Raw genomic sequence first — 53,102 nt, 5'->3', positions numbered from 1 at the left:
CTGTCCCTCCCCTATTTCCCCCCAACAGACCACAGTGTGTAGTGCTCTCCTCCCTGTGTCCATGTGTTCTCATTGTTCAACACCCGCCTATGAGTGAGAACATGCGGTGTTTGATCTTCTGCTCTTCTGTCAGTTTGCTGAGAATGATGGTTTCCAGGTTCATCCATGTCCCAAAACAACTTCTAACCTCAGGAAGCCTATACTCCAATGGAGTTCAGAAAATGTGAGCAGCCTGACGTCAAAAGGGAAATGTCATGATCCATGCCAGGAGGAGGATCCATGCTGCAGGGAAGAAGTCTGTGTGAGTGGAGGAGAGCAGGATCTCTGAAGCTGGTAAGAAAGATCCGTGTTTGTGTCCCGGTTTCTCCGTTTGCTACCCATGTGACCTCTGACCAATTTATGCGACTGCCCTATTTCCTTATCCACAAAATGAGGATAATGACAATGCCCACCCCATAAAGCTATTGGGAGCTTTTAACAACATAATACCTATGGAGCATGATGGCTGGACTAGAGAGAGTATTGAATAACTGCTTGTTTTCCTTCTTATTATTATGATTGGAGAGATTCCTCAGAGGTGGTGTCTGGGAGTTGGCCACATCTCCCCCAGAGGGGATTTCCAGGTTACACAGGTTTCTCTCCCTCCTTGAGCAATGGCAGGTGAGTCAGGGTTGCATGTGCTCCCCTCCGGCTCCGAGATGTACGCTGTCCAGCTGGTTACCAGCCTCCACTGCATCCAAGGAAAGGTGGAACTGGCTGAGGGTAGGTGGAAAAGAAGGGCAACAAATTCCAGTTTCTTGTGAAACTTTGTTAATATGAGGCTCTTATCTCAGTCTGCAGAGAAGTAACAGGGTGGGGCCCATGTATCTGAATGTCTCCACTTGTACGTAAAATATGATTAGCGCTGAAGACCTAGATGTCTTCAGTTCTGGTGCTTTTCCCCAGGCAGGAGATGAACTCTCCTGTTCCTAGAACCAATTTTGGAGGTGACAAGTTGGCTTGAACCCAGAGATTCAGTGAGGACAGAACAGAGGGCAGGGTGTTCTTGCCCTGAGTTCTCTGCTAATGAGCTAATTCTGGCTCTTCACCTTTGTTTGGCATGAAGTTTACCAGAAAAGGGCATCCTACCTTTATCCTTGGTTTTCTATACCCTTGCTACCTTTCCTGTGTTTTGTAAACACGGGATGGTGTATTTAGCTTTCTTTTGCTGGAATTATTTTCACCCCATGTTCTGTGTCTGCCTTGTCCAGAGGAAATTATCTTCTAGCCTAAGGAGCTCCAGAGAGGATGTGCAGGGGAGGGCCATGTTCTGATGCATGCATTTAGCTGTGTCGAGCAGTCCTCCTGTTTCGCTATCGTCTGAGAAAATTCTCTTCATTCTGTGGGCTCCTGGGCCTGGGCTTTCCTTGGCTTGTCTCATGAACCTGCCTCTTGGTCCCTTTCATGTGGGACCTTCTGTGTTTAGGGTTTGTAGGGGAAGGCCACTGGAAGGTGGGTGGGAGAAGAGGCACCTCCCAGGAGAGGCTGAGGCTCACAGAGGCTCTTGTCCACACAGGTACATATTGATTTATCTTCTAATATACTTTGTTTGTTTGTTTTGAGGGTCTCCTTCTGTCACCCAGCCTAGAGTGCAGAGGTGCCATCATGGCTCACTGCAACCTCCACCTCCTGGGCTCAACTGATATGCCTGCCTCAGCCTCCTGAGTAGTCAGACTACAGGTGCATATCACCATGCCTGGCTAATTTTTTTTTTTTTTTTTTTTTTTTGTAGAGACAGGGTTTTGTCATATTGCCCAAGTTGGTCTCAAACTCCTAGTCTCCAGTGTTCTGCCTGCCTCAGCCTCCCAAAATGCTAGGATCACAGGTGTGAACCACCATACCCGGCCTTCTAATATAATTTGGATATTTCATGGATATTCCCTGTCTTGATCTACCTTAGGAACTTCCTGGAGGCTTGTGCTCAGCAAACAGAGGCTGAGTAAGTGCAGGACTTTGAATATGGTTGTGCAGAAGAGTTGTGGCTATTTGTGGTGACATTGGCCTCAGGCCCAGCATTTAGATTTAGCTAGCAGACATGCCTGGCAGCTAAACTGCCAATGTCAGACCAAACTGCCTGGCCTGACATTGCCAGGCAGTTTAGCATATCAGGGCTCTGCTTAGAGGCTGCGGTGTCAAGGCCTCACGACCATACCCTTCCACCCTCCAGTATATTGTCCACCTCATATTCCTCCATTCCTCAAGCATCATTTCATTTTTAACGTCTGCCTTGTAGCCCCATTGTGAAAATTAATCAATATTTATTTTGAGGGCCCAATATGTGCCAGGCGCTGTGCCAAGCTTTAGGGCAGGGACATAAAGACCAGTTATGATTTCTCATTTTAAAAATTTTAATTTTTTTGTAGAGATGGAGTCTTGCTATGTTGCCCAGGCTGATCTTGGACTCTTGGCCTCAAGTAATCCTCCTATCTGGGCCTTTCAAAAGAATTACAGAATGAGCCACCATGCCTGGCTGATCTCTCCTTTTGAATGGCTTTTGGTTAGTGTTGAGAGGCAGGTTCATAAACAGGTTATTTTAAAATAATGGGTAAATGCTAAGATAGAAGTAAGCCTTAGGAGTACAAAGGAAGGGAAAGAATGCTTTTTGGAGTAAATGATAGATGAGCTGTTCTTTTTTATCTTTCTTTTTTTTGAGACAGAGTCTTGCTCTGTTACTCAGGCTGGAGTGCAGTGGCGTGATCATAACTCACTGCTTAACTTATCTTAGACTTCTGGCCTCTAGCAATCCTCCTGCCTCAGCCTCCCAAAGCACGGAGATTACAGGTGTGAGTCACTGCAACCATCCTGGATGAGCTGTTTTGAAGGATAGGGGTAGGTTGGGGTGGGTGTTCCTGGGAGAAAGAAATGTGGGGTTACAAAATAGTGTGATGTGAGCAGGGAGCAATTAAAAGATAATATTCAAGAAAAAGAGTGACAGATGCTGTTGCTGGCTAGTGAATAGGGGCCAAATCATGCTGCATCTTATAGGTCATGCCAAGCATTTTGAATTCTATCTGTAGGCAACAGAGTTTTATTTTTATTTTTATTTTTCACCAGGAGGTGAAAAAATTTTATTTCACAGTTGCCTTTGAAAGCACAAAGATACTATTTTCCTCATATAAAAATATTAGTACTTGGGGAGGGGCCAAAATGGCCAACTAGAAACATCTGTGGTCAGAGGCTCCCACTGGGAAGAACGAAAATGGCAAGTGAACCCTGCACCAGCAACCGAAGTATCCGGTTCTCTCACTGGGACTGACTCAGCAGTTGGTGTGACCCACGAAGAGTGAAGAAAAGCAGGGTGCGACACACTACCTGGGAGCCACGCAGGGAAAGGGGAGCTCCCACCCCTTTACGTAAGCAGTGGATAGTGATCATGCTACCCTGCTGGGAAAATGCACTTTTCCCACAGATGTGCAAAGCCTACAGATTAGGAGATCCCACTTGTGAGCCACGCCACCAAGGCCTTGGGTCCCAAGCACAGAGCTGTGCAGATTCTCAGCGGCCACTTGGCTGGAGACTACCTAAGACTACTGAGTTTCCAGGGGAGTGGGGGCAGCCATTATCACTGCAGCTGGCTGCTGCCTAAGGTGTCTGAGCTCCCCAGAGGAGGGACAGTGGCCATCACTGCAGCTCAAGTCTCCCATTTTTTCCCTGCTGGTGCCGGGGAAACTAGGTGGTTTTTTTTTTTTTTTGAGACAGAGTCTTTCTCTGTTGCCAGGCGCCAGGCTGGAGTGCAGTGGCGCGACCTCGGCTCACTGCAACCTCCGCCTCCCGGGTTCAAGCAATTCTCCTGCCTCAGCCTCCTGAGTAGCTGGCACTACAGGCGCGCGCCACCATGCCCAGCCAATTTTTGTATTTTTTTGGTGGAGACCGGGTTTCACCATATTGGCTAGGATGGTCTCGAGCTCTTGACCTCGTGATCTACCCGCCTCGGCCTCCCAAAGTGCTGGGATTACAGGCGTGAGCCACCGCGCCCGGCCAACTAGATGGTTTTGACCCAGGAGAATTCCTCACAGCACAGACACAGGTTGTGGCAGTCGTGGCCAGACTGCCTCTTTAGGCTGGACGCTGATCTGCCAGCAGGGGTCGCCAGACACCTTATAAAGGAGCGTTCCCACCAGCATCAGGCAGGTGCCCCTCAGGGACTGAGATCCCAGAGAAAGGAGCAGGCAGCCATCTATGCCGTTTTGCAGCCTCCGTAGGTGACACTGGGAGGGACCCAGGTGAATAGTGTCCAGAGTGGACCCCCAGCAAACCATAGCAGCCCTACAGAAGAGGGGCATGACTGTTAAAGGAAAACAAACAGAAAGCAACAACACCAGCATCGACCAAAAAATCCCCACAAAAAATCCATTCGAAGATCAGCAGCTTCAAAGATCTAAGTTAGACAAACTCATGAAGATGAGAAATAATCAGTGAAAAAATGCTGGAAACTCAAAAAGCCAGAGTGCCTTTTCTCCTCCAAATGATCACAACACCTCTCCAGCAACGGCACAGAACTGGGCAGAGGCTGAGAAGAATGAATTGACAGAAGTCGGCTTCAGAAGGTGGGTTTTAATGAACTTTGCTGAGCTAAAGGAGCATGTTCTAACCCAATGCAAAGAAGCTAAGGACCATGATAAAACATTACAAGAGCTCATAACCAGAATAACCAGTTTAGAGGGGAACATAAATGACCTGATGGAGCTGGAAAACACAACATGAGAACTTCACAATGCAACCACAAGTATCAATAACTGAATAGACCAAGCAGAGGAAAGAATTTCAGAGCTTTGAAGATGATCTTGCTGAAATAAGACAGGCAAAAAAAGAATGAAAAGGAATGAACAAAACCTCTCAGAACGATGGGATTATATAAAAAGACTGAACCTATGACTGACTGGAGTACCTGAAAGAGATGAGGAGAATGGAACCAAGTTGGAGAATGGAACACTCTGTGAGAAGATCAAGCCAAAGATGCAAAATCATCAGATTCTCCAAGGTCAAAATGAAGGAAAAAATGTTAAGGGCTGCCAGAGGGAAAGGGCAGCTCACCTACAAAGGGAAACCCATCAGACTAACAGCGGGCCTCTCAGTGGAAACCCTACAAGCCAGAAGAGACTGAAGGCCAATATTCATCATTCTTTTCTTTTCTTTTCCAGCAATGGCTATAAGCAAATTAATTATCCATCATTCTTAAAGAAAATAATTTCCAACCCAGAATTTCATATCTAGCCAAATTAAGCTTCATAAGTGAAGAAGAAAAAAATTCTTTTCAGACAAGCAAATACTGAGGGAATTTGTCACCACCAGGCCTACTTTGCAACAGCTCCTGAAGGAAGCACTAAATATGGAAAGGAAACACTGTTAACAGCTTCTGCAAAAACACACCAAAGTACAAAGACCAATGACACTATGAAGCAACTACATCAACAAGTCTACAAAATAACCAGCCAGCATCACAATGACGGCATCAGATTTGCACAGAACAATATTAACCTTAAATGTGTATGGGCTAAATGCCCCAATTAAAAGACACAGAATGGCAAACTGGATAACAAGTCAAGGCCCGTGGGTGTGCTGTATTCAAGAGACACATCTCTTGAATACACACATAGGCTTAAAGACACACATAGGCTCAAAATAAAGGGATGGAGGAAAATTTACTAAGCAAATGGAAAGCAGAAAAAAAGGCAGGTGTTGCAATTCTAGTTTCTGGCAAAACAGTCTTTAAACCAACAAAGATGGAAAAAGACAGAGAAGGGCATTACATAATGGCAAAGGGACTAATTCAACAAGGAGAGCTAACTATTCTAAATATATATGCACTCAATATAGGAGTAACTAGATTCATAAAACAAGTTTTTAGAGACCTACAAAGAGCCTTAGACTCCCACACAATAATAGGAAGGCTAACTGGTTATTTTGAAACTTGTTGATGTAGTTGCTTCATAGTAGAGGATTTTAACACCTTACTGTCAATATTAGACAGATCATTTAGAGAAAAAATTAACAGAAAATATTCATTCAGGATTTGAACTTAGCTCTAAATCAAGTGGACTGATAAATATCTACAGAACTTTCCACCCAAAGCAACAGAATATACGTTCATCTCAGTGCCACATGGCACTTTAAAATGGATCACATACATTTTAAAGTAAAACAATCCTCAGCAAATGCAAAAGAACTGAAATCATAACAAACAATCTCTCAGACCACAGCACAAATTGGAATTCAAGATTAAGAAACTCATTCAAAACCACACAACTACATGGAAATTGAACAATCTGCTCTTGAATAATTCCTGGGTTATAACTCCCATGTGATCCAGGAAGAGAGGTTATGTGAACAAGCAGCAATGGCTTGAGGTTGACCAAGCAAGCCATAAAAGGAGGTGGAAGGACCATTCCATGAAAGAACAAATAAAGAGGAATTAAGCTCAAAACACCTTCTCATGTTGGTTTTTCCCTTCCCCAGCTAGATTTTAGGTTCTTGGAGGATAAATGTACCTTCTTTTGTCTCTCCTACGACATTTAACGTGTCTGGTTTCTGAGAGCATACAGCAGGTGCTCAATAGTTGCTTGCACTTACCCATTTGAATGCCTGCAGAGCCTGTAACATGCTCTGCAGATGTTATGTATTTGGTTTTTGTTAAATGAATGAAACTGATATTCTCTCTTTTTGATCCCATTTCTTCATCTTCCTCCTGTCTTCCAAGGATTTATATAGGTGCTTTTTAAAATGAATAATGAAGTGGTTGATGACTTTAGAACAAAGTTTAACTTCATTAACAATCAAGAAATTTCACCTATAACATCAGCTAAGATTAATAAAAATGAGATCATTTCCAACATTAATGAGGTTGCAGGAAAATGGAACTTCCATAAATTGTTAAAGGGAGAATAATTACGTGAGTTTTTGGAGGGCAATTTGACACTATTTGCCAATAGCCTTAAGCAAGTGCATACTCTTTGATCACGAAGTTCAATATTTTTATCTTAAGGATGATTACTGCTGAGTGGAAAGAATTATATGGAAGGAAGATAATCACAGCATTGTCTATGTTAGCGAGAATTGAAAACATCTTTAATGCTAACCAGCAAGGGATTATGTGATTAATACCTGGAACCATAATATATTAGATATTATATTATTTCTAACATAATAATCTCTTAGAAAACTAACTGAAAAACGGGAACATGTTAAAAATAAGTAAAAAAGAAAGTCATAAGACAAGGTAGACAGTTCAGGAAGCTGGTACAGTAGGAATTCTAGTCTGTTCCTCGCAGGCTACGGGGTTTCAGGCAGGTTGCTTGACTTTTTGTTGCGCAGAAGTTTTCTTTTCAGTAAATTGGAGACATTGGTGTCTCCCCTGCAGATTGCTATAAAGATTGGTGAGATATTTGTGTAGCACTTGGTCCTGTGTCTGACAGGTAGCAGATGTTCAGTTAGCAGTGAATATTATTATCCACTTTCTGTAAAAAACCCTCATATTTATATTAGCACAGGAAAAGAAAGACCACTGGAAATTACAGCAAAGGTTAGCAATGTTGTCTCTAACTGGTGAAATTACAGTCATTTTTATTTCCTTCTTTAAGTTTTTCCCTTTTACCAATGAACATAGATTAATATTACAACCAGAAATTAAATACTGTACTTAGAAAAGAAATGGTGTTAGGCTTGTATTAAAAATGAAAGAATTAAAGAAGTGAATTACTGCTTCATTTCTTCTAGAATAATAACCTTATCTGGGTTTTCAAAGATAACCTTATCTTAGGGATGATCTGTTTGACATCATTTTTCTGTTGGGGAAAGGGAGTGACTTGAGAAGGAAAGTGACTTGTCTAAAGTAAGAAATCAGTTAATAGCAGGTTTCACATTTCTTGAACCAGTACTTTTTCAATCTACTAGTTTCTCTTTGAGGACACAAGGCTCAAGAGAGGGGCTGCTTTGGTCTCGGATAGATCCCAAACCACTGGCGTCACCAGTAGAATGTCCGTTCCTGACTCCCAGGAAGCAACTTTTGCTTCTTTTCCCCCTCCCAGGCAGTACAGTGGTAACCTAGGAGAAAAGGGTCATGGGGACCTGCACACGTGTTTCTGGTCCTCTCTGTGAGTGGCCCCCAATGGGTGCTCTCCAGTAGGCCAGCAGCATGTGCTGTTTGGACATTCGCCCTGTGTCCATGACGGACATTATGGTTCATCCTCAGTGTACGCAGCATGTATGTCATGCTGCTTCCTAAAACTAATTTTGTCTGGATTGATTCACGTTCACAGTGTTGGTGTGGCTGGCTACTGGGCTTAGCATTAGGTTCTTCCCATGTTTTATAATTTTGGATTTGCAGGTCATGTGGAATGGGAGACTTTGGGATTTTTTCCTCTTTCTCTTCTGATTGTTCAACTGTACTTGTCTAGAGGTTCTGCAGTTGCTTCCTCCTGTCCCCCTGAACCCCAGGTCTGGAGACAGGCCTCATGAAGGTGGCTCGTGACAGGAGATACTGAAGACAGTGCAGTGGATGGCTTGGCTCAGTTCCTGGAAGGGAGGCTTTGTCCTTCCCCTCCCTGGGCCCATGGCTGCCCAGGAATTTATAACCCCAGGTAGCAATGGGCTGCTGTCCTGGAGCTTCAGCCCAGCCCACTGTTTTGGATTTATCTTCCTTTTCTGATTCAAGGAGATATTTATACAGATTTTTTTTCAGCTCAACTATATATATAAATATAAATAAATCTAAAATATATTTATATTTTAGAGACAAGTTCTCAGTCTGTCCCAAGGCTGGAGTGCATTGACATAATCATAGCTTACTGTAACCTTGAGCTCTTGGGCTCAAGTGATCCTCCCTCCTCAGTCTCCCAAATAGCTAGCACTACACCTTGCCACCACACCTGGCTTATTTTTTTTTAGACAGGGTTTTGCTATGTTGCCCAGGCTGATCTCAAACTCCTGGCCCCAAGCAATTCTCCCATCTTGGCTTCCCAAAGCACTGGGATTACAGGTGTGAGCCACGGCACTGGGCAGGAACTGTGTATCTTTATGTACCATTGCAATGTGTTTGGAATGGCGGGGCGCAATCACGCCAGATTCATTGTGCTATCCCGCCCTAACAGGTGGTCTTTTGGTTGAAGGTGGGCCCTTGGCTCTCAGGGATTGGTTCTGAAGCTTAGTGGTAAGGCGTCTTCCAAAGCAGCGGCGCCCCCTGGTGGCACATGTTAGGATGGCTGGCACACGGCGTGGTGGTGGGTGGGTGGGGGTCTCAAGGCAACCTCTCTCCTTCCTGCAGGTTCTCAGAGATGGAAGGGGTCTTAAAGGCCGTGAGACCAACCGCCCACACAGTGTGCGCGCCCATCTATGCCACCCCCAAACATGGTCAGTGTCAGCTAGATCCACTCCACAATTGGTCAGCTGTGTTTCCAAGGAGCCCTTCTTGTGCTGAGTGGTTTCTCCTTGCAGCTCTCAGCCATGCGCCCTAGTTCCGCCTTTTGAAGCCGCGGTTAGCAAATGTGGCCCTTCCCCGTATCCTCTCAGCTGTTTGAGGGCAGCTTTAGACATTTCTTCTTCCGGTTCCCTGTTTTTTTTTTTTTTTTTTTTTTTTTTTTTTTTTGAGACGGAGTCTCACTCTGTCACCCAGGCTGCTGGAGTGCAATGGCGCGATCTCGGCTCACTGCAACCTCCGCCTCCCGGGTTCAAGCGATTCTTCTGCCTCAGCCTCCCGAGTAGCTGGGATTACAGGCGCGTGCCACTGCGCCCAGCTAAGTTTTGTATTTTTAGTAGAGACGGGGTTTCAACATCTTGGCTAGGCTGGTCTCGAACTCCTGACCTTGTGATCCACCTGCCTCGGCCTCCCAAAGTGCTGGGATTACACTCATGAGCCACCGCGCCCGGCCCCGGCTCCCTCTTTCAGCCGGTCGCTCCAGGCGATGGCCATTCCTGTTGCCTTCGTCCGCAGGAACGCTGGGTTATGCATGAACTTTGTAGAACACAGCCTCGTCTTCACCAAGGCAGAGGAGGGCTCATTCGGTTCCAGAGGATGCTGCCTCATCTCGTCTCTAAAAGAGAAGGAAGGGGAGCAGGTCCCTTCACCTTCTCCGGCCTCAGCTGAGAACCCTCCCTGGTAGTAGCGGGCGGTGAAATGTTTCTCGAGGAAGCATCTCCCTCTAGTGGCCACCATGGTCTATTTCAAGATGCTTTCCTCCCCCTAGCCCGGCTTCTCAAGTTTTTTTTTTTTTTTTTTTTTAATCTCAAGCAGATCCACTGAGATGTGACAGAGTGAGCTGTAGATTGCAAAGTCCCCCATCTGGCCTTCTGCTAAAATGAACTGATTCTGCAATGGTGACTGGTGAGACAGAACTCAGATCAATTTTTATGTTTCTCATGATTATCCTAAGCCAACATTTGCAAATGGTTATACACATGTTAATTAGTATTATTCCTGGAAACTCTAGAATAATTGGTCTTCTTTTAGGTGGTTTCCTTATTGATTGATTTTTTTTTGTGTGTGTGATTTTTTTCTGTCCATCTCTACTTGCTAATGGTTGAATTGGGGCTTTTTTTGAGACAGGATCTCACTTTGCCACCCAGGCTGGAGTGCAGTGGCATGATCTGGGGTCATTGCAGCCTTGACCTCCTGGGCTTCAGTGATTCTCTCTACCTCAGCCTCCCAAATAGCTGGGACTACAGGCATGTACCACCACACCCGGCTAATTGTTTTGTATTTTTTTTTGTAGAGATGGGGTTTTGCCATGTTGCCCAGGCTTGTCTCGAGCTCCTGAACTCAAGTGATCTGCCCACCTCAGCCTCCCAAAGTGCTGGGATTACGGGTGTGATCCACCGTGCCCAGCCGGGCTCTTTAAGTTGCAATAAGCAGATTCCTTCACAGCCAGTTCAAGGGAAGCTGGGGAGGTGGCTGGAAGAAGGAGCAAAAAGGGGGCAGGAATATCCACAGAGCCTGCGTTTGGATCTGAGGTTACATTCCAGCAGGAGTCTTGGATCTTTGCTCTGGCTCTCCCCCAGTAAGGCAACCTAGCCTTACTAAAATATAGTTAGCTGGGTGTGCTCGTAGTCCCAGCTACTTGGGAGGCTGAGGCAGGAGAATCACTTAAACCCAGGAGGTGGAGTTTTCGGTAAGCTGAGATCACGCCGCTGCACTCCAGCCTGCCAATAGAGCGAGACTCCATCTCCCCTCCGCCGCCCCCCCCCGCCAAAAAAAAAAACCAAAAAACAAAAAACAAGAAAGAAAGAAAATGAACTGCTGTAGTAACCAGAAAAACCTATGGTGACATGGAAAGGAGCCCTACAGACTTGTGCAATGCCAAACTTGCACAGCTTTTAGTAGCTGCCTTATCAGGATGAAGCTGCACACCATGTCCCTCTCAGCCTGCCTTGCAGTTCCAGGTGTCCCGCAGAGATCTTGCCTGGCTACTCCATAGGAGTCCCTCACATGCCTCCCATTCAGAGGACACAGATGCATAGGTTTGGGGATACAAAACACTTTAGGGGTAAAAGTGGGAAAAAATTAACATTTGTTGAGCATTTTGTATATGCTAGGGGCTATGCTATTTTACATACATTGTTCATATTTTTGCAAGAAAGCTGTGTTGTAACTATTATTACTTTCATTTTACAGCTAAGAAAACTGGGCTCAGAGGTTTAGCCACAGCTGCTGCTTTGGGCTGCACAAATGGCAAATTTGCAATTTTTCAGGAAATGCTATTCACCTGTAACTCCAGTGACCGCGTTGGTTACAGAGGGAGTCAGTATATCACTTGTCCAAGACACATGGTGAAGGAGGAGCAGAGCTGGAATTCAAACCTAGTCTCAGTGACTCGAAAGTCACATCTCCCTCAGATTCAGGCTCCAGAGCGTGAAAGTGCCAGCTATTTGTATGGTGGGAGATGACTGACCCCTGGCCCTGTGAGGCCAGTGGGCATGAGGTGCAAGGCAGGTGGGTCAGGGGCTTTAGGCTACTCTGGGCCCCACGCAGGTTTCTGTGCCACACGAGTCTTTTGAAGACCCCATGGGAGTAAAAAGCAACAGAGCTTAGTTTTCTATTTTCTTCCTTAGAGAAAAGTTCCATTCACATATTCTGAAATCAAATGCAGGAAACATGGAAATTTGTCCACAATGACAGCAACCTCTTAGAAGGAAAAGTGGGCATCTACTATATGTGACACCTGCGACTGTCCTAGGTGTTGGGCTATAAATAAGACAAAGTCCAGCAAAAGCTACATGGGCTGGATTACGACCAGAACAGCACCATTTGACAAAATTAATCTGGGAACTGAATTTAGTTTCCAAGTTAAAAGTTCTCTACCCCACAGAAATTTGGTTTTGGTTGGTCTGACGAGGGACTCAGCAACTCAATATTTAAAAGGTCCCTTGGTGATTCTAACGCACAGCTGAGATTGAGAGCCATGGATCCAGCCCAGCCCTTGATTGAGAAGGCAGGTGTCAAGGTCACTCAACTGGTTAGTGTAGCTGTTGAGTGTGGGCTGGTCCCTCAATGGGTTTTGAAGGGCAGGGGACGGGGATGCAAAAAGTGGGAAGAAAGAAGTGACTGAGCTGCGGGAACAAAGAGAAAGGCCCCATTTGTCTCTACTGGGTGATGTGGGGAGAGGCCCTGAGGACTTTTTTGTTTTTGTTTTTTTGAGACAAAGGCTTACTCTGTCTCCCAGGCTGGAGTGCAATGGCATGATCTTGGCCTACAGCAACCTCCGCCCCCAGGTTCAAGCGATTCTCCTGCCTCAGCCTCCCAAGTAGCTGGGATTACAGGTGACTGCCACCGTGCCCAGCTAATTTTTGTATTTTTAGTAGAGACAGGGTTTCACCATATTGGCCAGGCTGGTCTTGAGCTCCTGACTGACCTCGTGATATACCCACCTCGGCCTCCCAAAGTGCTGGGATTACAGGTGTGAGCCACCACACCTGGGGGACACTTTATTATTCACAGGGAGTGCTCAGTACTTGCTCGGAACCACCACCTCATATTCAGTTGATTCTTAGAGGGTGTTATCATCATTGTCATCCCTCAGTGTCCACAGGGGATTGATTCCAGGACTTACTCCCTGCCTGTAGATACCAAAATCCACAGCTGCTCGAGTCGCTGATATGAAAAGGTGTGGTATTTGCATATAACTGACAATTCTCTCATATATTTTCAGTCATCTCCAGACCACTTATAATGCCTGATGCAGTGTAAATGCTATGTAAATATCTGCTCTATTGGGTTTTGAATTTGTATTTTCTTATTGTTATATATATTTTTGTGTTTTTTTGGGAGGCATATTTTCTATCTGCAGTTGGCTAAATCTTCATGGAAGATTTATGGAATCTGAGGATTGGAGGGCTGGCTGTCTTGTTTGCTGAAACCAGATGTGACTCCTGCCAGGAAATTGCCTGCTCTTGTTATTTGTTAGGGTGCAAGGCAAAGCTGTTGTCAGAAACGCATCCAAGAATACAGTGGCTTAAAAAATGTTCTGGATTATTTCTTTCCCTCATTTAGTAGCCACTGGGGAGTAGGTGAGCTCATTGATTCCACAGGATCACTCAGGAACCCAGTATCATCCCCCAACTGTAGGCTAGGGTGAAGCCACTTCTCCCTCAGATTCAGGCTCCAGAGTGCACAGGTGCCAGCTGTTTCTATGGTGGGAGATGACTGACCCCTGGGCCTGTGAAGCTGGTGGGCAGGAGGTAGGAGGCAGGTGAATCAGGGGCTTTAGGCTGCTCTGGGCTCCACACAGGTTCCTTCTGCCACCTCCAATCATCTAGGAAACTCATGGGAAAAGTGTGGCACTGGAGAAGGATGGATCCCATAGTAAGGACTGAGGCTGATGGCTCCAGCCCAATCCCCAGGTCTCCCGGAACTGGCTTCCAGGACAGGCAATCACAGACTTTGCGGGGAGGAGCCATCTCCTTTGTTCTTATGTGTTGCTTCTTTCTTGTTACCCAGGCTCTTGTTACCCAGGGCAGGTCTCCCTTAGGCGCCGGAGCAGCAGTGGTGGTAAAAGCCCCTGGTGGAAGGTGACTGTGCCTTGCAGGTGGTGAGCTCATGGGTGTCATGGTGGCAGCCCGAGGTGGGGGACACAGCAGAGGGACTTCCTCTTCGGGGCCGGCTCCTGAGTCCCTGAGGCCAGGCTGCCTCTCAGAGAAGGCTGTGGGACCTGCTGTCACAGGTTGGTGAGACCTTAGATGATCACAGTTTGGGAACTGAATGTAAATGTGGTCTGACTTTGTGGTCTCCAGGGGTGAGATCTAGAACATTCTGGTAATGCTTTCATAATCCCCCCACCCCCAGGGAAGCCCCTCATACTTTCACTGATGGTGACACTCATTCTGTTTAAAAATTCTTTTTAAAGTTGTCAACTTCCGCCTCTCCTTTTGTATTCGTGTCTCTTTGTCTCTCCCTCCCTCCTTGTTCCCGGTCTCTTGTATCTCCCCAGGACCTTCAGGGTTCAGACACTTGGTTATCTTGCATTTCCTAAATGTCTGTTCTCTTTCTCACCTCTCCAAGTTCAGCTGCAGAGCAGCTGCGTTTCTCCACAGGCAGTGAGGAGACTCTGACTTTCTCCTGAGCTGCAGCCTCTCTCATCACTGGCTTCAGGTGGTCCCTTTGGGCTCCCACAGCAGTCAAGCTTCCTGCTCATGATTAAAGGGATGCTCGTGCTTCTGAAAGAAAGCACCAGGGGCAGAGGCTGATGGCTCCAGCCCAATCCCCAGGTCTCCCGGAGCTGGCTTCCAGGACAGGCAATCACAGACTTTGCGGGGAGGAGCCATCTCCTTTGTTCTTATGTGTTGCTTCTTTCTTGTTACCCAGGCTCATGTTGATTGCTTTTCTGACATTTTTTCTGGCAAGTGATTTTGTTGCTGCTTGTGGAGGTGACATGGCAAGCCCACGAGGGAGTGATAACAATGACCTGATGGCGAGCCGAGGATGCTGGGGCCCCTATTCAGGGTAGAAGATAATGAAGTTGAGTCATGAACAGTTTGTTCTAAATGGTCAGTGACACAGGCTCAGAACCTTCAGAAATGAGGGTAGCCTGTGGCCAAGGCTTTCCTAGAAAGTCGTTCCCTTGGCCTTTGTGGTTCTCGCATACCACCTTCCTGGTGCAGGGACCTCAGGATGCAGGAACCTGTGCATGGGGCTGGATGACTTCTGAGGTCTTCCAGGAGCTTATGAATGTCGGCAGCACAGAGACTAGAACTATGATGATCCTATCTTCCCAACTGCCTGTCAGAACATGTGGGCTGTTAGCCCAGAGATTTATTCCACTTACTCTGTGCTAAGCTGGAGACATGACAGTGAATAGGTCACAGTTCCCGCCTCAGGCCAGCTCACAGCCTGGCTGGGAGACAGACCCACACTTAGATAATTATCATGCAGCAGGGTGAGTACCAGGATCCAGTGATGCATGGGGGTTATTCTGAGCACAGAGGCGAGGTCTCAGGGGCCAGGGCAGGCTTCCTGGAGGCGGCACCAACACTATTGAGTCTTGAATAGGCGACAGTTAGCTGGGCCAGGCCAAGGTGAGTATAGGGGTGAGGAAGGAAGAGCTGAATTCTTTTCCTGCCTGAACCACCCTGTTTAAGAGCAACATGGGGAAACCAAGCCATATGAAGAGGGGACATTGACAAGCACAAGTCTCTTGACTTTACAAAACAAATTCTAAACTCCCTTTTCTTTGTACGAGGGTCTCAAACTCAGTGTCCAGCCACCCAAGCTCTGGCCTGTGTGGCCCCTTCATAGTTCCTCCTGACATTTCCTGGGAACTGCAGTTGCATGTGGCCCGATAATCCTGTTTCCCTCAGCGATTGTCTAAAATGTGGGTTCCCTTAGTACCCAGTGCCACGCGGAGCACGGGGTGGGTGCTCTTCATGTCTTTGATTGCAGCTGCGTGTGTGTTCATCTCTTACCTGTCAGGATGATCAACAGGAATTCGGCAGTTGTAATCAGCATGAGAGTTACACGTGTCATTAGATTTATAGGGTAACATGGGCCAGGCCAGAAGATATGTCTGCAAGAGGTCTCCCTGGTAACAGCTATGGCCAGAGGAATAAGGAGAGCAAGGACTTCCCAGATAGACACCTCTTCTATTTTCTTTCTTTTTTTTTTTTTTTGAGACAGAGTTTCACTCTTGTTGTCCAGACTGGAGTACAGTGGTAAGATCTTGGCTCACTGCAACCTCTGCCTCCTGGGTTCAAGTGATTTTCCTCCCTCAGTCTCCTGAGTAGCTGGGATTACAGGCATGCGCCACCATGCCGGGCTGATTTTGTATTTTTAGTAGAGATGGGGTTTCTCCATGTTGGTCAGGCTGGTTTTGAATTCCTGACCTCAGGTGATCTGCCCGCCTTGGCTTCCCAAAGTGCTGGGATTACAGGTATGAGCCACTGCGCCTGGCCCCTCTGCTATTTTCTACTGGAGGCAGGGGCTGAGACCTTGAGTGGGGAAAGCCAACGTGGGCCAGCTTCTCTGGGGACTCTTTGGCACCATTTGTCCCTAGCCGGCATTTCTTGACTTCGCCATTGTTATTAGCTTTTCTAGGGATAGTGGGATAATGGGAGGCAATGTGGTTAACGTTGAAAAAAAAATGTTGCCCGGATTTGGTGTCTCATGCCTATAATCCCAGCACTTTGGGAGGCTGAGGCAGGGGATCACCTGAGGTCAGGAGTTCAAGACCAGCCTGGCTAACATGGTGAAACCCCATCTCTACTAAAAATGCAAAAATTAGCCAGGCGTAGTGGTGCATGCCTGTAGTCCCAGCTACTTGGGAGGCTGAGGCAGGAGAATCACTTGAATCCAGGAAGTGGAGGTTGCAGTGAGTTGAGATTGTACCACTACACTCCAGCCTGGGTGACAGAGCGAGACTCCATCTTGAGAAAAAAAAGTTACTGTGTGTATTGAAGGTATCCAACATGATGTTAATGTGATTTTACGAAAAGCAGCCTTTGCAGTCAAGTAAACCTGAACTTGAATCTTAGCTCTGCCACTTCGGCTGTGCAGTTTTGAACACTTCACTTCTTTAAATATGATTTGTTCATTTTTTTTTGAGACGGAGTTTCACTCTTGTTACCCAGGCTGAAGTGCAATGGCGCGATCTCGGCTCACCGCAACCTCTGCCTCCTGGGTTCAGGCAATTCTCCTGCCTCAGCCTCCTGAGTAGCTGGGACTACAGGCACGCGCCACCATGCCCAGCTGATATTTTGTATTTTTAGTAGAGACGGGGTTTCACCCTGTTGACCAGGATGGTCTCGATCTCTTGACATCGTGATCCACCCGCCTCGGCCTCCCAAAGTGCTGGGATTACAGGCGTGAGCCACCGCGCCCGGCCCCATGTCTGTTTTTTATCTGTTTCCAGAGGGTGTTGTGAAGATCCAAGGGCATAGCGCATGTAAAGCACATTCTTGAGCTGACTGTAGTGACTGTAGTCATTCATTGAACAATTATTTATTGTCCACTTATTGCTAGGCATTGTTCTGGGTTCTGGGGAAACAGTAACGAACAAAAGCTTCTGTTCTCATCCCGTTCACATTCTGGTGGGGAAGCTTGAATATAAGTAAACGGAACAGGATAACTTCAGATAGCGATGAAAGCTACAAAGAAAAGGAAACAGGCCCATAGAGTGGAAGTGATTTGGTGGGAGGCCCGAGGAGGCTTTAGGGAGCACAGTGGTCTTTGAACCAAGACCTGGAGGCCAAGAAGGGGCTGGACCTGCGGAGACCTGAGGAAGAGCAGTCCAGGCAGAGAGAAGAGCAAGGACACAATGTGCTGAGGTGGGAAAGTGTTTGCCAAGAAAGAAGATGGTTGCAGGAGGAGCCCTGTGAACCCTGGGGAGTGTGGGATGAGGAGAGCAGCAGGAGTGAGGGCCATGCATGGTCCCAAACTCTGTGCTGAGGTGTTCTTGGTGCTGTTGTGACTTCAGAGGGGCTCTGTGGGATATTTTAAAGGTAAAAGGCGACACTCAACTTCTCTTGGGCTCCATGCAAACTACTAACTAGTGGAGGATAGCTCGAAGATTCAGCATTAGATGCTCTATTTTTTTTTTTTTTTCTTGAGTTGGTGTCTCACTGTCTCACCCAGGCTGGAGTGCAGTGGGGTGATCTCGCTCACTGCAACCTCTGCCTCCCAGGTTCAAGGGATTCTCCTGCCTCAGCCTCCCGAGTAGCTGGGATTACAGGCAACTGCCACCAATCCCAGGTAATTTTTGTATTTTTAGTAGAGATGGGGTTTCACCATGCTGGCTAGGCTGGTCTTGAATTCCTGACTCCAGGTGTTCTACCTGCCTTGGCCTCTCAAAGTGCTGGGATTACAGGTATGAGCCACCACGCCTGGCCTGCCCTACATGTTTTTTGATAAAACCATATTTTTATGAAGCTGCATTTTCAGTTTTTGTCACTTGCTATGACATAAAACAAGTACCATGGGAAAATCAGTATAGAATAGGAAATGAGGACGGCTGTGACTAGTCTCATTCCAAGGTTTGAGAAGTTGCGCAGTGCCCAACAAGCACACACATCCCATTAGTGAGAAGCTGTGGCTAAGAATAAGGTAATTTTTTTTCTAGTTTGTATGTATTATTTTTTCTAGTAGCTACAAAGTTGTTTAGGACAGAAATACTTCCTACTTTGGGTCTAGCTACTTAATACAAGGAACAGTTAGGTATTTCTTTATGCCTAGGGTTACTGTGAAATAAATTATTGAGACATCAAGGGCGTGATAAACAGACAAGGTTGGAAACTCCGGGGCTAGGTCATGAGCTGTCATGAAGTCTTTCTCATTTCAAGCTCGCAAGCTTATATTGTTGCCTTTTCATAGACCCAGGGGTGTGTGTTTCTGTGCATGTATGGGTAACCTAAAAAGGTCATCTAGATTTTGTAACTGGGAGGGTCCCCAACCTGCCTGACCATTAGGATCACCTGGGGGAACTTTGCAGAAATAGTTTCCTGTGTCTCTGCCCTGGGGATTCGAATTCAGTGGGTCTGACATTTGAATCTGAGTTCAAAGATTTCTGCTGTAACGCGCATTCTTTCAGGCAGCCAGGAGGGCGCAGGTGGAACCGGCCTGCCTAGATTTGGGGGTTCTGGTTGTTATAAGTTGTGCCTGGGGCCGGGCTGTGTGGCTTTTTCGGATCCCCGGGGGGGAAGGGGCGTGGAGCACGTGTCTGTTGGAACCTTGGGGGAGGTCGGTGCTGGGCGCGCTCATCTCCAACTCCAATCTGGGTGCGCTGCGTGAGCGACCCGAAGGGAAGACGATTCCCCGTGGGAAGACCCTGCCGGGAGAGCCACCACCTCCCAGACCCAGTGGACTTGGTCCCGACCGTCCTCCAGTCGGGTTCCTGGGGCGTGGCGGCTGAGCGCGGCTCGGGGAGACGCGGCCGGGAGGTGGCAGCAGCGGCCCTCTGGCAGCAGCGGTGCGTCCCGAGGGGCGGGGACGCGGGCGGCTCCGGGAGGGCGTGGTCCCTCCTGCCGGCTCCTGGGCTGGCCGGGCGGACCCCGGAAAGGGGGAGCCGCGGGGACGCAGCGACAGACTCGGGGTACTGGCAGTGGCAGCCCACGCCTCCCAGGGGTTGCAGGCCTGAGCGCCGGTGTTGGGCCAGTCTCCTGGGCCTGGCACGCCCTGGTTTGCTCTGTACCCATGGTTTGTGGCGGGGCAAGACGTTAAGTTGAGTAACACCGAGGTGAGCCACGGTCCTCGGCACCAGATGAAGAACCACTGTCTCAGTAAGGTGTGATGTGGAAAATTTGTGTGTCTACATGTGACTTAAAAATATCTCCTTTGCTGACGTCTAAAATTTCACTATTAGAGATGCATTCTTTTGTCCTATCTATTCAAGGCCCTGGGAGGGAGGCTTGCGTTAGAACTTGAACTCTTTAGAGCGAGTGAATGATTTAATCTCCTCTTTGTCGGGAAGGGAAGGGTTAGCCCTTAGTACTCAAGACAAAAAGAGGACTGAAGGCGCCTTAATTGGTACTTGCTAATCAAGCCCCGGAGACCAGAGCACTCCCTGGGAATTTTACTTTAGAGAGAAAGCTCATTGCCCCTGGAGCAGCCCTGTATCCACTTCGTGAATGTTTTAGAGAGGGTTAATGGGGCCCTAGCACAGTATGATTAGTTCGGTTCATTGGATTATTATTTTGTAAAAGAGGCAGCATCTGTACTAGTACTGTAATAAATCGTAAAATTACTCTCTCCATTTCCGTTCCTCGTACCTTCTTTCTTTGAATTAAGAAAATACTGTGGTAGGGTACACTGAACTTTTGAGCCATAAATTCCTGGCTGGGAGAGCCCTCTCTGCTTTCTGTTACTGGATCTGTGATTCTGGAAAACAGCCTTTCGAACCTCAGTTTTCTCTTCTGTAAAATGGGAAAAATGCCGCCTACTTGGATGGTGATGGTGAGCATTAAATTAAATACCGGAAGGAAAGTATCTGGTATTTGTGTACTGATTTCAGGTCTCAATGCTGTGTGTGTAACGATGGTGGCCCTGAGAGCTTCCCTGCAATTCCAATTTGTGTGTCTCGTTCTCAGTGACACCAGTGATGCTGTTAAGGGCAGTCAGTTTGTGGATTGTCACAATGCGCACTGATGTCAAGGGGATGCTGCCACCAGGTACAGAGGGCACCAAGTGACCAGGAACTGCTGTCCTTGCAGGCCAGGTTTTAGGAGGCTTTACCAGAAGGAATGGAAAAGTCTAGCGGGCACTAACGTTGAAACAGCATTTGAGGACTGATTCTCCACCAAACTTTAAATTCTTCAAGGCATTTGACATTTGCCTATTCTTGTAACAAATTAAAACGTATCCTGTATGTGGGTTAGAGATCTTCAAACTGTAAATATCTTGAGGCAGGAGTGAGGTTTTATCTTTTAAAGGACAGGCCCCTACTCTCCTACGTAATAAGTTTCTAAAAATGAATGTGAGCACCAATCAATATTTCTCTGGTTGTTAAAGTCAAGAATAAAATGATATTTTTAAGCTCACAACTGTGTAGGATGAATTCTGTACACTTTTATTTCCCTCTGTTCTCCTTTCCTATTTGAAAATTTATTAGTTTAGGGACTTGGGATCTGGATTATTCATACGTTATTTTTTGATGTTGTATGTCTCTTGGTTCTAGGGTATTTTTGACACATATTCTGTCTTGTAACCATAGTTAAACAATTATTTTAGACCAACTCTCTGGGTGTAATGGCTTCAACATTCACTGCTAGTCCTCTGACACTCAGTTTTTCCCATTCTTGAGTAATTTTAAGTCATCACTTGGGCAGTGGAAATATATTTTAAAGTGAATTTAAAGAATATGTGAGTGGCAGACACTCTGGGCTCTTTTGGTTGTCTGTCCTCAAAAACTAAAACTTATTTGTGAGTAAATTTTCATCTAAACGTTTTCCTATCAAAACTATGTAAGCTACTGTTCCATTGTAACAGAGACAAAGGTCAGCACAATTTTTACCCTCCCTCTCTCCCTCCCTCTCTTCTTCACTCCCTTGCCTCCTTCCCTTCTTCCTCCCTCCCTCCCTCCCTCCCTTCCTTGCTTCCTTCCTCCCACCCTCTCTTCCCCTTTCCTTCCCTCCCTCCCTCCCTCCCTCCCTCCCTCCTTCCTTTCTTCCTTCCTTTGTCTCAATATACATAGAAAACACTTAAAAATTGCTTATCATTTAAACACTTGTTAGAATATTTCTGGATTTGAGTGTCTCTTGGTTACTTTTACCTGGAACCTGGTGAATCCAGTCCATTCCTCTCAGTTTCTCATCTTCCTGTCCCTTTTTGGGAAGTTTTCTTTAATTATATCTTCAATTATTGTTTCTCTTTTGATTGTTCTAGATTCTTCTTCAGAAACATAACTCTTAGGCTCAATCTCTATTCTTGGTCTTCCACAGCTATCGTCTTCTTTTTAAATTACTGTATTTTATTGAATCTAAGCTAGTATTGGTTTTAAGAAGCACTGTTATTATATGTTCAACTAAGGAAGAAAAAATGCTGCCAATTAAACTGTGACATAATGCCATGATTACAGTCCTGTGAAATTGGTAAGTTGCTCACACCATTCTCTCTCTTATTTTGATAGACTTCATCTATTTTGAGGGACTTGGCAGTTGCTCCTGCCTTCAGTTGCATTGTTTGGCATGTGACAGGCAATTCTTTTTGCATGCGTCTCAGTTACAAAACATAACACAACTTCTACTTAAGGATACCTTCCTTTCTTGGGTCCTGTCAAGCACTTAGTTTTTCTAAAAAAATAAAAAGAATTGCAGTGGTTGGTCCAATAATAGACATTTACTTCAGTAATATCAAATTACATCCTGCTGCTTGAATTCCACGCCTTTCTGCATACATAATAACTTCTTGTTTCAATGCCAAACCATGGTGTAATCTTTTAAAAGACATTTTAAATGGCAATTAAACCCACATGTAATAGCAACAATGTATACAACTCAATTAAAGTGCTAACAACATGAACAGCTGAGACCAAGTTCACCCATGCCCAGGCCCTGATGGCCTCACCATGGCAGCTCCCTGGCTCAGGGTGATTATGAGATGCCAGTGATTGCAAGACTTGGCCCGATTTCAAAAGTGATGATGTGGCAACACAGACATCTTAGAATTAAGGAAATAAATAAGATAGTTTTAATTCTTGGTGCTCTTTCTCTGCATTCTGAAAGTGTTCTTCCAGTTTGCAATCTATAACACTTAATTTTCTGTCATGTCCATTCCACTCATTTACTGCTTCCTATATATGGCTTTTAATTATTGTTTAATAATTTATTTTCTTGGGAATATCTTTTTCTTATTACAACCAGCTTCCTTTATATTTTTTCTTGGAGACCATTGGCCAAATTCTTTTTCATAAGCCTGAAGACCCTAATAGTTACCCTGAGACTGTATTCTAGTTAATAGAATGTGGATGGAGGTGATATGTGTGACATATAGGACTTACTCATAAGAGCCTTTAATGAGTTATCCTCTGTTCTCTTTCCCCCCATTCCAGCTGAGTGCCATGAGAGGACAGTGGCAACCTTGGAGGCCTCACGGTGAAGGTGGCAGAGCCTTTGTTAGCCTGGGTGCTCAGGACGAAGAGCTGCTCTTGCCAACTGGGAACATTTGCCTTGAGCTCTTTTGTGACAGATAAGGTTTTACTATACTTCAGCCAAGATGCAAATGTTGGATATATTTGTATAGCAGCTAAAAGTACTCTAATAATACATATTATGAAATCACCACGTACCCAAAATATTAACAAAATTCTTGCAATATTTGTATGAGAACTGCTGGACTTTGCTTTCTTAACTCATTTACTGTTGCTATGGAAAAAAGAGAATAACTTGGACAATGAAATAATCTCAAATGAGGTAATAAAATCATTACTGAATTCTAACAGTCCCTTCATTGCTGCAAAAAAAAAAAAAAAAAAAAAAAGAAGAAGCTTTAGAATACTATTCTTCCCCAGTGGATGTGTGCTAGTCTGATTTGCTCAGACATTTGCAGAGGGAAGAACACTTACAAGTAGTAAGGGGCTGAAGTCTGAGTGGATAATATCTGAATTTTGTTTAATATTGTTTTGGATGACATATTTTTTAAAACTCCACTCTTTTGGCTAACTGCTTTCTCTTGATATCTTAAAAGTCTTGCTTCACTGTTTATTTGATTTAAAAAAATATTTCACTGTTTATTTTAAAAGAATCACAATTAGGTCTAACATGAACAAGGGAGCCGGCCCCCATCACATTTTTGTAAGAACCTAAAATGTCATCTCACATGCCAGTCTTTGAAGCTTATCCTGTTATCAGTTTAACTCAGCTTGTTTTCTAGATCTATATGTATTTGTGTGTGTGTGTGTGTGTGTGTGTGTGTGTATGGTTTTCAGTTTCAATTTCATAGGGCCATATTATGTTTTTATATTATAAATGTCAATTTTAAAACATTTTCTTCTGGTTTCTATAGTAAGTTATCTTCAGAGGTGTGCTGTTTTTCTTAGTCTTCTGGGTGATGCTCTGTTTGCCCTATTCTCTTAAGGTAAGTGTGCTGTTGTTTTTCCGTAGGCCTCATAAAGGTTTCCTCCCCTATATCCCCACTTCCCGCCTGGCATGTTATTTACCTTTAAGCAAGTAGAGTTCCATGGAGCCTTAGTGCTTGCTTGCTAAAAGAGGAAGTGTAGATTGTGCGGGTTGTCCTTGGCTTTGCTCACTCCCCTATTCCTAGGTTGTAGTTGAAGGGCAGTTGTGGTGCACACCTCCTAATAGTCCCCAGAATTGAAAGACATTCATCTTGTGCAGCCCTGCTGAACTGTCATGGGATCTTTCCCTACTTCTTCTGCTTATTCTCTAACATCCAGAACTGATGGGGGATGTGAAAATTCCTTATAGGAAGCACAAACTACCTTTGTGCTTCCTATAAGGCATGTTGTGTGGAAAATATGCCTTCCAAAACATGATGTTCCATTGCTAGTCCTCTTCCCCTTCCTGCTCTGTGGTTTCCTAGTAATTGCATTCTATGAATGGACGTAGATAGATCAATGGAGAGGGAATAGTTTTCTGGCTCCTCCAAAGAGTAGCAGCCATAGTAGAGAGCCAGGTTTTCATTTGGCTTGGTCCTGGGTCTCTGAATGGGGTGTAGAAAGCAGGAGAGAAAGAAAATGTTTATCATCTTTCAGGATGATGGGGCCGTTCTGTTTTATAAGGCAAAGTGTGGACTGTTTGTCTCAATGCAGCTCAGCTTTAGCAGCTTTATTTGGTTAGCAGGAATTCCTTTTAGATTCTGGTAACAGGTTGTTAGTCCTCATTTTCATTATTGTTGTGAGTTTTTGTCATTTTTCTGTATAATAAGTAATTTAGAGAGAAGTTTGGTGATACTTTGTCAGGAACTTCTAGCCAAATGCCATTTTAAGCTCTAAGTGGACATGATTTTATTTTACTTAAAAATATTAGGTCTGGGAATGAGTTTAGTTTACTTATTCGTCATGTTCTGTTTGCCTTAAACCACTTCATGAAGTGTCCATGGGCTCCAAGCGTGCCTTCCAATGCTTTTCTAAATCTCATTGCTGTCTGCTCCTTTGGAGGAGGCAGGGTGAGTGAGGCCTTTTCTGGTAGCATGTAGCCATGCCAAGCAGTCTTCAGATGGTGGGTAATTTCTTTTTCCTAGTGTCTCATTCAAGGTCCTTTGGGTGGTTAATAATAGACACCAACTACAGCCAGTTGGGGGGATGGGAAAGAGTACATTGTGATGCTGGGATATCTTACAGTATCCCAGGACAGCTGGGCCTCTTAAGAGGTGGGAACAGGAGTTCTTAAGCTTTTAGGAGCCCATAGTCCTTGTTCATTCTCTTCCTCTGCTTCCCTGTAAAAGAAACATTAATTGTAAATGAAGTCCTGTTCAAGGTGCACATATGACTTTGCTCCTCACATGCAGGGTATAAAATGGATGCCTTGTAGCTTCTGAGTTTTCCTCTTGTTTATCCAAGTACCCATTTCAGATGGACTGGATGCCTCTAAGTCTTAATTTCAGACTCCCAGGGAGAGAGAGAATTGGATGGGTTTGGGTCACGTGACCACCCTAGTCCAGTCAATATGGTTGTGTGTCAGAGTGTATGAGAAGGTACAAGCATGACTACTGGCAGTTGTCAAAGAAAGGGGCTTATTGTGAGCTTGGCAAGTCCCTGCCACTCATGGCTTTTGAAATCAAACCTCCTAGATCCAATTTTAAGGGGAGCAGGACTTCCTGGCTGTGTGTTCCTTGGGTGGAGTGGAGCACCCGTCTTCTCGTTGTGCTGTGGGGTCTTTGGGGGGCTCTTGTGAAGAATTGTTGAGTAATTTGTAAGACTGCATACCTGCATCTCCAGCTGACTCCCATTACATTTTCCTTGGCCTTGTTCCCACTCCCCTCTAATCAGAAAGACTCCTTAGTAAGATATCCACATTAAACTTTCTTTCTAGCAGTGACATTATTTGGAAACCAAAGTTGTCCTTCAGTTCTAAAGCAGGACCAATCAAAGTGGACATGGCCCTTCTGCCACCATTACTTTTTTCTATGCAGGTGGAAATGGAAATAGGTTTTTCATAGATGCATGCAATGGCATTCTGCTGAAGTTAGCAATGTAGGGAGGGCACTGGCATAGGGGGCAGAGGTCGGATTTGTTTTTGACACTGCCTTTCATGTAAAATGTCAAGACTTTGGGTAATTTTACAAATCAACCCAAATCTCAGTTTTTAAATTAATAAAATGGGGACAATATTTTCTTTGTTTATCATCTTATCAAGTGCTTTAAATATGATCAAATATCTATAAATAGAAGACATTCTTTATTACATGCCTTTGGATGGACGATTCATCACTTTCTAACAAAGTTCCAATGGTTAATAGAGATTTGAGGTTTGACAGCAGGAGGAGAGGTGGGAACGCAGACAGAGTGATTAAATAATTCATCTACTCATATAAAGTAAGTTAGAGGCAGAACTGGGATTAAGGCTTAAACATAGGTCTTCTCCAGGTCTCTGTTTTTTCCAGCAGACCCTCCTGTCTCAGTTTGCAGTTGGCCCATTCTGATCTGACATGAAGGAAGAGACTCCACGTTGAGATCCAACCACAGCGCTAGGCTCTGCCCACATGATAAATGTCTGTGTGTATTCTGGACGAGACTCTTAGTTAAAAGTGCTGACTGCTTTGTAAATGTGTACGCCTGGGAGATCAGACCTGTTGGTGTTTTCTCCTCTTCCTGCAGTATGTCACGTACCACGGGGTGTGGAGGGGGGATGAGAAAAACTGCAGCAGGCAGGGACTCAGCAGAAGCGAGGCAGACCCAGGGGGTGATTTTCTCCTCTGTGCCTTCTGGGAACTTTTTGGGGTGAAATAGGGTTAAACTAAATGAGAAAACCTGAAGAAATGAGGCTTCACTTCCTTTGATTTTGAAGCAGCAGAGGAAATGTGACGTGAAAAGCAATGAGTAGGTACCACTATTAGAGCATGTTATAGTTTACAAGGGCATTCATGGGTGCTGGACTGCCGATCTTCACAAGCAACCCTGGGGGCCGGATTTTGTAATTGTCACTGTAATCTGGACAAGGATCTGGATAACAAGTCCAGCCAAGGTTAAGAACCACTGTTCTATGCTTTCCCTGAATTTATGGCTGCGGACCAGCTACCTTCTGACCCATTGCTTCTTAATCTTTAATGTGCATAAGAAACACACGTGGCTGTTGTTAACTGTCAGATTCTGAATCAGGAGGACTGGGAGGGCCTGAGATGCTGCATTTCTAATCAGCTCCCAGGTGATGCTGCTGGTCCTGGAACCACCTTTGAATAGCAAGATAATCTGACCAATATACCTCCCTGATAGTGACCACCTGCAGCGCTGAGTGTCTTCTGACCCAGGGTCCCCAGCTGTGGTCAGATGGACTCTCCCCTTTCTACATGGCCCCCTGTCTTCCTCCCTACCCTCTTTGTATTAGGATTCTCCAAGGGACAGAACCAGCAGGAGACATATATATCTATATAGGAATTTATTATTTGTTAGGGAGAATTGGTTCACACAGTTGCAAAGGCAAAGTTGCATGACAAACCTTCTGCAAGATAGGGAATGAGAAAAGCTGGTAACTTGACTCAGTCCAAATCTGAAATCTCGAAACCAGGAAGGAGCCAGCAGGTGAACCCACAGGGCAGCCCTGAATCTGAGGCTGAAGGCCTGAGAGCCCCCAGCAGGCTGATGTTGCAAGTCCCAGAGTCAAAAGGCCAAAGGACTGGCATCTGATATCCAAGAGCAGGAGGAGAGAAAGCAAAGCATCCCGCGTGGGAAAGGAGAGAGAGATGGGATGGGGTGGGGGAGAGGAATCTCAGTAAGCTGAATATACCCCTCCTCTGCCTGCTTTCCTCTGGCCATCCTGGCAGCTGACTGGAAGACCCCCATTGAGGGTGGGTCTTCTTCTTCCCGTCCACTGACTCCCAAGTTCACACCCTCTGAAAATACCCCCAGAGACACACCCGGAAACAATGCTTCGCCAGCCACCTTGGCCTCCCTCAGTCCAGTGAAGTGGACAGCTGACATTCACCCTCGCACTTTCCAGCCACGTGGGTATGAGACTCCGCCCGTTTGTGTGGTTGCACCCTGAGCCGTGGCGCTCCTTCCCTTCCACGACTGGCTTTGCTCCTGTGGCTCCCAGACTGGGCTTCCTTCCAGCACTGCTTCTGTTCCAGGGCTGGTGCCTTCCAGTGGCCCCATTTGTCGATGTCAGCCCAGTTCTAAGGTCTGCCAAGGCAGGAGGGAGGAAGGTTGTGCTGTGAAGACCAGAGAGCCTACTGTCTGGGATCAGATGATTTGAGTCCTGCTCTGCTACTTCCTGGCTGTACGACCTTGAGCAAAAGTTACCCGGCCTCCCTGAGCCTTAGTCTCCTCACATGTAAGGGGATGAAGATTGATGCCTTATAGGTTTACTGTGAGATTAAATTAGATGATGTGGGTAAGGTGCCCACATCAGAGACTGGTATGCTCAATAAGCAATCATCCTATTATTAAGGAGGTTGGAACTAAGCATTTATTGAATATCCAGCATGTTCTGTACTTGGCACTAAGTGATTTATAGACAGCATTTCATTGGAGCCACAGAACAACCCTGCATGGTGCATGTGCTTTTCTCTATGGTACTGGTGAGGTAATTGAAATCAGGAAGGGTAATGACTCACCCGGGGATGCACAGCGAGCAGGCTCTAGGGCCAGAACTTGCATTCCTATTTGTTGGACTTTGAAGCCTTTTTCTTTCTTTTTTTTTTTTTTTTGTTGAAATGGAGTCTCACTCTGATGACTGGAGTACAGTGGCGTGATCTTGGCTCACTGCAACCTCTGCCTCCCAGGTTCAAGGGATTCTCCTGCCTCAGCCTCCTGAGTAGTTGGGATAATTTTTGTATTTTTTGTAGAGATGGGGTTTTACTATTTTGGCCAGGCTGGTCTTGAACTCCTGACTTCAAGTGATCTGCCTGCCTTGGCCTCACAAAGTGCTGGAATTACAGGTGTGTGGCACCACACCTGGTCCCTTTTGCAGGTTTCTTTGACAGAGTTATTGCTGGTTTGACAGAGAAGACGGGCTCAATAAACATATGTCTTCTTAGATGTTTAGGGGAGGGAGAGCAGCACCTAGAGGACTGAAAGGCAGACTTGCTGCTCTCCATTTGCCCTTGGAGGACAGACTGGCAGACAGGAGCAGGCAGGTAAGAGATGAACAGCCCTGTCAGAAAGTGACTTTGATGGGCAGATAATAACAAATGCTGTCTGTCCAGCCCCTGCCTTGTGAGCTAGGGAATGTAGGGCCTGCAGGAACTATAGGCTTTTGTGTCCCCCTCAAAAGCAAAAAGCAATCGTTGTGTGTGCGCCCGAGTAGGTTGAGAAGGAGGAGCTAGTGGCAGCAGGGTGAGTAGAGTGGATGGGGAATGAATGAGATTTCCCTATGGCTGAGGCGTGGGATGGAACAGGGGCACACCAGCAGTCTCCCACCCAGTCTCCATGCAAAGGAGTCCTGTGGGGCCCAAGCTCACCCATGTCAACTTCTGCCAGACCCAAGCACTGCCCACTGTGAGTCTCTGCCTTTGCCACCTGTGGCACTAGGTTGTTGATGTGAAATGTAAATCGTGCCTCTGATAGAGCAGCCTGACAGCAGGGAGCATGGTAATGAGAACGTGGAAACATACTGGGGAGGCTGCAGGGAGCCAGCAGCTCTGACTCCCAAATAACGGGCTATGGGGCTTGTCTGGTCCCTTGCAGAGCACTCTTGCCCATCCCAGGCCTTATAGGTGGAATGAGGAAATCACAGAGTGAGGGAGGGGGACTGAGGCTAAAGACCTTAGATATGGCTGTCCCAGAGACTGGTAACTTAGCCCACTGTCACCTCCAACCGGGCAAGCTGTGGCAGAGTGCCCGCCATGCTCCTCAGAACGGTGGTAGCATTGCCATGCTGTGCAGTAGGAGGACAGTGTTGCTGTTTGCACTGCCCTTTCACACCTCTTAGCGCAGACACTAAGATGAACCCATTTCGTGGAGGAAGAGATGGAGCTAAGAAGAATTCAGCCAAAGTCTCCTGGCTTCCTGGTGTTGGTGTTGGCTCTATTTTACCGGGTGGGAAACAGCGCTCCACCTTACTTCATACCAGCTCTTGTAGCTCTAAAGCTTGTAGTTGTCTGTCTTGAAAAATTTGCAGATTTTACACAATTACAGGGGAAAAAAAGGACTGTGATGTATGCTTCTTTATTTATAAAGCTGGATTCATACATTTCTGATAGTTCTATTATGTCTCACAGTTACCAAAATTCTTTTTCTCCAAGACTGGGGAGTAAGGGCTTTGCAGAAGAGTCCTCTCTCCCCATCCTTATAACTGCTAAATTGAGATTCTCTAATTCACTTAAAGCTTTATTTATTTTTAACTTTTCATTTTGAATTAATTTCAGTTTTAAGAAAAAAGTAGCAAAAATAGTACAAAGAATTTTCATACACTCTTTACCCAGATTCCCCCAAATGTTGCCATCTTATATAACTTAGAGTATAATGATCAAAATCAGGAAATTAACATAGATAAGATACTCTTACATAATCTGTAGCCCTCATTCGAATTTTGCCAGTTTTCCCAATACTGCCCTTTTCTTAGTCTAGGACCCAGCCCAGGGCCAGACATTGCCTTGGCTGTCACATCCCCGTAGGCTTCTGTAATCTGGGATAGTTCTTTAGTTGTTCTTTGTCTCGCATTACCTTGACATTTTTGAAAAATACTGCCTAGTTATCATCTAGATCATCCTTAATTTGGAGTTCTGTGATGTTTCTTTGAGATTTAAATCCAGGTTATACATTTTTGGCAAGAATGCCGCAGAAGTGATGTTGTGTCCTTCCCAGATCATATCAGGAAGCATGTAATCAATTTGTTTTATTATTGGTGATAACTTTGACCTCTTATTTAAGGTGAGACTGCCAGATTTCTCTACCGTTAAGTTCCTAAAAAAGTATTTTGTGGAGAGATACTTTCTAGATATCCTGTTTCTTATCATATTCTGCCCACTGATTTTAGGATTCATTAATGATTTAGCCTGAAATAATTATTTATTTCCATTTTTTATTTTTTTTGAGACAGGGTCTTGCTTTGTCATCCAGGTTGGAGTGCAGTGGTGCAATCTCGGCTCCCTGCAGCCTTGACCTCCTGTGCTCCAGCGATCCTCCCACCTCAGTCCCTGAAGTAGCTGGGACAGCCAGGACCACACACCCGGCTTTTTTTTTTTTTTTTTTTTTTTTTGGTATTTTTTGTAGAGGTAAGATTTCATCATGTTGCCCAGGCTGGTTGCGAACCCCTGAGCTCAAGCGATCTACCCACCTTGGCCTCCTAAAGTGCTAGGATTATGGGCATGAGCCACCCCACCCAGCCTGACATAATTATTACTGTGGAGTTTAATTCATATATAAATATAAAGACAAATATAGTCATAAAGCAAAACGAACAGAACTTTGTAGGCATATTGGCAGGATTGTATCACTTACATCTGGAACACTATTTGCTTGGTTCTCTTCATATTTTGATCTCATTTAGTACAGTTTAGTCAGTTGTTAATACACAAAATGTTGAACGTCACATCTTCGCCACTGTGTTTACTTTCAGGAGTGACAATGTTTCAGCTGCTGCCTGATTGTGCCATCTGATTCATCCTTGTCTTTCAGAGCAAACAGCCTCACTGGAGCTCAGCACTGCCTTCTAAATTTGATCTGAACCTAAGCTCTGTCTCTTCTATTTAGGCTGAAGATATGTGGTATTGCTCTGTGTGCCCCAGCAATTCTAATTTCCACTCAGTACCAGCCTTTGCTTGGTGAATGACTCAGCATTTTACAATCTGACATTTTAACAGAAGCACTTTGCTATTAAACTGAAGCCATATATTAAAGTTAAACCCCGAAGCCAGCATGGGTCCAACAAAGGTTAGACAAAGATAAGACTATTTGTCACACCTACCAGCCTGCAGTGCATACCAGTAATGAAATGAGATTCCTAAACCAGAGCAGGCTGGGGCCTTTGACTTCTACTTCTAATGTGAAGAAACTCTCCTTTGAGGCAGCTGTCACTCTGGAATCGACAGACCCTCTCTTGGCTGTGTTGATAGGCTAGTACTAGAGGGGTTCTGTGCTCTAGATCTGAGTCCCCGGTTAGGACAGAGTATTTTAAGTGGGCTTAAAAGTTGAGCCAGGTGTGGTGGCTCACGCCTGTAATCCAGCACTTTGGGAGGCCAAGGTGGGTGAATTACCAGAGGTCAGGAGTTTGAGACCACCCTGGCCAACATGGCGAAACTGCATCTCTACTAAAAATACAAAAAGGCATGGTGCTGCATGCCCAGAATCCCAGCTACTCAGGAGGCTGAGGCAGGAGAATTGCTTGAACCTGGGGCGCGGGGGTGCAGTGAGTTGAGATCACGCCACTGCACTCTAGGCTGGGCAACAGAGTAAGACTTTCGAAAAAAAAAAGTGGAACTTTCAAATTGGGAAAATTATAAACTACAAGTGAGTTGTTAATGATTTCTGTTTTGTACCAAAGAAGAATTGATGGAATAGAAAAGAAAGTCTATAGAAAGCCTTCCTATATGAGCATCGAGAGGGCAGGTTGTCCATTGAGTGATGGTTCTTCCCGCATCGTGTATTTCAGGTGTACAGAATTGTTGATGTCTTCCCTGCTCACAGAAGTCCTGGCCAGGAGGGATGGCTATTGGAGTATATCCCCCTTTTGTCTGTGTTCTACCTATACAATAATAGTGATCCAGGGCACTTTTCTTTGTTAGCCTTGCTATGTCTTGCTCTTCCTGAGTATGAGAGGAGAGCAAGAGGTAACTAGAAGGGGAAAAGGAGAGGACAAGGCCATGAATGTTGAACAGGGGGAGAAAGTCAGGGAAATGCAGCTATTTCTGTCTCTGTCCCTTTCCAATATCCTACCATCTAAATCTTGATACTTTAGGTCCTCTAAATCCTCCAGTGAGGCCCTAGCACACCTGGAGATTCAGCCCCACCTCTCCTAGCCCACTGCAAACTTGTTTGTCCCTTAACAAGCAGTCTTAAAGCCACCCCGTAGCCCTCAGGCTTGCCAGAGCTCTCTGCTCTTACCTAGAATCTGCATCATTTATTCATTCATCCATCAATCTTTTATTGATGCCTGTTCTAAGCCAGTCTAGGGGTTGTGCTAAGTATTGGATATATTAAAAAAAAACCCAGACATGATTCTTACCCTCAGGGAACTCCTGGTTTAGTGGGGGAACAAGTTTTTAAGTAGATAATCATAATGCAGTAATAAGGTAGTATTCACTAAGCACCATGTATCCCTTCAAAATCGCTTTACTCATTTAATGCCCATGATCACCCTAGGAAGTAGGTGCTGCTATTTTATATAGTTTACTACAGATGAGCCACAGTAAATAAAATTATTTATTTATTGTATAAATAATTTACCTAAGGTCATACAGCTAATAAGTGGCAGGGCAGAAATTTGAACCCAGACGAGCTGGCTCCAGAGGTCAGGCTAATGACTGGTGTGCTTTACTGCCTTGAAGTGGGTCAAGTATGGTAGTGGGTACCCTAAGTGTTATAGGCACATGGGGCAGGGCCTGGTGGAGGTGATGGGGTGGTTGAGGGTGGTCTAGGTCTGGTGAGGTGTAGGAGGTAACTCGGTGGGGGTCTGGGCAGCTGAAGGTTCCTTCCTTCCCTCCTTTGTTTTTCCTGCCTTCAATATTTCCTGAACATGCGTTATGTGCTGGGCAGGCTACTTACTAGGTACTGGGGACCAAGGATGGGCTTAATGTAGCCTGAGACCCTTGTACACACCCTACTTGAGAGAGCCATGTGGTTAGTGTTCTACTAGCAGCATGGACGTGAGTGGCTGCAGGAGCAGTGTGGAGGACTTCCTGGAGGAGATGAGAAGTCCATCCTGTGGGAAGAAGGGGAAAGTTGTACTTGGTTTGGCTGCTCCAAAACGCTTAAGAAAAGATTTTTTTTTTTTTTTTTTTTTTGATGGAGTCTCGCTCTTTCACCCAGGCTAGAGTGCAGTGGTGCGATCTTGGCTCACTGCAAGCAGACCAAGCAGCTGGTCAGTAGGGTAGTGACCCAGAACATCTGCCAGTACCTGAGCCTTCAGTACAGCCGCCAAGAGAGCCTGGACAGTGGCCTTCCGGAGGAGGTGCTCTTCGGAAGCCTGGATCTGCTCACTTTACCTCCAGGGTTAAGCAATTCTCCCTGCCTCAGCCTTCCAAGTACCTGGGATTAGAGGCACCTGCCACCACACCCAGCTATTTTTTTGTATTTTTAGTAGAGACAGCGTTTTGCCATGTTGGCCAGGCTGGTCTTGAACTCCTGACCTCAGGTGATCCGCCCACCTCGGCTTCCCAAAGTGCTGGGATTACAGGCATGAGCCACCGCGCCTGGCCAAGTATAGATATTTAATCAAGTCAATTGAGCTCTGAGTTCCTGTTAGCCAAGGTTGGTGGGAAGTCTAAAAACCAGTCATTACTCGGGGCTGCCCCCTGACAATGTTTTCCAGGAACCCCACAACGGATGTGGGTTTCAGTCTGTGGTTTCCACTCTGCAGGTACCTGAGACTGCTCTTCCACCATCTGTATAGCACTGTGGTGCCTCCTGAACCTGTCTTGCCTCCCAGCTTCCTGTCCAGACCAGCCTGGTCTCTTGGACAGCTTTGGGGGTGACACCAGTCTCACCATGACTCTCTGTGATTTCCAAGGCCCAGGGCTTGGTGCCTGCATTTCACCTGGCCCTATGCAGCCAGCAGCCTTCACAATCTCAGCCCTCACCAACAGGCTGTCCTGGAGCCCACCCTCCTTTCTCCTCATTTCAAATGAAATATGGAACCATGTTGACCGCCCCCTGGTGGCTGGGGAGCCTTGGCCTTGGGAACAGTGCTTAATTCTTTTTTTTAAATGGTATTTGGCTCTGGGGTACATGTGCACATCCTGTACCCTGCAGGATTGTTGCATAGGTACATACATGCCATGATGGTTTGCTGTCTCCATCGCTGTCCCCCACCATTGCCTATGTCAGGCATTTCTCCTGGTGTTATCCCTCTCCATCTTCCCTGCACCCCCTGATGTCCCTCCCCTCCCCTCCACTCCCCCACTTAGCCCTGTGAGTGTTGTTCCCTTCCCCGTGCCCAAGTGTTCTCATTGTTTTTCACCCGCCTATGAGTGAACACATGTGGTGTTTGGTTTTCTGCTCTTGTGTCAGTTTGCTGAGAATGATGGTTTCTAGATTCATCCTTGTCTCTACAAAGGACACAAACTTGTCATTTTTTTTATGGCTGCATAGTATTCCATGGTGTATATGTGCCACATTTTCCTTGTCCAGTCCATCATCGATGGGCATTTGGGTTGATTCCAGGTCTTTGCTATCATAAACAGCACCACAATGAACATACATGTGCATGTGTCTTTATAATAGAATGATTTATAATCCTTTGGGTATATACCCAGTAATGGGATTGCTAGGTCAAATGGAATTTCTATTTCTAGGACCTTGAGGAATCGCCACACTGTCTTCCATAATGGTTGAACTAATTTATACTCACACCAACAGTGTAGAAGTGTTCCCACTTCTCCACATCCTCTCCAGCATCTGTTGTCTTCAGATTTTTAAATGATCACCATTCTAACTGGTGTGAGATGGTATCTTAATGTGGTTTTGATTTGCGTTTCTCTAATGACCAATGATGATGAGCATTTTTTCATGTTTTTGGCCACATGTTTGTCTTCTTTTGAAAAAATGTCTGTTCACATCTTTTGCCCACTTTTGAATGGGTTTGTTTGTTTTTTTCTTGTAAATCTGCTTTAGTTCTTTGTAGATTCTGGATATTAGACCTTTGTCTGATGAGTAGATTGCAAAAATTTTTTCCCATTCTGTTGGTTGCTGGTTTATTCTAATGATTGTTTCTTTTGCTTTGTAGAAGCTCTGAAGTTTAATTAGGTCCCATTTGGCTATTTTGGCTTTTGTTGCCATTGCTTTTGGTGTTTTAGTCATAAAGTTCTTGCCTGTGCCTATGTCCTGAATGGTGTTGCCTAGGTTTTCTTCTAGGGTTTTTATGGTGTTAGTTGTTATGTTTAAATCTTAAATCCATCTGGAGTTAATTTTTGTGTAAGGTGTAAGGAAGGGGTCCAGTTTCAGCTTCCTGCCTATGGCTAGCCAGTTTTCCCAACATCATTTATTAAACAGGGAATCCTTTCCCCATTGCTTGTTTTGGTGAGGTTTGTCAAAGATCAGATGGTTGTAGATGTGTGGCATTGCTTCCGAGGCCTCTGTTCTGTTCCATTGGTCTATATTTCTGTTTTGGTACCAGTACATGATGTTTTGATTACTGTAGCCTTGTAGTATAGTTTGAAGTCAGGCAGCGTGATGCCTCCAGCTTTGTTCTTTTTGCTTAGGATTTTCTTGGCTATGCGGGCTCTCTTTTGGTTCCATATGAAGTTTAATGTGTTTTTTTTCCAATTCTGTGAAGAATGTCAATGGTAACTTGATGGGGATAGCATTGAATATATAAATTAATTGGGGCAGTATGGCCATTTTCACAATACTGATTCTTCCTAACCATGAGCGTGGAATGTTTTCCCATCTGTTTGTGTCCTCTCTTATTTCCTTGATCAGTGGTTTGTAGTTTTCCTTGAAGAAATCTTTTACATCCTTTGTAAGTTGTATTCCTAGGTATTTTATTCTCTTTGTAGCAATTGTAAATGGGAGTTCACTCATGATTTGGCTCTCTGTCTGTTTTTGGTGTATAGGAATGCTTGTGATTTCTGCACATTGATTTTGTATCTTGAGACTTTGCTGAAGTTGCTTATCAGCTTAAGGAGGTTTTGGGCTGAGATGATGGAGTCTTCTAAATATATGATCATGTTGTCTGCAAATAGGGACAATTTGACTTCCTCTTTTCCTAATTGAATGTCCTCTTGCCTAATCGCTCTGGCTAGAACTTCCTATACTATATTGAATAGGAGTGGTGAGAGAGGGCATCCTTGTCTAGTGCCAGTTTTTAAAGGGAATGCTTCTAGTTTTTGCACATTCAGTATGATATTGGCTGAGGGTTTGTCGTAAATAGCTTTTATTGTTTTGAGATATGTTCCATCGATACCTAGTTTATTGATAGTTTTTAGCATAAAGGGCTGTTGAATTTTGTTGAAGGCCTTCTCTGCATCTATTGAGAAAATCATGTGTTTTTTGTCTTTGGTTCTGTTTATGTGGTGAATTATGTTTATAGATTTGTGTATGTTGAACCAGCCTTGCATCCCTGGGATGAAGCCTACTTGATCTCACATGCAAGAATCACATAGACTCAAAATAAAGTGATGGGAGAAGATTTACCAAGCAAACGGAGAGCAAAAAAAAGCAGGGGTAGCAATCCTAGTCTCTGATAAAATGGACTTTAAACCAACAAAGATCAAAAGAGACAAAGAAGGGCATTACATATTGGTGAAAGGATCAATGCAACAAGAAGAGCTAATGATCCTAAATATATACGCACCCAATACAGGAGCACCCAGATGCATAAAGCAAGTTCTTAATGACCTACAAAGGGACTTAGACTCCTTCACAATATAGTGGGAGAGTTTAACACTCCACTGACAATATTGGACAGATCAATGAGACAGAAGGTCAAGAAGGATATCTAGGACTTGAACGCAGATTTGGACCAAGCAAACCTAATAGACATTTACAGGACACTCCACCCCAAATCCACAGAATACATATTCTTCTCAGCACCACATTGCACTTACTCCAAAATTGACCACATAATTGGAAGTAAATCACTCCTCAGTAAATGCAAAATAACGGAAATCATAACAAACACTCTCTCAGACCACAGTGCAATCAAGTTAGAACTCAGGATTAAGAAAAGCACACAAAACCCCACCATCACAGGGCAACTGAACAACTTGCTCATCAATGAAAAATGGATAAACAATGAAATAAAGGCAGAAATAAAAATGTTCTTCGAAACCAACGAGAATGAAGACACAACATATTAGATCCTATGGGACACATTTAAAGCAGTGTCTAGAGGGAAATTTACAGCAATATAAATGTCCACATAAGAAACAAGGAAAGATCTAAAATTGACACCCTATCGTCAAAATTGAAAGAGCTAGAGGAACAAGATAAAAAAAACTCAGAAGCAAGCAGAAGACAAGAAATAACTAAGATCAGAGCAGAACTGGAGATAGAGACACAAAAAAAGCCTTCAAAAAAATCAATAAATCCAGGAGCTGATTTTTTGAAAAGATCAACAAAGTAGACAGACTGCTAGTTAGGCTAATAAGAAAGAAAATGGAGAAGACTTGAATAGATGCAGTGAAAGTGCTTAATTCCTACCAGCAGGAAACATTCCTTTCCAGGGACTATGGAGAAACAAGAGGAGAAGTAACTGTAACAGGAGCATTCTAGGCAGAGCAGGAAGCATGTGCGTCCCTGTGCTGGGTCTGTTGGGTCTTTGAGCAGGGCTGTAGGATGTCACTGGGGGATCAGAGGAAGAGGGAGGTTGGAGCGGCTCGTGGAGGCCTTAAAGGGCCAGCTGTCAGGAAAAACCCTGGCATTTACCTGAAGCAGGGCACTGATGTGGCCAGATCTGGAGCTTAGGAAGAGTGTGGTAACTGTGAATGCGTGTGCGTGTGTGTGTGAACGCCCGCAGGCATGTGCACATGCTCAGTGTGTGTATGTGTGTGTGCGTGCATGCTCATGCGTGTGCACAGCCATGTAACAAAACTCAACTAAGAACCACCTAACCTACTGTGTGATTTCCTCCAGGGTGGGTCCTGGTATTGGTAGTGTCCTAATTCCTTCTGAAATGATGTGCCATGTGGGACTATACAGCCCGTGGACCTGCAGCAAGGTGCTTGTCCCGCTTCACCTGGGCTCTTATTCCAGGTAAAGCCAAGAGCAGAGTGGGGAGATAATAGCCCATGTCCCACGGGATAGGTGAGCAGTGAAGACCAGTCAGAGCAGTGACAACATTAATTTTATATTTTCATCCTTGGGAAACCAAAAAGGATGGACCTTAGAAGACTCATCTGCTCTGGCTCCTTAGCAGAAGTGAGGGAGAGATGAGACCAGAGGTTTTTCATTTCCCCACGATCTCAGCCAGATCCAGTTTCAAGGACTGGGAGCTTCCTCTCTGTGCCAAGAAGATGCCCAACTCCCGCTAGTCCTCGAATGACTGCAAAGGCAGGGGGACTGCAAGCGATTCCAGAGCTGGGTAATGAGATGAAAGGAAAAAGTGCCCAGCTGTGACATTAAGTGGGATTTATTTTCATCATCTCAGGTTCCCTATTGTATGGCATACTCCTTCACCACCTGCACGTACAGCCATATTTTAGGATACAACTGCGAGGGTTTCAGGGCTCTCTGAGAAATAATGGCTCTGTGCTGTCACTGCATAGATGTGCCCTTTCCAAATATACAAAACAGGAAGGTGACCTGCTGATTCAGTGGAAGGCAATAAACCACGCATTCAATTAGAATGACATACATTTAATCACAATTGTCTAATGGTATTTGAGATTTCTTATTTAATCAGTAATGAGGCTACCCAGCAATTAATGTTCCCGGAATTGTGGCTGCCCTTACCAGTGCAGTGTTGATTTTAAACAAATCTTTCATTTTATATCCTCTTTCTATTTCTGGAGTTAATAAAGGTGCTCTAATGAGTTGTATTAAAACATCAATTTCTTCTTTTGTTGCACTTACAAGTTTATCATGGGTTTTAATCAAAATACTGAGGTACTCTGTAGGAAAGGGTTTTCCACATCAGATTTTGCCTGGCTGGAGAAGCCAAGGTGGGAGATGGTGCGTCTCATTTGTTTCTGACTCTCCCAGCTGTTCGGGCCCCGTGGGAGAGGTTTGAGGGCAGGGACAGCTTCATAGGTGACCTGTGAGGCTGACCAAGGCCCTGTGCTTAGAAGGGCCCTAAGCTTGGTTTGATGCTCTGCTGTTGCTGTCTTGGAAGTCTTTTGAACAAGGGGCCCCTACGTTTTCATTTTGCACTGGGCCTTGCAAATTATGTGGCTGATCCTGTTTAAGGATTTGTGAGAATAGGCGTGGGTTGATGGTCAGAGGGCAGTGCACAGGAGGCTGCCTCCATGCCTCACCTCAAGTTGGTGCTATGGGATCCCCATAGCTGCACAGGGCAATGTGCAGTGGGCAGAAGAAGCTGGTAGGGACAGGGGAGATAAGATCTGTCTCTGGCTTCCCCACGTGGCCTTTTCTGTCCCCAAAACATCCTTCTTCTTGCAGTCCTAAAGCTTAGGGTGTAGAAATATAAAACAAAAGTAGATGTGAATGAAAGGGGGCATTTATAAAAATTCTTTTTGGGAGGGGAATGTTTTTCTCTCGAATTTGTCTTTGAATAGTTACAACAATGGGTGACATTTGTGGAGTACCTACCATGGCCCATGGCCTAAGCACTTTACATAATTTATCTTACTTAATACAACAATCCCATGAGATGGGTACAATGATTAATCTTAACTAAATTAAGGAAACTGAGTCAAGAGAGGTTAAGTATGTTGCCCAAGGCCATGCAGCCAATAAATGACAGAACCAGGCTTACATCCAAATGTAGGTTCTGGCATGGTAGAGACGGGCTTTGGAGAGAGGCAGATCTGAGTTTGTGGCTGCTTCCGCCATGGGTTAGCTGTGTGACCCAGGGCAAGTCACTTAACCTCTCTGTGTTCCAGTTTCCATATTTGTAAAGTAGAGGGGATAGGGCCTATCACATACGGCTAATTTGAAAATTAAGCAAAATAATACATGGATCGCATTTAGTCTGGTGCCTGACATGGTGACCAGCTAAATGCATGGTTGTTTCTCTGCCTCCATATAAATGCATACCCCAGCTCTCTTCCTGCAGAAAACCTTTCTCATCTGCCCTCATCTCACACTCCTCACTCATTTGCTGTACTATTTCCTTGAGAATTGTATTCACACCAGTACATTGATATATGCTTATTTATATTAATTTGTTTAACAATAATTTGTTGAGCACACAGAATAATATGAATTTAGCAGTAATTGTGCTCCGGCCATGAGCAAGGCACTGCAGTAGGTACGGTATGATGTTTAAGGCACTGCCATGATTGTGAAGTGTCCGGGCAATTGAAGAATGCAACTTATGCCTCGAGGGACTCAGAATTTACTTGGGAGGTGCAAGCCATAACAAACATGTGAGATACGAAAATAACCAAGAAAATATTCTATAATTGTGTCAAAATGAGTGTACAAAGGAGAATAAGATTGTGTGAATTCATTCATTCATTCATTCATTCATTATTTAGGTGTTTGTATTAGGTACTGTGGCAGATGCTGGGAATATAATGATGAGTAAAACCCATAGGATCCCTGTCCTCTTGGAGTTTATATTCGAATAGAGGTGACAGACACTGAATAAATGGAATGGATGCACATGTAATTAGTTACAGTTGTAATAAGTGATAGGAAAGAAAAAGTGGGATGGGTGGTTAGTACTCAGAGGATGGGGCAGACTGCTACAGAGCAGGGTAATTAGAGAGTTGTTTGTGGGAGAGGTCCAATTGAAGAATGGTTGATGTGAATAGCCAGAGAGACAAAATGAGGTCCAAAGGTCCGGACATAGGAACAGTGTTCAATGTTAATAGTAATAGTCTATACTTGGATTATACTTTCATATTTCACAGTGATTTCCCATAAATGCTGCTTTAGTCAGAATAGATGAAGTCATGCTGCAGTAACAAACAACCCTAATAGACACAGGGTTATGTCTTGTTCATCTACTTGTGTGGGGGTCTGCTCTGCTCATCATAGTCACTCAGGGACGAGGTCCATCTCAACCTGTGCTTTAAGATCACGATGGCAAGGAAAAGGGAATGGTGCAATGGCTCTATCTTAGTTGTCTACCACTGCATAACACAGTACTATAAAACTTGGTGGCTTAAAACAATGTGCCCTTATAATGTCACCATTTCTGTGGGTTAGGAATCCAGATGTGCTTTAGCTGAGTGGTCTGGCTCAGGGTCTTTCATTAGACAGCAATCAAAGTGCTGAGGCACAGTCATCTCGACTTAATAAGATCAGGTCAACTTCCAAGTTCATTCACATGGTTGTTGGCAGGTGACCTTCTCCATTAGGGCAAGCATGTGAAAAGAGCGAGAGAGCGAGAGAGAGAGAGAGAGAGAGAGAATGCCAGCAAGATGGAAGCCACGTTTTTTTATTACCTAATCTTGGAGGCAACATTCCATTTGCCATATTCTATTCACCAGAAGCGATTGGCTGGGCCTTGCTCACTCTCCAGGGGAAGAGACCACACAAATTGAAACATGGTGGGAAGCGAGTGTCACTGGGAGCTGTTTTGGAAAGTGCCTAGTAGAGGATGCTTCAACGTCCATCCAGTCCATGAAGATGTGATACATGGCCGCCCTTAACTTCAGGGGGGCAAGGAAATACTATAACCCTACCATGTGCATGGAGGTAGAACCGGTGTATTTGTGCAGCTTTGATACAACATAAATGATCCCACAACACAGAGACTTGTTTACTACTGAGAGGGTCTGTGCAAGGTATTATCAGGGAAAAGTCAGAAAGTCAAATTAGGGTTTACGAGATTAATTGGCTTGAAGGAAATAGGCAGTCGATGAATATTTTTGAACATGAGAGTAATTTTAACCATAATTTAAAAAATAATTATTAATTGGCATTTTAAATGGAAGGAGAAATATATGTGCAAGGTAAAAATTCAGAGGGATATGTATTAAAAAGCAATGTTCTTTTCCATCCCCAGCGCCTAGCTCTCCTTTCCCAGAATAGAACATTTTTTTCTTTTTCTTGTATATCTTGGAAACATTTAGGGATAGCTAAACTACATATGTACATATTCCTCCTCTCCTTTAAAATCAATTAGACATGTCTATTGTTTTGTATCTCACTTTTACACCTCACTGTATATCTTGGATGTGATTTCACAGCACCTATAGGTTTATCTCAGTGAAGCTTTTAGACAGATTTAAACCGGTGGCCATGTGGAAGAGAGCAAAGAGAATGGAGGAAGCTAGACCAATTGAGAGGCTCTTTCAACAATTCTGATTATTTTCATTCATTCATTCATCAAACATTCATTTAGGTCCCTGCTGGGCGCTATGATATCAAGTCACATAAGAAATGATCCTTGTTTTCAAAGAGCTCAAGGGAGCTCAGACAAGTAAACAAATAAATCATCATATAGTGTGCTCAAGTATTGTAACTGGAGTGAAGTGACAGTTGTCTAGACTGGGATGTCTCCATGAGATAAAAAACATGAGTGTCTGAAATACCCTTTCTTTGAAAAAAATGGCAGTGAGTATGGTTTGATAAAGGGTTGCTCTGGGCCCTCCTGAGGGGGGAATTGACATATCTTTCATTTGTTTTATACTCTGCATCCTCTTTCCTCTTTCACTTGCACACAGTGACACAATGTCTGATGCAGGCCAGTGTGGCTGAGAAAAAGACTAGGAGAGCCTCACGATGGACCTCATGGTTTCTCTGTCGTTTCTCACCTTTGTGGATAGAATCTCCGCCTCCTGCCTGGCTGTAGTACAAACAGTGAGCAAATTCTTGATTATGCAGGAAGATGAGCCTCTGATTCATTTTTGATGTTCAGTGTTATGAGGCAAGCTTCCCGGCCATCTGTTCAAAGGAGGAACGTGGTACATATTTTGATTATTTTATTTTTATCTTAATCAAGTGGCAACTTTCCATCTTGATGCATCTTAACCTGAGCAGTTGTGGCTGGGAGGCAATGGGCTTGAACAGACTGAGGAGGGAGGGGGAAAGCTATGCCACCTGGCGTAACACTGGTGTTAGATGCAGGAGCAAAGGCCCCTTGGCACAGCCCTTTCACCTGCCTAATTAGTGAAGAAATTTCAAGCCCTCCAGTGGGCACTGAAATGCTCAGAGTGCCAGCCTCCTGGGGCTCATTACACAAATGAGGGCAGAAGACAGAAATGGTCAGGATCTGCTGGTTACAGCCTGGGGGCCGAGGGGAGCCTGGGCTGGGGACAAGAGGCATCTGGAGCTGTAAAGGGGCAGCTTCCTGAAATGGTATAGGGAGGTAGCTGCAAAGCTTCCTCGTTAGACTCAGCCCATGTCTCAGTCCTTTACTGACTTTAAGGAATTGAAGTTTTTCAGCCAATGGCGTTTGATGGAAATGTGCAATTATGTTCCAGGAGCTGGCTCTAGGACCTCATGGAAGGAGTGAGATGGAGTAGATAGCCATAATCTAGCCATTTGTCTTAGTTTGAGTTTCCCTGAAAACTGAGCCTGAAACAAGGATTCAGGAGCAGTGAGTTTATTTGGGGGTGATCCAAGGCCAGGGAGTGAGGGAGCAGAATGAGCCAGGCAGGGAAGGAGGGAAAGTCAGTCTTGAGCTGGCTGCCATGGCGGGCAACTGTGCCCAGTTCTGGTGAGGATCTGTCAGGAGTGTCCCCTTGGACACTTCGCTTTGGAGGAGAAGCGGGTACATTTATTCACTGATTTCAGAACCCGCTGGTTGAGGTTGCCTTCAGACTGCCCTGCATTCTAAGACCCTGGAACTCTGGATAAAAATCTCTGTGGGAAAGAAATAGAAAGGCGGTCCCCTGCACCATTCATGGAGACTGGCTCTCACAGCTGTAGCTGAAATCCTAGTGGGCTGAGGGGGAAGTGGCGTGGGGGCACAGAACACATCCCAGTCACCCCTGGAGCCAGGAAGTTGGGGAGGAGAGGGGTACTGCATGGCTATCAAGAGTTACCGTGCATGAATTTGGTTGGGATGGGGGCACCAATTCCAGTCCCCAAATTCAGATGGGTAAGAAATCTCCAATTATGTCCTTGCCCATAAGTAAAGCTAATTTTGGCTCCGTGTTCCCATTGTACTGTGCTCGTGGGAAATTTCATCTCATTTGAGACTCTCCTCCCTGTGCGCCAACTTTCTTACCAGCTCCATAGTTGGTTCTGATTTCTGTGAGCCACTGGAAGACTCGGAGAAGATATTATAGAGAACAGACTGTTATACTTACATTGTACATGATTTTTCTTTTTGTGTGTGTGGTGGTAATTCTTCTGGTTAACTAGTCAGGTCGAACAAACAGTATATTCTTTTTTCTCTTTCGCAGGTGGCTTTATTTTTGCAGATGTTGGAGGTCTTCTGTGAATCATTGTGTGCAGAGAATATTTCTTTGTAAGAAGATGGAATAGTTTTTGTGACTGGTTACTGTCCCACTGTCCTTCCACCAGGGGCTTGGTCCCCTGTGATCTGGGAGCTCACCCTTGCAGGCAGCTCCAAGTGACAGAGTGGCCTCAGTGTATGACAACTGATATCTAGATGCTGGCAGTGCTTGGAAGAAGTTGCTGTACATTTCTTATTACTTTAATCATAAATAAGCCTGTGGGTCTGTTTATTTTTTGACTGCTCAGAAAGACCTTTTAAAATTTAATAAAAATTGTTCTGTAAACTTGAATTTGTTTTGATATCTAGTTCTATAAGTTTTAACACATCTATACCTTTGTGGAACCACAGAAACATAATCAGGATTCAGAGCTATTTCATGATGCTCAGAAAAACTCCCTTATGCTCCCACCCCACGTACACAGACCCTGGAAACCACTATTCTGTTCTCCATCACCATAATTTTGCCTTTTCAAGAATAAAATCTAAATCTTTGTGTTTCAAATGTTGGCATAAAATCCAATACTTAAAGTAGTTCTAGACTTCTATTCACACACACACACACACACACACCCACCCACACACACTCACACGCGTTCTTATCTTCTGGTTTGTTGCAGCACGGATTAGACAGCACTTGCACAGATACATGGGTTAAGGTGGCCCATGAAGACACCATTAGAAGGACACTCTTGGAAAAGGCGACCCATTTTGCCAATCTTCATCAACCTTATTGTATTTCAGAGCAAATAGCCTCACCTTCTTTCTCTTACACTTATCCTTCTTGGGAATGTTACAAGGTGAAGTCTTAGCATCATGATGTCTCAACAGCAGAAGGTGTCTTTTTTTTAATGTTGTAATCAGACATTGGTGCATCCATCTTCCAGTTGCTTGACAGCAAAATCAATCCCTGTTGATTGGAAGGAATCCTGGCTTTCACTTTTTTTTATTGTATCCATGGGTTCAACCTTGAGCATAATAGTCTTTCTTGTTAGGGCTTTCATGAAAATGTACATCTTGGCAGTGGGTCTACTGGAGATAGTGGATCTGCAAGGAAGATCCAGTTCTGATGAAACTTACTCAAATTTATCTGAAGCTGAATTGAAGGTGGGTTATTGCAGGAAAAAGAAATAAGAGGTCTAGAATCACAACTGGGGTTCTTAACTAAAGACTCAGAGGGAACAGTCGTCACTGTAATTAGACCACCCAGACTTAGTCACCTGGATTGTTAGAGGAATCAGTTGAAGTTGTTCGGAACGAAACAAGAGACTCTAAGAGAGAAATGGAACAGAGGACACCTCCCCAAAATGAGGCTTTTCTACAGAAAGTGGAGGAGGTACATGACCCCTCTCTGAAGTGCTCCCTGGTAACCTTATTCCCCGACACACACACATGCACACACACACACACACCCCTGATAAAGCCCTTTGATTCTTTAAGGCAAAAGACCTCAGAAAATTTTCTCTCTCTATTAGCCACATTTAAGCTTGACTATTAGTGACAAAAAATCCAGCACTGCAGTGGCCTGAACTAAATCGAAGTTTATTTCTCCCATAAATATAGGTTGTTCTGAGCTGGCATGCCAGTTCTACAGTCATCAGGAAGCCAGACTCCACGTCTCTTGTTGCTCTCCATCTTCCACATGAAGCTTTTGCCTTGTGGTCCAAAAGGGCTGCTCAGGCTCCAGCCATTATGCTGACATTCTAGCGAGTAGGAAAAGGGAGGGGAATGAGTCAGGATCTCTCTCTTTAAGGGCTCTGTCCAGAAATCACATGTTCCAACTGCACTTACCATATCCTCTTACTTGTCTTTTGACTTAGTCAGTTGACCTCACTTAGTAGCCAGGGAGTCTGGGACATAGGGTCTTTATTCCACACAGCTATTTACCCAGCCAAAGATCAGAGAATCCACATTAGCATAAGAGGAGAATGTGGCAGTCTCCACCATACCCTGCAAAACTAACCACAAAAATTCCAGCAGAGAAGAATTATGAAAACAAAATATCCAGCTGTGAGTGTGAACCCAAAGAGCTTGAACCCTTGAGGTTCACCTTCTGTTTGGTGCATTGTCTCACTTCTTTTACTTTACCCACCTGAGGGCACACAGCCTCACCTTTGAAATTTAGACCCAGGAGGTGTGAAACCTCCTTTCCTTCTTTCTCTCCAGCATGAATTTGCTCTCCAGGCATTTTCAAAGAACTTTATTAAATACAGTGCTCAGGTATATAAAGAAGAAAACAGAAAATGCCAGATGCTCAGAAACTTAACAATTTATGTCTGAATCTTAAGGTAACTGCTTTCTATTTCCAAAAGGCAGAGGCAAAAATATGCAAAGATCATGATAGGCTTTGTTCCTTTCAGCTGCTCCCAGGTCTCAGGTCTCAGTCAGAGGGGAACAGATTTACTCTTCTGGAACAAGGCACACGATCATTTTCAAACTCTGCCATCCCACTGTGCTCAACCATTTTGCTCTGTCTTTCTGCTCAGGGGCAGGATTGTGAGCCTTCAGCTATGGTGACTAATGGTAAACACTTCCTCTCCATGATCTTGTCCCTTCAGGTCCACAGGGCAGCCAAGCTTTTGCTCCACACTAACTAGTGTATCTTGGAGATCTTTTCATCTCAACCCCTGTAGATCAAATTCATCCTCTTTGATGGTTGCCTAGATATTTCATTGTGTGTATAACTTCAGTTTATTTAACCAGACTCCGATTGCTGAATGCTTTTAGGTTCCCACAGTAGAATTATGTTTTTATTGACTGACTTTTGAACGGGGAAGAGCCGATGTTTAGAGGGGGATGTAATGGAAAGAGCAGGTCTTCGGCAACTTCTCCCATGTCACAATATTTTGAAGGGTGGCTTCATCTGAGAAGCGTGAATAAAAATAATTCAGTAAATTATGGGTGAGAAACAAACTCTTCCAAATCTGCTGGAGGCTAGAAACAGATTCACTGGTGTCCTTGGGATCAGGGAAGAGTATAGAGTCAATAACTTGAAAACTGGGTTCATTGAAACAACAGGGGCTGGTTCACAGACTTTTAAATTTCATACCTCAAATCAAAACTTTGGCCTCTAACACTCAAGCCACTTGATGCAAAAAACGGAGGTGGACCACAGCAAAAATTCACACTTCAGAAACCAATAATGCGAAGAGCAAATGGCCGTTTACTTTCTCCACCAAACTTCCCTAATCCAGTTTGATTGCTCTTGAATAGCATTGGCTTAACAGTTTGTAAAGTAAACACACTTCCAGGTTTTTGGGAACCCTTGCCTCCCAATTATGTCTGACTCTGTTTTCCTCCCAGCTGGTGGCCTTCTGCCCCATGGAGAATTCAGCTATTCTATTCTTTTACTATCAAAATTTGCTCTCAAAAGCAATGGAAAAACTCATTCGCATTAAAATTTAAGTTGATATTTAAGTGATATCAGGTAGGAAAGGAAACTGGCATATATATGCATATACTGTGTGTACGTGTGTGCGTGCGTGCGTGTGTGTGTGTGTGTGTGTGTGTGTGTGTGTATCTATATATATTTTAACAGTGTCTCTGTCACCCAGGCTGGAGTGCAGTGTTGCGATCACGGCTTACTGCAACTTCCGCCTCCTGGGTTTAAGCCATCCTCCCACTTCATCCTCCTGAGTAGCTTGGACTACAGGCATGCACCACCATGCCGGGGTAATTTTTAATTTTTTTTTTTTTTTGTTTTTTGGTAGAGATGGGGTTTTGCCATGTTGCCCAGACTGGTCTTGAACTTCTGGGCTCAAGTGATCCTCCTGCCTGGGTCTTCTAAAGTGCTGGGATTACAGGTGTGAGCCACCACACCTGGCCTGTATATATATTTTAATTTAGATTTCTAGTATATCATAGGAATTTTAAATATACACAAAAGTAGAGAGAAAAGTATAATGAACTCACACAAACCCATTGGCTTCGACATTTATCAACAGTCTATCATTTTTGCTTCCGTTCTTCACTTATCTCCCCCTTTACTTTTTTTTTTTCTGTATTATTTTAGATGATTTCCCACAAATACAAGAAGGTATATTTAATGAGAATAAATGGGAAGCTTAGTAGGGCAGTGGCTGGAAAGGGGTGAAAAGCTGCAGGAAAGATTCCGGATTGTGTAGTGACGCCTGCCACGAACGTAGAGGAGGAGGCAGGGGCAAGCGCCACGCACCTCCCACGTGCCACCTGCTTTCAGCCGAAGGAATTAAACTCTTCCTCTAATATTTTCGGCATTTACAGCTGGCAGAGGGGAATGTTCTGGAGGAAAGAGGGCTTTTCATGCTCCGATCACCTCCGGTAGGCAGTTGCCTCTTCCTCTACCATCCACTTTGTATCATTTTTCCAGCTCCTTGATGTGGTTTGAACAGAGTGGCTGTGAGTGGCAGCGGCACACAGGCTTGCCGTGGTGAGTCTCTGTGGAAGGGAACAAAGTCAGGCAAGGCTCCAGGTGACAGGCTGCCTGCCACCACGTAAGAGGAGGGAACAACAGAACTTGCCATTTGGAGCGACCGTGGGCTTCCAGCCTCCTGCAGGAGGATCAGCAGCTGCCAGTGGCATCCAAACTCCACTTTCTGCACAAAATGAAGATGTCACGGGGACAGAAAAATGCCAGTCAATTGCCCTTTGATTTTCTAGTCTACCCCAGCAGCAGTATCCGTTTTGTCCCCCAAACTCTTTTTCTGGCAAAGCCTATAGGGCCCAAGTATGTAGGGGGTATGATGTGGGTGGGGAGGGGTGCAGGGGGAGGGCTGAGGGCTTGTGGGGCTGGGCACAGTGGCATCTTTGGGAACTGCTGCCATACGCCCCCCACGTGTTAGGCTGTGTGTTCTAGAAGTGTCTGCAGGATTAGTTGGCTATCTGAGGAACAAGTGTTCCTGGGTGGATTTACCGGCACCGGTTAGATGGCAGGATGGTTCCGATTCACTGTTGAAACTGACACAATGGCAGGAGCCCAGAGGGGCCTCAGGAGGGTTCCCAGGCTGTGCAGATAGGTTCATCGCGTCCTGGCAGCACTCATGTGCTGCCCACACAATGTGAAGGGCCTTTAGGAGAGGAGAGAAACTGTTTGTTCACAGTGATGTCTGCTGTTGGCCACATGGGCCTTCCTTGAGTCTGCTGAGCTTTTTTTTTAGTGCCAGGGAACTCATGAAGATTATTATCTCTCTGGCTTGAGCTAAACAGAGGCCACAAGCCCTCTACTTCAGCATTTGCTAAAGTATATTATGTTAAGTGCTAAATCAGTAGAATTAGGATGGGTAGGGGATGTTTGTGTGGGACAGCACTCCACCCATTCTGTGGATGGATAGTGGGTGGAAGAGTTCCATGGTGAAGTTAGTTGGGAAATTGTAAGTTGAACAGGCCTGTTTGTGGCAGGACTTTTCAGGACCTTTATCATACCAATGTGCATTGTGACTTTCTAAGAGAGGGCTATCACAGGCTGTGCGCCTACTGTGTGTTTAGTTATAGAGCCCTTGCTACAAGTGTTTCACCAAACATACTGTGGGAAATAGAGTCTTACTTGAATGAAGATCCATCCTGCTGATTTTCTAAGCCATCAATACCAAAAGACCCACAATCTATACATCTCTCAAGTAAAACAGAAATAGTTTGATATTTATATTGTTATAAGCTCTTACCCAAAGAGTGCTGAAACTTAATTGATCATGTATTTTCTTTCTAGTTTATTAAAACCTCCAATTTGTATCTGCGCAACTCAACTTGTGAGCCTGGAGCCATGTTGACTCTTCTGATGACCCTGAAAGGTAGGCATCTGCAACTTACAGATGGAGAAACGAAAGCTCCGAGAGGCTTGGCCATTGGCTCAGGGTCTTGCAGCTGGTAACAGAGGTGCAGACATGGGTTTGTCTAGTCTTTCTCTCAGCAGGTGAAGGAAGGGAAGGTTTTCCTTGCTTGGTGTCTGCCTTGCCCACAAGAATATAAACACTCTCCATGAGGGCAGGGACTTTGTTTTGTTTACCTCTGTATCTCCAGTGCCCAGCACATGGTTGGTACTCTGAACATGTATATTCAAGGAAGGAATTGCTGTCCTCTCATCTATGCAATAAATATGTATTAAATGTCCCTTCTCCGTCCCCAAGAATGCAGATCTGAGAAAGTGCAGATGAAAACACAAACTTGGTGAGGCCATGTCAAACAATAAAGCCAAGCTGTTTTGGGGCACAGAGAAAAAGGAGTTCACTTTGTGAAAGTGTTTGAGTGGCGTCTCTGAATCCTGACTTCTTTTACATTTAAAAGAAAGAAAAGAATATTAGGCATATGTGCCTGGGGAAAAATCATTAAAATAGTACAGAAAGGTATGAAATAAACCGTAAGTCTTCCTCTTCACCTCCATTGCTAGTCCTGTTCTTCACTCAACATTTTTTGTGGCGGGGGAGGGAGCATTGGTGGTGGTTTTGTCCACAACTCAAATAATATGCTTTCATTTGCATTTCTTGATTCGTCAGTATGAAGCAATAGCTATTGACCCCTCTCTCTGATAGATGAGGCCTGTATCTCCCCAGCTTCTGCCTGCCAATTTTTGTTATATTTTTATTCTTCTATGTATTTCCTCTATAATTTAAAATAATGTGCCTAAACTATCATTCTTAGATTCATGAACTTAGTAACTCTTGATTCTCTATCATGTAATGTAAGGAAATTAACCCCATGTCACCTCCTTTCTCTTCCTCAGTGCTAACTTTGCTTTTATGTTGTCAAAGTGTAGAACATTTACATTTCATATTGTACCCACAATTAATCTCTTTCATGCTTTGTTTATATGTAAGTTGATGCTGAAAATTGAAAATCAATACATGGCTTTCACAATACTGCGATTTTGTAAATATTATTCGATGCAGAACCAGAAGTGTTTGGCTTTATGGAGGAGGCCTAATCCTATGTCCAGATGTAATCTTTGCTGTTCAAAGGAGGTTGTTCCAAGCATCAAGGTAAACAGAATCTTGCTGTATGCTAACAATTTTTCAATATAGTAACTCACTTTCATTTATTTCTTATCTGGAACTTGAGTCTCATTCTGGAATTTACAATTGCATGTGTCTGTTTTCCGGTTGACATGCCTTCACCATGTTACTAAGAATTTCCAACTTCTTAATCACTCTATTTGGAAAGTGGCCAATTTGGAACAGACTTTCTAGTTGTGTCATCCTGAACTTTTTTGATGCACTCCTTAGTTCTACCATTTGCTAGATCCTATATCTTTCTTTCTTAGGTTTGAGGGACTGAATAAATAAATGGATAATCACAAAACCATATTAAAAAACAAAACACTGACTCACAAGCTGCAGCAACCAACCCAGGAAACCAATCCATTATCTACAGCCACCAGCCCAAGAAGCCAGTTTATTGTCTGTAAGTCAGACGTGTAGTAAGTCAGATCACTGTCGACAGCACACAGCCCAAGAAGCCTAACTATAGCTTCAGAAACAATGGGCCTCAAACAGCCAGGACTTGATTAGTATCTGACAGCATCCCTAATTTTTGTCTCTGCCTCCAATTTGGTACCAACCAAAGAAAGCCAGATATGCACCTGTAATCAGTCCTACGGGATGCTGAGCTTCTAGTTAGTCCACCTACGATCTCCCCATGCCAACAGCCTCCAATCAGGGCACACCCGAAACCTCTCCTTTTTTCCACTATACAGCCTTCCCATTTCTCTGCTTGTTTTTGAGTCTCTGCCAAAATGCAATGAATGGCGGCTGACTCCCTTGCAAGAGCCAGCTCCAAAAAAATAGCCTTCGCTTGTTCTCATTTGGTTGGTGCTTGTTTATTTCTCCACAGCTTCCTTTTTGTTTGTTTGTTTTTCTGGAGCATATCCTTAGGCAATTATTTTTTCAGGTAAAATTTCTGGGCCTTGGCAGGTCTGAAAATATCTTTATTTTTGTCCT

General features: G+C 44.6%; 1 long non-coding RNA gene across 1 annotated transcript; it reads left to right on the top strand.

Annotated features, from left to right (window-relative positions):
• Nucleotides 1-19,477: 19,477 nt before the first annotated feature.
• Nucleotides 19,478-45,429, top strand: LOC116556292. Its single transcript, XR_004270926.1, has 3 exons — nucleotides 19,478-19,685; nucleotides 22,995-23,355; nucleotides 45,143-45,429. It is a non-coding gene; the product is annotated as an uncharacterized LOC116556292 (long non-coding RNA).
• The last annotated feature ends 7,673 nt before the right edge of the window (nucleotides 45,430-53,102 follow it).

Source organism: Sapajus apella, unplaced genomic scaffold, assembly GCF_009761245.1.
Source record: "Sapajus apella isolate SASKATOON/1434 unplaced genomic scaffold, GSC_monkey_1.0 scaffold16, whole genome shotgun sequence".
Classification (NCBI taxonomy): domain Eukaryota; kingdom Metazoa; phylum Chordata; class Mammalia; order Primates; family Cebidae; genus Sapajus; species Sapajus apella.
Note: the sequence above shows the minus strand (reverse complement) of the source record. Positions and strands in the feature narration are given on the sequence as shown.